Genomic DNA, 72,089 nt, shown 5'->3' with positions numbered 1-72,089 from the left:
GCACTTTTTTAGATTAGCTTTTAACTCTGACTAGGGATGTCCTGCTCTTAAGTGTACTTATTTTTGCCTGTTTTTATTCTACTGTATGCACTTTGAGAGGGCTTTTAACACCCTGCAGCACTAGTAGCACTTTCTTGTGTCTTCTTGCAGCACTGTGGCACTTTCCTGGATTTCTATGTATTGTTCTTTATGTATTATTTTTATGGATTATTTTATTGCCTTGATGTAAAGCACTTTGGGTACCGTCTGGCTACTGTAAAGTGCTATACAAATAAATTTTGATTGATTGATTTTTTGATTGATATTACCTGTTTTTGTCAATCAATAAAGTTTGATTGATAAATTTCACTTCAGTTATCTTAGAAGCCCTGCAGATAGTGAAAAGTCTTCAATTTCATTCACAAAGGTCTCAACCTTTTTCCATGACCTGTTTTTTTTTTTATCATATTAAATAATTTAATTCAATTTGATTCAAACAACTTTATTAATCCCACAAGGAGCAATTACTTAGAGTTGAGAGTAAAATTAAAAATTTTAATCAATAAACTATGCTATATATATCTTAATAAATTATTGTTTGGATTATCACTTCTGTTGTTGTGATTGTGGAAAGGAAGCAGGTTTAGGCAACACGCAGAAAAGGACGATCTTGGACTCACTGCGGGGAGGATAAAACTGCGATGGTGTGGGCTTGGACCAGGTGGAGCCAGCTGATCTGGTTTGATGGAACAGGTCGGGGCTTGTTTCAAAGGAGGTTAAATCGAAAGCAACTGGACTTAGTTATTTGTCCAGTTGCTTTCGATTGAACCTCCTTTGAAATACTATGACCTGGGCAAATGAGAATATGCACCGGGTCGGGGCTTGGTTTGGAGTTCTCGCTAATTCAAGCTTCAAGATTAGGCACCATAGTCTGTGGATGTGTGGATGGATGTTGGATAAATATTTATTATGTTGGCCAGTAACAGCTACACCCCCCCAGCCCCGCATGTAAAGCCGGGTTTCCGCCGAATCAACAATCTGTATTTTGATCACATGGGCAGCTCTTACATCACAACAAACGCTGCTGAATGAATCACCATTACTGTGTAGGCTACGTCATACTGGTAGGCTAAACCTACTTCCGCCCACCTGCGTGGGAGGGAGATTCCCTGTACTTTCACTTCACATGACAAGTCTCTATAAAAACCCACATTTTCGGTGGCAGTGAACATATCATCCACTTCATCACCCAGCAGCTGTTTCATCCAGATGAAGATGAAGATGCTTCTGCCGCTCGCGCTCATCCTCGTCACACTGCCAGGTAACACACCTCCATCATCTCACCACTGACACTTAAACAGGTGCAATAGCCTAATAACAATACTAATGATAATAATTATAACTCAGCACTAAAAATCTTACTAATCTATTATTATACTTTTATCTTATATGCTATAGCCTGTTTTTGTTTAGCTATTTCTTCTACTATTTATCCATATTTTATCTGTGTTTTCTTTCTCATATTTATGATTTTACTTCCTCATAACAACATTATGATGTTCCTTCTGTTCAGTTTTAGAACATATCCCCTGTTTTTGTCAATCAATAAAGTTTAATTGATACATTTCACTTCAGTTATCCTAGAAGCCCTGCAGATAGTGAAAAGTCTTCAATTTCATTCACAAAGGTCTCAACCTTTTTCCATGACATGTTTTATTTTTATCATATTAAATAATTTAATTCAATTCGATTCAAACAACTTTATTCATCCCACAAGGAGCAATTAGAGTTTAGAGTAATTACAAGATACAAGGCATAAATCAAATTAAATGAAGCTATGTATCTTAATAAATTATTTTTAAATATTGTTTAATAAATTATTGTTTATATTTTTTATGAAATGAACAGAAACTTTCAGAGCAGTGTGTCAGACTTTTATTTTGTAGGCTGAAAACAATAATTAAGAAAAAAATACAAACACTATCAAGCATCCTATATAGATGAGCTATATCACCATGGATATGAAACATGTCCAAGGGCATGAAACATAAACTTGGTGATGAGTCAGAAAAGTCACGAGACCGGGAGGGGGGGGGGGGGGGGGGGGGGTCCTCTAACTGATGGGACCTGGTCAGTGCTTTCATTTCCTAAAAATGAAGGAGAAAAAAAGAAGAACATAAACATAACTCCACGAGCCTGTTTCAGGAAGCAGGTTTAGGCTACTGAAAACTCTGAGTTAGCCGGTTCAGCTTGGCTCTGAGTCAGTTACCATGGCAACATCCTCCGTGAACCAGGTTTTCTCCACCAAACCCTGAGTTTCTTCTCTTTATCTGAAGCTGCAGACTGAAAGCAGCAGCTGACAGGAGTGTAGACTCCAACATTAGACCTCAACTGGATGTTTTGTCCTCCATGAGTATTAGTTTCATCGTTCCCGTTTATCTGAACCTCACATCGCTCACATGACACATCGATCGTGGACATCAGTCTATCAATAATCAATGAAGAGACTCAATGCACTTATCAATTTAATTCCAATTGTGATTGATGCATACCTACACTATCCCTGTCACGTTATGGAGACAAACTTGAACATCCAGTAAACACACACTTGGAGACTGCAGTGTAGGCTACATTTAGATGTTGCTTTTAAAATAGACAATATTAAATACTGACAGGGTTGGGACGGCTGAAAATTTTACTTTTTTGCTGAGAAGATTTAATAACATTTATTTTTTAATTTTTCTGTGGGGATCAATAAAGTCATAGTGATTCTGATATCATGTCACAACATTTTGTGTGGCTCTCTCAGGTGTGTATCATCCCCCGAGATACAAAGAGATCCACATCATGGCAGGTGAGCTGGTGGTGCTCCATTGCCCTCGTCCCGAATGGTTTGATGCTGATGAGTCCAAACTGGTGTGGACCGGTCACACAGCCCAGGGAAGTCATGTGATCTCTGATCTGTCACCGGCTGAGCTGATGCAGAGGAACATGCTGCTTGATGGAAGAAGTCTGGTGATTCTCAGGGCATCGGTGAACCACCAAGGGAACTACTCATGTCTTCTGAGGTAAAGCAGAAGTAAGCGGAATATTTGTGTTAAAGCAGAAGTGAGTGATCCGGTCGTTTTCGCTAATGCTGCGTTCCAGGCAGGCTTTTGAAATCATAAATTACAGCTTCAAGTCACAACTTACGACTTTGTAGCGTTCCAGGCAACCCACTCGTGTTTTTCCGACCTGTTTTACCGGTGAAAGTCACTATAACGGCCACTGAAACCGTACCACCGACCCGTGAAATCGTACCAGTACGTCTTTTTGTACAGTCTATGTACCAGATCGACCTGGTACGACGTCACAGGTCGGAAAAAACAAGTTTCCTTGAACGCACCATAACAGTCCTCGTCCCTACGTCGCCACATTCACGGCGTTCCTTGGCTGCACACACAGCCCTGCATGCCGTTCTCTCTCCTCATTGGATAAAAACTGTAGGATACGATAAATGTTTTCTCCTCGACTCAGAGCAGAGCAGAGTGACTGACAGACCCGTGATTCAGACCAAACACTCTATGTAAGTGATTGCTGTCGGAAGATATAACTATTTAAGACTTATATTAACACAAATATATCACTCACTTCTGCTTTAATATAAGTCTTAAATAGTTATATCTTCCGACAGCAATCACTTATATAGAGTGTTTGGTCTGAAACACGGGTCTGTCAGTCACTCTGCTCTGCTCTGAGCCGAGGAGAAAACTTTCCTTGTATCCTACAACCTTTATCCAATGAGGAGAGAGAACGGCATAAAGGGGCAGTCCTCTCTGTGTGTGCAGCCAAGGGATGCGCGTGAATGTGGTGACGTAGGGACGAGGGCGGGGACTGCTAACTCCATCGGCTGACAGGAAGTTAGCCAAAACCACCGGATCGCTTACTTCTGCTTTAAGGCCCTGTCCCATTTTACCCACTTTGACCCAAATACTCGGTTTTGCGCGTTCTCGCGTAGTATAGGTTGTCCCAATTCTTTTAAGAGTTAGGGGAAGTGCTTTTCAACCCTTAAAACTACCCTTTAAAGCCTGGGTGCTCTCTCTCTGCCATTAACCCCAATGCAATTTTTTTCACAGCATAGTGGAAGGAGCTCAACTTTGTAATTCACTGGAATGGGCGTTATACTTTGTTTGATTTCACCAAAAAATAGTTACAAGTCACAAAAAAGTCCTCTACTTATTTGTTGTGGCTCATTTCTACTCTTTCCTTTTTTTTCTAAGTTTGACAGTGGTGGTCCTGTCACTATGCCTCCAATTGATCATGTGCCCTGGCTACTTGGCCAAGGGGATGTCCCTTTGGGTGACTGGCAAGCGCGCATGACTCTTACCCGGGAGGTGTGGGTTCAATCCCCGCCCGGGCCCTCTTCACCTTGCCACATAAGCATCATTGAAAAATCTCACATTCATCAAAGTCTCAACCTCAACTTCTCCAGAAGTGTTTGAATGGGTTGGTGGTTAAGATTCCTGCCATCCAACCACAAGTTCACAGGTTCGAATCCAAGGGAAGCACCTTCAATTGTTTACAGGTGTTCGTTAAGAGACTCATTAATTGCTTGTGCTACAGTTTGCAGCACATCATCACATTACAATCAATGACAACATTCTTAAGTGTGTGCTCTCTGTGGCGAAGCGGCAGAATAAAGGTTTATTGATCATGAGGTCATGGGTTCAATTCCTGCCTCAGTCATGTCACATCATTGCTTGACTTGATTCCAATTATTCAGCTGTCACTGGACAGTCTTTGATTCCTCACAGTATAAAGCTCATTGTAACTCAGGTTCTCTGTGGCCATATGGTTAGTGTGTCAGGTTACCACTCATGAAGTTGTGGGTTCAATTCCTGCCTTGGACGTGTTTGTGTGTCATTCTGCATGTCTTTGTCAATTTATTCAGCAATGGCTATCAGCATTCACACGTATTTCCTTCAGGAAATACCAATTCTAGTTATATTTACTATCTCTGTGTTAGCATGCTAACATGTGCTAATTATTTGCCAATTAATGCAGACAAAAAACAGTTGAGGTCTTTGGAATAGGACCATAAACCAAAACATGGACAAATGAAATGTTTGACCTGATGATGGTGATAGAAGTTAATATGTATTTCTTTTTGTATACCATGACAGGAATACCAGCAGCCAATCCTGGTTCAAGCTGACGGTACATACAGTGAAGTCCAAAGAGTATGAGAAGTGGAACACGTACCCAAAGACATGTGACAGTCAACAGTCCTGCAGGCTGCACTGTCCTCCAGTCAATGTCCCTCCAACTATTACCAGAGTCGACCTCACATGGCTCAAGGTAAATTTATACAGCAGGTTTCTGAGAGTCTGAGTTTGTTTGTGATTGTTTTTTACAGATTTATTTAGAGTTCAGACTAAAAACTGGTCTAGAAATGTAATCAAACTTTCCATCTTGTAGGAGGGTGAGAAAGCAGACAGTTACTTCCCAAGTGTTGAAGAGAAAAACAGCGGTGACTACATCTGCACCTGGTCTTTCCTGTATCTCAATCAGACCTATAATGTGACCTTTACTGTGGGACTTAAGGTCACACCAAAGAGTAAGAACATCATTTTATCAACATGTTTATCTCTATTGAAGTTCATATGTTCATAAACTATAGTAAAACATGTTCTTTTCTTCTTTCTTTGCACAGAACCTGGGAAAACTTCATATATCACATCACCACGCAACCCGTATGAGTTGGATGTGACTAAGGGTGAGTTACACAATGTTTTTATATGTGGATACACATCAAGACACTTATTATTACCTTCTTAAATTACCACGTTTAATCTTCTGTGTTCTGCTTCTTCCAGGTGAACAGAAGGTGATTGAATGTAAAGCTGAACTGTACTCAGAGTTAGACCGAGTGCTCTGGTACAGTAGAGAATCAATTGTGGACAAAGACAACAGCTCAAGAGTTTTCTACAATATCACAAAGTAAACACTGCACACACACATGCACCAGCTATTACAACAAATGAGAAAATGTCATTAACTCAGCACACATAGAATAACTTGTCTTCCTTTCATGATGCTCCTTCTTTTCTTTTGCAGGGAGAAACATGGTGATGAGTGACGGCTTCTCTGGTCTTCAGTAGTGTGTTCGAGGATTCGGAAGATCTGAGAAATAACTACAGCTGTGAACTGGTCTCTGCCTCCCAACCCACGACCTCGGTCTCTGTCACTCTGCGCCCCCGCAAGTTTCATAGAGTAACGAAAAGATCTACAAGGAACATTTTTTACTTCACCTTTGTGGTTGCTAACCGTGCTGTGTTCCATCAGCTGTAAACTAGGGATGGGCAGATTGATATTGCAATACGATCCTTCAATACACTGGTGTGACTCATTTTATTCCGTACTTTTTGAGAACATGCCACATAGGCTACTGCTGTATTTTATGATTTTTAAACTGTAAAGTGTCTTTGAGCATTTGAAAAAGCCTTTATAAATACAATTTATTATTATTATTTATTATACATATTTCTGGCGGTGAATAGGTATACGGTTTATTGATGCTTGTATTTCAAACAGCCTGTGGTTGTACTTATTGATTTGTTGTGCTGTGTGTAATTTTTGTATGGGTTTTTATACAGATATTGGTGTTTATGTATTTATGTGTATATGTGCGCATGTGATGGTAAATTTATATGTGTGTGTATACTGCATGTAGCATGTCAACACTTCATACCTAGAAATTTACTAAGATGAGTAGATGGCTGGCCTACATCCGTTACTTGAACTTATTTTATGCCACTTTTTGTTGTAGACGTTGTTGTTTGTTGATGTTTTTCTTCTTCTACTTCCATGTGTACTTTGCTTAGATGTATATTATCTAATTTGTGAATTAAGTCTTTGTAACAAGGGGTAGACAAGATAAGTTAGCTTCTTTCTGCCCCCTTTCATTCAAGAGTTACAGTATTGTCATTTTTAAAAAGAGTTTTATTTTTTTATTTTTATGCTTGATAAATGAATGAAATTGAAGGTTGTGTGCTTATCACTGATAAGGTAGCCTATATCCTTTGTGGGGGAAACTCGAGTGTAACAGAATAATATAACTCCCTTTGAGTGCGATGTTATATGTTTTTGTTTTTTATCATGTGTGGTTTCCCCCTGATACAACCCTGAAACAGCGGGACCCAGTATCAATATGTAAAAAAGTTTTTGCATCGTATACAGTATGTACAGTCTTTTTACCAATAAAGCCGTGTACTTTTAAGTTCCTGTGTGTGTGGGTGTGGAACTCTTCCGGACGCGTGTCCACAAACCAATGTCCATTCACGTGAGGTCGTTTGCATAGTAATAATAATTTATTTACACATAAAGTCCAGGTAAGCACAGGATTGCTGCTCTCAGGTAAGTGTAATTCACACTGTTCAAACACTCAATCTCGGTAACTCACTCTGCGTGTCCTCTACACGGTTTTACACGTCTTTCACGGTCTTTCACATCTTAACACGGTCAGAAAACTTTGTGCTCTCCTCCTCACACACACACCGGAGGCCAATTACACCCTCACCTATATCACCTTAACCCAACACAATACCCCCCCTGGTGGTCAAACACAGAACGGGCAAAATGACTCCTACACAGTATATGTCAAGAACAGTAACTGGCGGACACAAATGCAGGCAGGCAGACAGTAGACACTTATCAAGGTTGTTTATTATTATTTATTATCAGCCTGGCAAGACAGCGTTTAGCACGCCAATATGAAGCAGCGTTATCCCTCGGGAAATGAAAAACGGAGGAAGAAACAGCATGACGATGACCTGCAGTCAGGTAACTCTCCTCTCCGGGTGGGAGAGTGTGAGGGACAAGGGACTTATTTTATTACTGTAACTTAAATGAACTTAAAGACCTTAATATTTATTCATCTTTTTTAACTGTAAATAGTCTATTTTATTAAACTGTACATCATATTTATACTTTTATACAGCACATATTTCAACCATTTTTAATACCTTGAACTGTATCATGAACTTTTTCCTCTTTATATCATGAATTATTTGTAAAACAACATCTTATTATATTTTTTACTCACTCATTTTTATGCACTGTAACCTATATGAATTGTATACAGGAATTATGTATGAAGGCCTCTACATAAACATATAGGATTAAAGTGTACAATGGTAAGCCAGGATGGAAGGACCATGTAGAAGAGCTCCATGCAGAGGCCCGAAATGCTTTTAAAAAAATGGGCTGAGTCAGGCACAAGCAGGCCTGAGGGAGCGGGAAATACAGAGACTGCTTGATGAAAAACTGTCCCTGAAGGCAACACACATCAGTGGTTTTGCATGAATTTCCCTCTAAAACAACTCTGTATGTCTCATAGCGTGGTGAATGTGCAGGTCACAACTTGTCCACCAGAGCGTTGTGGAGTTGTTGGATTGTGTATTTGATGAGTTTGATGAGGGAAACCAAGAAATCCCATAACTGTGCGTTCACACCAAAAGCTTCCAAAGCGTCAAAACGCCGGAAGTCAATTCATTTTCAATGAGAGCCCGGCGACACTGAACGTCCAAAGCGTCCAAAGCGTCACCAGATGAGAAGTTGAGCCAGGTTTAAAGGAGCATTTTCGCAAATACAGCAGTAATAGCATAAAATAAGCTGAAATATGCAAAAGATGGGTCGGGGGGAGCCATAACTAAATTTACAAAAAAAATCGCCAACAGTGTAGTGTCCGTGGGGCAAATGCAGAATTTGTCTTTGTTATGATCCAAGCCAGCCCGGCGCTTGCTGCGTTCGATTGCACTCGGAACTCGCAAATCGGACCTCCGAACCGGAAAAATGCAACCGTAAATAGTAATGTAGCAGTGTCAGGCTGCTTACAGTCACTGAATCGCTCGGTAGAACACTTTGTCTCCACGTCCCTGTGTCTTTCTTCAGCTGTCCTCTCAGCGTTATTAAGGAGGAAGTTGCAGTTGCTGTTGTTGCCGTTGTTGTGGTTGTGCGCGACGTAGAGCTGCCGCCCGCTTCCACTAGCGAGTTTTCTTTTTCCTTTCCCGCGATTGCACGTTCATTCAGCCTGGTGAGGGAGGAGGAGGGAGGAGGGAGGAGGAGGGGGAGAAGGGGAGGACTAAACAAGGCTGCTCTCTCTCTGACAGCTGCCCACTTGTTTATATCTGATGTGCTCCGCCTGGCTTAAGAATTAAAGCAGAAGTGAGTGATATATTTGTGTCTTAAATAGTTATATCTTCCGACAGCAATCACTTACATAGAGTGTTTGGACTGAAACACGGGTCTGTCAGTCCCTCTGCTCTGCTCTGAGCCGAAGAGAAAACATTTCTCGTATCCTACAGTTTTTATCCAATGAGGAGAGAGAACGGCATGCAGGGCTGTGTGTGCAGCCAAGGGACGCCGTGAATGTGGTGACGTAGCGACGAGGACTGTTATGGTGCGTTCAAGGAAACTCCTATTTTTCCGACCGTGAAGTGGTACCAGTTTGATCTGGTACGAGTTCACAGGTCGGAAGTTACGAGTGGCCGTTATAGTGACTTTCACCGGTAAAACAGGTCGGAAAAACACGAGTGGGTTGCCTGAAACGCTACAAAGTCGTAAGTTGTGACTTGAAGCTGTAATTTACGATTTCAAAAGCCTGCCTGGAACGCAGCATTAGCGAAAACGACCGGATCACTCACTTCTGCTTTAAGAATTTGGATTTGCGATAATGCTCCTTTAACTTTAGGGTAATTAGCTATGACGCGGTTCAGCGGCAACCGGCGGCAGCCTGTCAGAATAGAGATGTCCGTCAGCTGCCTTTTTTTTTGTATTTCGGCTCCCCAATGACCAGCGCCATCGAACTTTGACGCCAGCCACGTGACGAGTGACCAAAGCGGCTGAAAATATTTGCCGTTTTGGGAGCTGTCTTGTCTGACGCCCACCCTCGAGCCTTTTTGATGCTTTGGAAGCTTTTGGTGTGAACGCACAGTAAGCCTCCGTAGCGTAGCTCTGAGCAGCTCACGGCTCTGCTCTGCCGTTCTAAAAATATCTTGCACCGACAATTAAAGGTAACGAACCTACTGCTATGACTATAGGGATTATGGCAATGAGCCAATTTGCCAAAATGTTAATAATTTTGCATCTTCACATATACAGTGTCGTGCAAAAGTTTGCCCCCCCCCGGTCCAAATGTCTGTTAATGTGAACAGTTCATCAAGTGGAAGATGACATGATCTCCAAAAGACATAAAGTTACTGATGACACATTCACTTAACATTTTAAACTATATCATTTTGTTTTTTATTTTCATCTTTTCCATGTTCAAACTGCCAGAAAAGGAAAAGGTCCCTCAGCAAAGGTCTGGGCCCCCTGCATAGTTAGTATCTAGTAGCCCCCCCCCCCCTTTGGAAAGTCTCCCAGTGTGTAAACAGTAAATATCTTGTCTGATACCTTGGTCAAAGTTCTCTGAGAGCTCAAGTCTCCTGGGTTTCCCATTCTGTTGCAAGCTGCTGTTTTGTTTCCCTTTTTCACTCTGAAACTGTAGAAAACTAAAATAATACACTGGTGTTGATTTAAATATTGATAAAAAGAGTGTTTCATGTTTAACTTTATGTCTTTTGGAGATCATTTTATTTTCCACGTGATGAACTGTTCACATTAACACACATTTGGACCAGGGGGGGACAAACTTTTGCATGATGCCTCTGTATATTTGTAAAAACATGAAGCTGTTCCATCTCTGTTCAGGTTGTTTTCTGCTTCTTGGAACAAAATTATCTGCAGGTTCTTCAGATCTGGATCATGGACGGATGTGAGAAGAAGATCTTTCTGTTTTTTGGATTAAAACTAAAGTAGCAGAAGTTGGGAAACCTGTTTCTCTACGCATCTTAACCCCCCCTTTTTATTCTCTCGAGCCAACACTAAAGATTGCACTGTTAAAACTTTGTTTTGTTTTTATTTTTTTCTACTGAAAACGATGATTTATGTGGATGAATGTATAAAAGTCAGCGACCAAAGGCTCCAACGGTTCCTTCCTTCTCCAAACTGTCTCTTGTCTCCTCTCAGTGGACACACTAGTCGTCTACAGGCTGGTGATGTTCTCCCTCACTGAGACAGATGTTTAACAGCTGCATGTTGTTGTATGTTGTTCCTTAGCTCTTAGCGCCCTCTGGTGGCAGAGATGAAACATTGCAGCTGTCTGCAGTGAAGCCTTTAGGCCTCTCTCTCTCTCTCCCTCTCTCCATTAAGCACTTTTTATTTCCTCCACACATTTGTGACGTTGCATTTAATTGTTTCTGAACATGAAGACAAGTTTAATGAAATATATTCTTTGAAATACGGAGTCGTGTCACATATTTCTTCAGTTTGCAGAGGAATACAAACACATTAGTTTTGTTTTTAACACCATTTAAAACCAAACTAATCATTAGTTCTGATGGAGCCCCTGGGAGCTCGAGGCCCCCGGGCCGGTTCAGGATCCGGGCTTGGCAGCAGCAAAGAACTGAATTTGTACTGTAAACCTACAATTTGCATATACCGGTACTTTGATAGCCATTAAGGCCAGTGAAGTGTGTGCCTTTTTCCCATTTCACCTCAGGAGGTGTTTGTTTTATAGCCACTGTGGTATATTGATGTGGGATCACCGCCGACACGTCTTTTCTTGCACTCAAAAAGAGTTTATTACAAGAAGAAGAACAGTGTACAAAAATGCCGAATCGTGGAGCATCTCTGGTGCCAAAATGAGATCTCTCTCTCTTAGCCTAAAGCTCTAACCTTATATACGTTTTCTAAAACTCCACCTTTTTCCACAGAAGGACGGGGAAGGTGAAGTCCAAAAGAAAAGGAGAGCACCCCACTCACACAGCAAAAACGTGATGTGCACACAAAATAAATCTTGAACGGGGATCACACACGCACACAAGGGGATCACCACCACCCAGGGAGACCACCGCCACCACCGTCAGCCTTCAGCTCTAGGGGGGGGGGAGAGGAAAACAAAATTAAGAGGGCTCTGTGTAAAACAAAAGCAACTCAATTAACCAATATTAAACTAACACAAATAAATCCCGAATGAAAACTAAATGAAATGAAATTATACCATTAATCACATGACAAATAACCAAAACAATATAACCAAACCTTGTTTACCTTCACACACACGCAGTCCAAGTGAGTGGCTGAAAGTCCTGGTAGAGCTCGTAGCAGCGCACACGAGTGGCAGACACAAACAGCACGCTAAAGTGCTCCTACCTGTGCTCTGCTGCGATCAGCGAACGCAACGACCTGTCAGTGGGCGGGCTGAAGAGGCAGGAAGCGAGAGGTCAGGAAGAGGGACACGGCCTACTTTTATACTCTAGGCTTGAGCAACGATTGGCTACAAGCTAAAACGAGTGTCTAGTGCAGCAGAATCCCGTGTTCAATACAACAGTGGCGCCTCATACCACTACACAGGTAAGAGTCATGTGTGCTGACCATTCAACCAATGATCGACTTTATGGTTGTGTCATCTGACCTTCGCCCATATGTCTTGGACACTCGGGGCTGAGCTGTCACCCGATCACCACCTGGTGGTGAGTTGGACCGCTGGTGGAGGAGAAAGCTGGACACACCTGATAGACCCAAACGTATTGTGGGGGTCTGTTGGGAATGTCTGACAGAACCCTCTGTCAGGGGGGTCTTCAACTCCCATCGCCAGGAAAGCTTCGACCAGGTCCCGAGGGAGGTTGGAGACACTGAGTCCGAGTGGACTATGTAAATGATGGAGAAGGAGTCCTTTTCGTGTCCTCAGCAAGCAAGCTTTTAATGTTTTTCTCGAACCGTATAAGAGCAACACGGCTGTACTAACTTCTCACACTCAGGTGCTTCTGGGTAACACCGTAAGTATCCAAGTATATGCGCAGACCATGTTCTCAACTTGTTGACGCAGCCGTTCTGAGCTGTGGCTGTAATGTTTCTGGTGCCTGCCGTGGCAGCAACCCCTGAACCCTGTGATGGACACTGGAAGGTCCGTGTACTTCGCGGCCATTCGATTTTTCCTTTATACAGAACTGTCAAAAAACGAAAGTAAGCTGGTAATTTGGTTTTCCGTTTCAAACCAAAAAACAAAAAAACAAAATTCAGGCTGGTTTTTTCGTTTTTTGGTTTTTGGTTTTAAAACGAAAAAACGAGTAGCCTAAACCCTAAACCAAAATCAAATGACGGTCAAATTTTGATTGCCTTTTCGTTTTTGATCTTAAACAACACATTTACGCCGATGACAGACCGGAAATGTCTGAACTTCAAAATAAAAGCCCAGTGAATTGCGTTATAGCCACAGACTGTTGATGAATGGCCTATAAAATCTTTTTTTTTTTTTTTGTAAATGTTGTGTTTTGAGCACATGGACATTTTCACAGCTGTGTTTATTTTTTACACATGAGCGACAAGCTGATCGTTAACTCATCTTCTACTGTTCTCCTCGCTGCGCTGGGTCTCGCTGCGCTGGGTCTCTCTCCGCTGCGCTGTAGCGCTTCGCTTTTCTTCCATTCAGTCAGATCATTTTCACAACGTGTTCTGCGGCCCGTCTCTCCGGTCCCAACCCGGCTCCGGAGGCTGTCCCTCTCTGAGAGGGTGAGATCAGCTTCACTCCCGCATTAACGCCGATGACAGCCTGGAAGTGTCTGAACTTCAAAATAAAAGCCCAGTGAATTGAGTTATAGCCACTGTACTGTAGCCTATAAATAGCCTATGAAATCTTTTTTTCTTTGTAAATGTTGTGTTTTGAGCATACGGATACATTTTCACGACTGTGTGAACACACTTTACACGTTAGCGGCCAAGCTCATCATTAGTTAATCTTCCTCACGTGCTGACCTCGGTCTGTCCGTGGCGCAGCGCTTCGCTCCCAAGTCAATCAGAGCATTTTCACAGCGTGATGAGGTCAGCTTCACTCCAGTCAGTCTTCACAGACAGTCCACAAAGAGCTTCTGAACATTTCCTCCTCAGTTTGTCCCAAGCGGCGGCAGATAGTTTTTAATTAATTAATACATTTTTTTATGGCTTGAACGCCATTATATGAGACCCGCCTATTAATTGAATACCGGCTGATTGTTTTGTTATTTGAGGAATATAGCTATATACGATCTGCTGCAGTAACGTTCGCCACCTTATGGAATAATGCTGCATGGGGCTGGGTGATAGACCAGCTCTTCTCAGAGACTCAACGCGACCCTGAGGTCTCCAACCCCGGGCATATTTGGCAGGTGGCAGTGGCCCCTTTATGGTTCTTTTCTACTCTTTTCAGTCACATGAGATCCAGTCCCAGACCTCAGCTACAGTCTGGGATTTCATCAGGCTCCCTTCCCGGCACAGGGCACTCTAATTGGCAGCTTAGATGAGGGGAATCGCTGTGCGTAATGGTCGCGCGTAATGACAGCTCCTCGCCGGTGAAACACAATAAACTGCGCTACTTCTTGCATGTTTGTCTCATGGCACGGAGGAGCCTACACAGAGGTACACAGACCAGATCAGGCTGCAAAGAAGTCCGCTGTGAAAATGATCTGACTGACTGGAAGCAAAGCAAAGCGCTACAGCGCAGCGGAGACAGAGACCCAGCGCAGCGAGGAGAGCAGTAGCTATAAGGAAGATGAGTTAACGATCAGCTTGTGTGAAAAAATAAACACAGCTGTGAAAATGTCCATGTGCTCAAAACACAACATTTACAAAAAAAAGAAAGAAAGATTTTATAGGCCATTCATCTAGGTCCGTGTACGTTTCGTTAGTTTGATTTTTCCTTTAAACCGAACTGTCAGAAAACGAAAGTCAGCTGGTAATTTGATTTTCCGTTTCAAACCAAAAACCAAAAAAACACAATTCAGGCTGGTTTTTTGTTTTTTGTTTTTTTGGTTTTAAAACGAAAAAACGAGGAAACCAAAATCAAATTACGGTAAAATTTTGATTGTGTTTTTGTTTTTGATCTTAAACAACACATTAACGCCGATGACAGACCGGAAGTGTCGGAACTTCAAAATAAAAGCCCAGTGAATTGCGTTATAGCCACAGACTGTAGATGAATGGCCTATAAAATCTTTTTTTTTCATTGTAAATGTTGTGTTTTGAGCACATGGATACATTTTCACAGCTGTGTTTATTTTTACACATGAGTGACAAGCTGATCGTTAAATAGTTCATCTTCCTCATGTACTGTTCTCCTCGCTGCGCTGGGTCTCTCTCCGCTGCGCTGTAGCGCTTCGCTTTTCTTCCATTCAGTCAGATAATTTTCACAACGTGTTCTGCGGCCCGTCTCCGGTCCCAACCCGGCTCCGGAGGCGGTCCCTCTCTGAGAGGGTGAGATCAGCTTCACTCCCGCATTAACGCCGATGACAGCCTGGAAGTGTCTGAACTTCAAAATAAAAGCCCAGTTATAGCCATAGACTGTACTGTAACCTATAAATAGCCTATGAAATCTTTTTTTTTCTTTGTAAATGTTGTGTTTTGAGCATATGGATACATTTTCACAACTGTGTTTATTTTTTACACATTAGCGGCCAAGCTCATCATTAGTTCATCTTCCTCACGTGCCTCGGTCTGTCCGTTGCGCACGCTGCAGCGCTTCGCTCCCAGGTCAGTCAGAGCATTTTCAGCTTCACTTCTTCTTCTTGCATGTTTGTCTCATGACATGGTGGAGCCGTCACAGAAGTCCGCTGTGAAAATGATCTGACTGAGTGGAAGCGAAGCACTACAGCGTGCGCAATGGAGACACAGACCCAGCGCAGCGAGGAGAACAGTAGCCTACATGAGGAAGATGAGTTAACGATCAGCTTCGCTATGTGTAAAAATAAGCACAGCTGTGAAAATGTATCCATGTGCTCAAAACACAACATTTACAAAAAAAAAAAAAGATTTTATAGGCCATACAGTCTGTGGCTATAACGCAATTCACTGGGCTTTTATTTTGAAGTTCCGACACTTCCGGTCCGTCATCGGCGTTAATGTGTTGTTTAAGATCAAAAACAAAAAGACAATCAAAATTTTACCGTAATTTGATTTTGGTTTCCTCGTTTTTTCGTTTTAAAACCAAAAACCAAAAAACGAAAAAACCAGCCTGAATTGTGGTTTTTTGGATTTTGGTTTGAAACGGAAAACCAAATTACCAGCTGACTTTCGTTTTCTGACAGTTCGGTTTAAAGGAAAAATCAAACTAACGAAACGTACACGGACCCACACGGACCCATCTACAGTCTGTGGCTATAACGCAATTCACTGGGCTTTTATTTTGAAGTTCAGACATTTCCGGTCTGTCATCGGCGTTAATGTGTTGTTTAAGATCAAAAATGAAAAGACAATCCAATTTTGACCGTAATTTGATTTTGGTTTACTCGTTTTTTCGTTTTAAAACCAAAAACCAAAAAACGAAAAAACCAGCCTGAATTTAGTTTTTTTGGTTTTTGGTTTGAAACGGAAAACCAAATTACCAGCTTACTTTCATTTTTTGACAGTTCTGTTTAAAGGAAAAATCGAATGGCCGCAAAGTACACGGACCCAGAGCGATAGGGTCCGTGTACGTTTCGTTAGTTTGATTTTTCCTTTAAACCGAACTGTCAGAAAACGAAAGTCAGCTGGTAATTTGGTTTTCCGTTTCAAACCAAAAACCAAAAAACCAAAATTCAGGCTGGTTTTTTGTTTTTTGTTTTTTTGTTTTTAAAACGAAAAAACGAGGAAACCAAAATCAAATTACGGTAAAATTTTGATTGTCTTTTTGTTTTTGATCTTAAACAACACATTAACGCCGATGACAGACCGGACGTGTCGGAACTTCAAAATAAAAGCCCAGTGAATTGCGTTATAGCCGCAGACTGTAGATGAATGGCCTATAAAATCTTTTTTTTTTCTTTGTAAATGTTGTGTTTTGAGCATATGGATACATTTTCACAGCTGTGTTTATTTTTTACACATTAGCGGCCAAGCTCATCATTAGTTCATCTTCCTCACGTGCCTCGGTCTGTCCGTTGCGCACGCTGCAGCGCTTCGCTCCCAGGTCAGAGCATTTTAACATGAGGTCAGCTTCACTCCAGTCAGTCTTCACAGACAGTCCACTAAGAGTTTCTGAACATTTCCTCCTCAGTTTGTCCCAGGCGGCGGCAGATAGTTTTTAATTCTTTTTTTTCTTTTTTTTTTTATGGCTTGAACGCCATTATATGAGACCAGGCTATTAATTGAATACTGACTGATTGTTTTGTTATTTGAGGAATATAGCTATATTACGATCTGCTGCAGTAACTTCGCCACCTTGTGGAATAATGCTGCATGGGGCTGGGTCATAGACCAGCTCTTCTCAGTCACATGAGATCCAGTCCCAGACCTCGGCTACAGTCCGGGATTTCATCAGGCTCCCTTCCCGGCACAGGGCACTCTATTGGCAGCTTAGATGAGGGGAATCGCCGTGCGTAATGGTCGCGCGTAATGACAGCTCCTCGCCGGTGAAACACAATAAACTGCGCTACTTCTTGCATGTTTGTCTCATGACATGGTGGAGCCGTCACAGAAGTCCGCTGTGAAAATGATCTGACTGAATGGAAGCAAAGCAAAGCGCTACAGCGTGCGCAATGGAGACAGAGACCCAGCGCAGCGAGGAGAACAGTAGCCTACATGAGGAAGATGAGTTAACGATCAGCTTCGCTATGTGTAAAAATAAGCACAGCTGTGAAAATGTATCCATGTGCTCAAGACACAACATTTACAAAGAAAAAAAAAAGATTTTATAGGCCATTCATCTACAGTCTGTGGCTATAACGCAATTCACTGGGCTTTTATTTTGAAGTTCCGACACTTCCGGTCTGTCATCGGCGTTAATGTGTTGTTTAAGATCAAAAACAAAAAGACAATCAAAATGTTACCGTAATTTGATTTTGGTTTCCTCGTTTTTTCGTTTTAAAACCAAAAACCAAAAAACGAAAAAACCAGCCTGAATTGTGGTTTTTTAGATTTTGGTTTGAAACGGAAAACCAAATTACCAGCTGACTTTCGTTTTCTGACAGTTCGGTTTAAAGGAAAAATCAAACTAACGAAACGTACACGGACCCGATAGGGTCCGTGTACCTTTTGTCAGTTTGATATTCCGTTTTAATAAAAAAAAACGGGAAAACGGAAATACCGTGGTTTTTTCCTTTTTTACTTTTCAAACAAAAACCAATGAATGAAAAAACAGAGTCGTTTTTCCGTTTTTGGTTTTCTGAATCAAAACCGAAAAACGAGAAAACCACAGTCAAATAACGGCCCAAATTTGGTTTTTGTAAATTCATTTGTTCGTTTTTCGTTTCATGTTTATCAATATAACGGCGGGCAGAACGGAAGCGGAAGTGACACGTAATAACTTCAAAATAAAAGCGTGCTTATTTTCATCCAGACTACCGTTCTCTTTATACACTCATTTTTACAGTTTATGCTCGACACATATAGCCTACATGTATTTCGGTGAACTAGGCTATTGTAGATGCCATGCACTAGTGTTTTGTGTGTGTGTGTGTGTGTTGTTCTTCACCTGTGACCTGCTATGTTTTAGCTTATCGACATTCCTCTGGAGCTCAGTTTTTATTGTTGAAGCGCGTCCGGCCCTATTAGCCATTAATTGTTCCATCCATAGTCGCCCTAACAAGTAGGTTATTTTTAGCTGAGTGTGAATGCATATTGTGGGAAAGTTTTACGCTGCGAACGTCACCAGCAGAGGTCCCCATCACACACAAAATAAAAGTAGCGTGCTGCTTACTTTCATACAGCCAAACGTTCACTTTATAGCCTAGCTACTGCCCTACACCAACGTTAATTAAGCATTATAAAACAGTTAGTTCCGACCATGAGTAGCCTACTGATATACAGTATAACAGCAGTGGGACTTTTTACAGGCATTATCACTCCGCTGTTCAGCTGGACAGTAGGAAGTCAGAGCCACGCTCCCTCCCCATACAACTGCGGTCAAATGAGCCGTCGTTCGTCTTCGCGGAGTCAAGCCAGCCACACAGACATTTAAACTGCGCCCGTATCAGAGAACTCGGCGAATGCTCCGAGTCCACCGGCAAAGCTAGCGCTAGTGTAGAATCAAGCGAGATGACTTCCGGTTTTCAAAATAAGACGAGGATAATACGGAGGCAATCGAGGCGTGTGTGTGTGTGTGTGTGTGTGTGTGTGTGTGTGTGTGTGTGTGTGTGTATAACCATTGTTTATTGGCTGTTAGGCTACAGTAATGAGGTGTTTTCAACACTTTTTTCACATCATTAAAGCAGAAGTAAGGGGAATGTTTGTGTTAATATAAGTCTTAAATAGTTATATCTTCCGACAGCAATCACTTCTATAGAGTGGTGGTTACACCTATCAGGGCCTAATGCATTTAAACAGGAAAAAGGCCTTATACTCCAGTTTTACTGTACAGTAACATCACTTTGGTCCATAACTTCTGTCAATACTTGGTACAGTTGACTTCAGGACCACGCTGGCTACTTCCTCAGTCATGATCAAACATTTTTACTGTATCATTTTGGAGAAATTAAGCTTCAAATTTGCATCGCTTCTTTTAAACAGGAAAAAGGCCTAATACTATTTACTGTACTGTAACATCACTATGGCCCATAAGTTCTGACAATGGTTGGTACAGTTGACTTCAGGAGTATCCTGGCTACACCCTCCGTCATTTTCAAACATTTTTAATGTATCATTTTGGAGAAATTAAGCCTAGAAGTTGTCTTTCCTTGGACTTGCACTGGAAAAGCTCTGTCATTTTAGAGAAATTAAGCCTCTAAATGAGAATAAATACCGAGCATAAGGCCTCTTTCTATGTAAAAATGGAACTGTATAGCTGAATTTCTCTAAAATGATGCAGGGAAAATGCTTAATAGTGGATCAGTGGGTTGTAAGGATGGTCCTGGAAACAACTTTATCAACTTTTGTCAAAAATTATGTATCATAGGGATTTTACATTTGCGTGAATATTGAGCAAAATTAATGGATTCATTTCTCAAAAATTATACAGTCCAAATACTTGACACTGCATGGGTGAGTAGTCAGGATATTCCCGAGGTCAACACTAACCATTGTCAGAACTTTAGGCCAAAGTGATATTACTGTACAGTAAAGATGGAACATTAGGCTTTGCAAAACTTTTTTTTTTTTTTTTTTTACAAATTTGAGGCTTAATTTCTCCAAAATGATACAGTAAAAATGTTTGATATTGAGTGAGGGAGTAGCCAGGGTGGTTCTGAAGTCAACTGTACCAACCATTGCCTGAACTTATGGACCAAAGTGATGTTATAGTACAGTAAATAAAGAGTATAAGGCCTTTTTGTCATGTTTTAAAAAAGCTAAGAATTCAACTTTGAGGTTTAATTTCCCCAAAATGATACAGTAAAAATGTTTGATCATGACTGAGGAAGTAGCCAGGGTGGACCTGAAGTCAACTGTACCAAGTATTGACCGAACCTATGGACCAAAGTGATGTTATTGTACAGTAAAAATTGAGTATAAGGCCTTTTTCCTGTTTAAAATTCATTAGGCCCTGTTAGGTGTAACCTCACACACACACACACACACACACACACACACACACACACACACACACACACACACACACAGTAAAAAGTCCCACTGCTGTTATACTGTATATCAGCACTCATGGTCGGAACTATTCCTGGTCCGTCCAAATATCGCGTGATTCGCAGTAACCGCAATGACGCCGGCGCAAATCACGCCATATTTGGACGGACCAGGAATAGGAGAAGAAGAAGAAGACGAGAAGCTTCCGCTACAAACAAGCTTAAAATATAGACTTATTTAATTTTTTTTCGGGACAATTACGCAATTTGGGGCTTCAGCACAAGACGGACATTACATACGAGCATCATGGAGGTATTTGGATGTTTTTTTGTGTGTGTTTTTTTACGAAGAGCTCCGGTGTCCCTTTGCAACCGTTGCATTGAAATTCACTGCTACGCCGAGACCCCCTGTAACTCAGAGAAGGGATGGTGGACTCTTATAATTCTTCCAGCCCTTAGTCAACATGAGGGTGAGTAGATAATGAGCGAAATATCATTCTAGGGTGAACTATCCCTTTAATTAACGTTGGTGTAGGGCAGTAGCTAGGCTATAAAGTGAACGTTTGTATGAAAGTAAGCAGCACGCTACTTTTATTTTGTGTGTGATGGGGACCTCTGCTGGTGACGTTCGCAGGGTTACGTTCCCACAATATGCATTCACACTCAGCTAAAAATAACCTACTTGTTAGGGCGACTATGGATGGAACAATTAATGGCTAATAGGGCCGGACGCGCTTCAATAATAAAAACTGAGCTCCAGACACACACACACACACACACACACACACACACACACAAAACACTAGTGCAACAACTATACTTTAGTTCACTGAAATAAATGTAGGCTATATGTGTCGAGCATAATCTGTAAAAATGAGTGTATAAAGAGAACGGTAGTCTGGATGAAAATAAGCACGCTTTTATTTTGAAGTTATTACGTGTCACTTCCGCTTCCGTTCTGCCCGCCGTTATATTGATAAACATGAAACGAAAAACGAACAAATGAATTTACAAAAACCAAATTTGGGCCGTTATTTGACTGTGGTTTTCTCGTTTTTCGTTTTTGATTCAGAAAACCAAAAACGGAAAAACGACTCTGTTTTTTCATTCATTGGTTTTTGTTTGAAAAGTAAAAAAGGAAAAAACCACGGTATTTCCGTTTTCCTGTTTTTTTATTAAAACGGAATATCAAACTGACAAAAGGTAGTACGTTTCGTTAGTTTGATTTTTCCTTTAAACCAAACTGTCAGAAAACGAAAGTCAGCTGGTAATTTGGTTTTCCGTTTCAAACCAAAATCCAAAAAAACCACAATTCAGGCTGGTTTTTTCGTTTTTTGGTTTTTGGTTTTAAAACGAAAAAACGAGGAAACCAAAATCAAATTACGGTAAAATTTTGATTGTCTTTTTGTTTTTGATCTTAAACAACACATTAACGCCGATGACAGACCGGAAGTGTCGGAACTTCAAAATGAAAGCCCAGTGAATTGCGTTATACCCACAGACTGTAGATTAATGGCCTATAAAATCTTTTCTTTTCTTTGTAAATGTTGTGTTTTGAGCACATGGATACATTTTCACAGCTGTGCTTATTTTTACACATAGCGAAGCTGATCGTTAACTCATCTTCCTCATGTACTGTTCTCCTCGCTGCGCTGGGTCTCTGTCTCCATTGCGCACGCTGTAGCGCTTCGCTTCCACTCAGTCAGATCATTTTCACAGCGGACTTCTGTGACGGCTCCACCATGTCATGAGACAAACATGCAAGAAGTAGCGCAGTTTATTGTGTTTCACCGGCGAGGAGCTGTCATTACGCGCGACCATTACGCACGGCGATTACCCTCATCTAAGCTGCCAATAGAGTGCCCTGTGCCGGGAAGGGAGCCTGATGAAATCCCGGACTGTAGCCGAGGTCTGGGACTGGATCTCATGTGACTGAAAAGAGTAGAAAAGAACCATAAAGGGGCCGCTGCCACCTGCCAAATATGCCCGGGGTTGGAGATCTCAGGGTCGGGTTGAGTCTCTGAGAAGAGCTGGTCTATCACCCAGCCCCATGCAGCATTATTCCATAAGGTGGCGAACGTTACAATATAGTTATATTCCTCAAATAACAAAACAATCAGCCGGTATTCAATTAATAGCCTGGTCTCATATAATGGCGTTCAAGCCATAAAAAAAAAAAAAAAAGAAATTAAAAACTATCTGCCGCCGCCTGGGACAAACTGAGGAGGAAATGTTCAGAAACTCTTAGTGGACTGTCTGTGAAGACTGACTGGAGTGAAGCTGACCTCATGTGAAAATGCTCTGACTGACCTGGGAGCGAAGCGCTGCAGCGTGCGCAACGGACAGACCAAGGCACGTGAGGAAGATGAACTAATGATGAGCTTGGCCGCTAATGTGTAAAAAATAAACACAGTTGTGAAAATGTATCCATATGCTCAAAACACAACATTTACAAAGAAAAAAAAAGATTTCATAGGCTATTTATAGTACAGTGGCTATAACTCAATTCACTGGGCTTTTATTTTGAAGTTCAGACACTTCCAGGCTGTCATCGGCGTGCGGGAGTGAAGCTGACCTCACCCTCTCAGAGAGGGACAGCCTGTCCGGAGCCCGGTTGGGACCGGAGACGGGCCGCAGAACACGTTGTGAAAATGATCTGACTGAATGGAAGAAAAGCGAAGCGCTACAGCAGCGGAGACAGAAACCCAGCGCAGCGAGGAGAACAGTACATGAGGAAGATTAACTATTGAACGATCAGCTTGTCACTCATGTGTAAAAATAAACACAGCTGTGAAAATGTATCCATGTGCTCAAAACACAACATTTACAAAGAAAAAAAAAGATTTTATAGGCCATTCATCTACAGTCTGTGGCTATAACGCAATTCACTGGGCTTTTATTTTGAAGTTCCGACACTTCCGGTCTGTCATCGGCGTTAATGTGTTGTTTAAGATCAAAAACAAAAAGACAATCAAAATTTTACCGTAATTTGATTTTGATTTCCTCGTTTTGTCGTTTTAAAAACAAAAAAACAAAAAACCAGCCTGAATTTAGTTTTTTTGGTTTTTGGTTTGAAACGGAAAACCAAATTACCAGCTGACTTTCGTTTTCTGACAGTTCGGTTTAAAGGAAAAATCTAACTAACGAAACGTACACGGACCCGATAGATATAACACGGACCCCAGACACTATTATCTGTTAGTTTTGTTAGCTCCTTTAGCTTGGTTAGCTCTGTTAGCGTCATTAGTGCGGCTACTGGAGCGTCCGTTTATTAAACGAAATGAGCAAAAAACAACATACCTGTGTTATTTTATAGAGACTCTTTTTTTATTTATTTTTTTACAGTCATGTCTTTTTCTCTCTGCCAGTTTGGACCAGAGTGATAACAAACGTGTGTAGGAATGTGGGGATGTATCAGTAAGTTAACGTACCACAGCACATGTGAAAACACCCACTGTGGCTGCATTTAGGTAGTTTTTGATTCTGTTATTTATTCCAAGATTTATATTTGTTATTTTTCAGTTATGTCTGAGTGTCAAACTAGACAGTAGAAGAGGGTTAAATGTCTTGTGAGTTACAGTAGAAAATAACTCTAGCACTAGGCAAGGCAATTTTATTTGTATAGCCCTATCTTAAAGTTATTCTCTGCATGTTAAATTAGCTGGTTAAATAAAATGGCTTTTATTGTGAATGCTAGGATAAGTATTTATAAATGCTACCGGTCCAACTTTCTCCAGAGTTCCATTGAGTGGTTTTGGTTGATCGCTGCATGATCATATTACATCACACCCTTGAATCTATGCTTATATGACACGCAGTTTGCAAATTCAGTTCAACAGCCTGTATATAAATTAAATAACATAAAAAATGTATTTACATTTATCTAAAATGTTGCAGATTGGACAGTCCAACAAACATCTAACCCATCTGATTTGTTTTAATCAATGTTGTGTATTTTGTTGTACTCTTAGTATGAGGAATATGACTGCAGTTTTTGATAGTTCTAATGAAGGTTTAAAGTTCATGACAGGTGTCCTGTAAAATAATATTTCTTTGGTGTGTGTGTTTTCAGGTTGCTGCAACAAATATGACTTGGCTGGCACCATCTACCACTGGTGACTTGACAGTCCACCAATGAAAGATATCATGGACCTCTGGCCTGCTCTTCATATGCAGTCTGAGGTAACGTTGATCAATTCTTTTGTCTGTTTTTATCTTTGCCAGTACTGTATATCACATTTGTGTGTAGGGTTGCCTAATTTCATTCATCTTTAAATAATTAATTGTTGTTGCTGTACTGTCTTTTCCTCAGTGCAGGTGTATGTGGCGTTCCAACCAGTAACCAGAACCGTCCTAACACTATGCTGAGCTTGATTGTCGCACTCCTCGTTTGATGACCTCAGTGAGACTGAAAGCTTCCAAAACGGGTAAGACAGTAGATGCTTTGGCTGACATTTAAAGTCCATGGTACACAGGTGATACATTTCACAGGTGAAGTCTTTGTGCAGTGTTGGGAGTTAAGTGCTTCAAATAATCCTGTGCATATTCTCATTTGTCCAGGTCATAGTATTTCAAAGGAGGTTAAATCGAAAGCAACTGGACTTAGTTATTTGTCTAGGAAGACGTTTCACCTCTCATCCAAGAGGCTTCATCAGTTCATGTAGCATCTGACGTCTTCCCAGACAAATAACCAAGTCCAGTTGTTTTCGATTTAACCTCCTTTGAGATGCTTCAAATAATATTTTGAATTCCACAATTGCACTAGATAAGCCAGCACGTTATTAGTTGATTTATGTGCAGATATCATTGTGGTGGCAATTGGGTGGGACTGTTTGGCATTGTGTTTGATTAGTAAACGTGTCACAGTACTTACACTATTTTTATCTTATTAGGAATTACATGATGTCCACACAAGGAGCACCACCGTTCTTCATGCCCTTCCTGTGTCTTTGTGTGAGAAAGCCCCTGGATCTTTCAGAGCATGTGTGGTAAGTCCCAGTAAAGAAATATCAGACATATTTTAATGTAAATTGGCCAATTCATATTTTCAGTGTTTCAACTGCAAACCTTTGACAAGATGTTTACTTTTTGTGCCTCTTTCACTGCAAAGAAAATGAAGTAGCTGTCATTAGCCTAACTGTGCGTTCACACCAAAAAGCGTTGGGAGCGTTTTGACGGCCAGAAGTCATTCATTTTCAATGGAGACTGGCGTCGAGGGGCGTCAGCAGCGTCGACATGTGAAGGAGCGTCGAGAGCGTCAAATTAGAAGTTGAGAGAAGTTCAACTTTATGCAAATGAGGAGCGTCGCGGCGGCGCCCAGTTGCAGACCGGGAGTCTCACAGCGGGAGAAATTGAGAGCGCCTGAGTGGACACATCTTCCGCACTTCTTGAAAGTCCCGGCCGCTGGAGCTGAACAGAGCGTTGAAAGCGTCTGCTGCCCATGCTGCTGACGCTCCTGACGCTTTTGGTGTGAACGCACCATAACAGTGGCACACATAAATCACCTCACTCACAAATTGCCACAGCCTAAGTTTCAGTAAATGTGATTATCTTCCTTTTTATGTTTTTAGGATGACATGGATGAGCCAGACCTGGGGAATGCATCAGTGGTCCTCCTTACAACCATCAGTGACGATACCACATGTCCAGTTCACTACCACCCAGTGAGAATCTCTGTCGTCCTAGAGGGTGATGTAGTGGTCAGCCTCCCCAGACTTGCTGATGACTTCCTGGTAATGTTCTGCCTGATCTATGCACTACATCTCAACTATCCCAAGGGACCGACCAAAACTTTTGAATTCACACAGAAAATCTTACTTGGTCTGGATGACTGTTACCCAGGCTAAAGACTCAAAAATGCCATCATGTTTTTATGTGTAACTAGAGATCTGAAAAGGACTGGTGGATTTCGATGGCTCACTCTTTTTGAACATAGACTTAGTGCACAACAAGAATATGTCAATGTCATGGTCCATGTTTACTGTTTAACTGGTCTAGTCTTTGTACTTGTAAATGTAATTTATATTTTATTATTGTTAAACTTATATGCAGTGTGTGTGTGTGTGTGTGTGTGTGTGTGTGTGTGTGTGTGTGTGTGTGTGTGTGTGTGTGTGTGTGTGTGTGTGTGTGTGTGTGTGTGTGTGTGTGTGTGTGTGTTAAATCCACTATTTCATCTTAAAGCATAAACAAGATGGCCAGAGGTAGACATCATATTGCCTTTGTAGGTAACAGAGTTAAAGTAATTTATGTTTAAGTCGGATGGCCAATGCAATTGTTATTTATTCATCTATTTTTTATCTGATGTATTTTGTACTAATATACTTTGTCTTTTAAGTCAAGATTACTTGATATGTTTAAGGCAATCAGTTGCCACAAATATTTTAAGTTTGGAGGTATATGATTTTGAGTTGAACAAGTCAATGTTTTTGAGTTGTGTGTAATCAGAATATTGAAACAAGAAACTAATAAATGTTGAGTTTATTGAACATGAAATCCTGAGTTTTTCATACTTGAAATGATTAAGTTCTGCTAAATTATTCCCATGAGAAAGATAAATTAATATTATGAGTAGCATGTACTGAAAGTTTTTGAGTTGGCTTAATCTTTAATTTAATTTACTGATAATTTAAAATTACATTTAACAGAAACTCCAAATATTTAAGTTCTGATGTACTCAAATGTTTGAGTTTGTGAACTCAAAAAAATTGTGGCAACTGATTACCTCACTTTTTTTTAGTTCTGCTAACTTATTCGGGTTTACAGTGTACTCGACCTGTCAGTGTACTGGACAGAATATGTGATGCGCCACAAAGGAGCAAAACATTTTAAATCTGCTGGTGTTGACCTCAACTGGATCCAATATTCGTGTCTGGATGTAATAGCGCTGCTGGCTACGGTGCTTCTGGTGTTTTCATTCTGACAGTGAAATGCATGAAGCTATGTTTGTGGAAACTGAGCAACAAGAGAAAACAGGACTAGCCTATAGCACGGTGCTACATCTGCACCGTCATCTCAGTATGACTGAGATGAAAACAACAATGAGTTTTAAATGTTGCTTCATCATCTATGTTAAGAGTTTGTTAATAAAAATGTTCATTAGAATAGAAAAAAAATCTCAACACCTACAAATAGATAAAGTGATGATTTAAAGGGACGGTGTAAAAAGAATAAGCGATGCCATCTAGAGATAAAAATGTCATTAATGAACAGAAAATAGAACACAATATTATCATACTCCATGATGGTCTTAAGGGACAATGATATTGTGAACTCCGGTGCCTTTCCCCCAGTCTTCCACTGAGTCAGAGTTCATTGACAATTTTTTTTAATCATAGTTCAATCAAAGAGAAAATACAGCTTTTGGAGTTACCTGCATTCATCTTGATTTATTGAATGTATTCAAACACTCACAGTGTAAGTTGGACAAAATGTATAAACCTGGTGCTAACATCAATATAAAAGATTATTGGAGTCAGGAGATCCCAGCCCTGTCAATGAGTCTTTGAGTGTCTTGCTGTTCACAAGAAGTATGTGCTGATGTAAAACATAAATCTTACAGTAAAATCTTAATGAGTTTAAATATTTATTAGTCGACTCAAGACCAACTACAAAGGAAGGATGTTGATACTATTACACCCCTACTGGGAAAATCCTGGGAAACTAAGGTTACATTGTTTGAGAAGAAGAGAAAGCAATGTGAAAGGTTGAAAGTGCACAGGATACCATCATAAAATCATCATCATCATCATCATCATCCCAGAAGTGAAGTGCAGCAGATGGAGCATCATGAATTGGGACTTTACTGCCTCTGGGTCTGGACAGTTTGACACCATCAATGGGAAAAATAATTTCCAGATTTATTCAAGAGTCAGCCGGGATTATGTCAAGGTGAATCCGCTGATCCTCAGAAGACCCTGAGTGATGCCATAAGACAATGACCCTAAACATCAAAGTGAATCTGAATGGGACATAATGGCCTCACTGAACCAGTCAAAGCTTAACCTAGCAGTGAGCCTGTGAATGTGGATGACTCTGAATGAGTACTATATTCTTTCCATTTTTAAAGGCGAGGCTTAGTGTATGGACAGGAGGTCATGATAATGAAGTGCAAGTAAAGAGGCAGGCCTCAACAGCACAGCTCATTTGTGACATCACGGAGTGTGTTGTTGAGCTTTACAGCTTTTACTCGCGCTGGACTCGGAGAATAAGCCAACGGAGGCAGAGATATTCTTTAGCTTCTTTAAAGCCCCTGTACAGACTTTTCATTTAGTGTTGATTTTGGCGGCCCCTGTGGACGAAAGCGGTGGTGTTTTGCCAGAATGAAGACTGGATTTCCCACTGTCGTGAAGACGTTTGTCTGGCCGGCACGTATAGATTTGTTTTGTAAACGTTGGAAAGAACTTTTTTTTTTAGCAGCTATCTGCAGCGTGCATAGTAATGTATCTATTCGTATTGTTTCGTCAGTGGTCCGACCCGACCATGCCTTCCAGAGGTATTTAGAAATAGCGTATCTTCACACTGATGGGCTCATTTGCTGTTGTAGGTAACAGAGACACATCAGCAGAAACCAGAGACTTTTGCGTATCCAGTTAAAAGCTCCATACTGGAGCTTTAAACCAACACTAAGGAACTTTTCAACCTTCATATAATATTTTCATAACTTTTGTGATGGTACATCGACTTACAACAGGTTGAATGACACCTCTGTCATGGCCTGAGGGGGTCTGTATCGCCTTCACTGGCACTAAGCAGCTTTGAGGAGCATGACAGGAACCCGGCTCTCACTTAAGTTTCACTTTCACTTTCGCGAGTCACGACGAGGAGGGAACAGGCAATGCGGCACCTTTCCGTCGGATTGTGTATGTGTGTTTACTGTGAAATTATCCACTAGTAACAGAAACTTAGTTTGGACGTCTTATGTTAATTTCCATGCACCGGGAGATCAGGATGTTTACGGCGCCACGCGTTGGTGCTCATGGGCAATTCTTCCTTCAGACAAAACACTACCGCTTTGGGCCACTGGCGCCGCCAAACTCAACCAAAATTGAAAGTTCTTTAGTACTGCTTTAAGCATCTAATATTGCTGTCACCATATACTTTACACAGAGATGTCACTTTGGATTTAGATGGATTTTCTGGATTTCCTGATTAGGACCCACTGGGACTAATAACTAAGAAGATGGGCGCAGATCCCACCATCATCTTGTGGATTTATAACTAGGCCATCTTACAGAGCGGCCACAGTATGTGAGGCTGGGGAACTGCATGTCAGACACAGTGGTGAGCAGCGTGGGAGTACCACAGGGTGCTTTCACCTTACCTCTTCACACTGTTCACTGTGGATTTTACATCTAAATCTGAATCTTGCCATGTTCAAAAGTACTCGACGATATGGCCATCGTGACGTGTGAAGAAGGGACAGGAAGATGAATACAGGGACCCGGTTGGGGGTGTTCACAGACTGGTACTTTAATACTTAATCCAAAGAAATGATTATTGACTTTGGCAGGTCCAAGAGATCCTTGTGGCCAATGTCTGTACCTGGGGTGGACATTGAGTGTGTTCAGTTATACAAGTGTGACCGATGTTGTTGGTTCGGACTTGCCCTAGGCGAGGATCGAACCAGCTGTCTCCCGCACCGCAGGCGACGATGCTAACTGTTTCGCCAAGGGGTTGACAACTGCTTGGCAGGTGGGTTAGCATGTCTTTTATGGGTGAGTGAGTTTGCTTCCAGTACCACTAACCGCCACACTACCGTCACTTTACCTTACTGGTCCCTCGTGACTGTGGAACACCCGCGGACCTCCGTTACACAAGTAGTAGGTACCTTGGAGTACACCTTGATGACAGGTTGGATTGGTATACACAAGTGCTTTGTACAAAAAGATACAAAGCAGGCTCTTCTTTTTGAGAAGACTCAGGTCCTTCTGTTATGTAATGCTGCACATATTTAGTCCATCATTGTTATGTTACATTCTTTGCCATTGTCTGCTGGGGTAACAACATCAGGGTCAGGGACATCAAGAAATGTAGGTGTGTGATGGGAGAGGGAGCGGAGCTGGTGGAGGCTGTGGTTGAGTGGAGGATGGAGTGTAAGCTGAAGGCCATCCTGGGTGACTCCCAACACCCTTTACACAAGACTCTCACTGGTCAGAGGAGCAACAGAAACAGGCTCAGCTCCCTGACCTGCAGAACAAAAAGATTCAGGAAATCCTTCATTCCTGCTGCCATCAAGATGCGCAACGCAATTTGTTAGGCTATACACTTTTACTTGTATTTATATCATTTTAGATTATTTATTACTCTTTGTGTGTGTGTTATTTATTTTGTCACGTGTTCTTGTAAGCTGCTGGATGACTTGAATTTCCCTCATAGGGGATGAATAAAGTATTTTTCTATTTGATTTACCTCAAAATATACTTTCTGCCACTGACTTTCCTACAGCTATGTACAAATAATCAAAAAGGAAGGTGCTGAGGGCCATGACTGTTAGTTTAGTCAAAGTGAGGATTTTGAAAACACACAACGCTGCTAATTCACAGAGGAAATTTAACAAGCCAGAGAGAGCAGCCTGATGTTCACATTCACAACACAGAGTAAGTGTTATTTTCCTTGATCCATTGGCATTGACACTGAGGAAAGTAGAACAATGTGGAAAGCAGCAGTGTTTGTGTTTCTGCTGCTGAATGTGGACATGGTGGTGAATGGTGTTGCAGATGAGCCACGGCAGTCTGCCACAGAAAAGTCCAGACCAGAGGAGAAGACACAGACAGAGGAGGCTGGAGTCACCAGTCCTGCAAATGACATCACTTCTTCTTCTTTCTTGGGTAACTTGCTGGTGGTACCCATGGATGGGAGTCACTGGGTGGGTCTTAAGGCCATTGCCCAAGAAATGGGTCGCCGTGGACACCGGGTCACCGTGGTGATTCCAGAGGTCAACATGCGGATGGGTCCTGGGAAATACTACGACATTGTGACCTTTCCTGTTCCTTATGACAAGACTCATATTGACTCTGTAATGTCCACACACAAAAACCTGATGCAGAAATCTTCACAGTCATTCATGTCGAAGATTCAGAAACGACTCTCACACATTATGACATTTATGGAGTTTTTCCACACCACCGCAGAGAGTCTGCTCTTCAACGACAGTCTCATCTCACATTTGGCACAGCAGGTGAGTGCAAACACAGAAACTGAACACAACACCATGATCGGCTTTGAAAATGCAAAACAGTCTTGTACTTTGTTCTGAATTGTGTGACATTTATTGGGTCTATATCCAGTACGACTACTGTGGTGTAGGCTGTTGTACAGAAGACAATAATCAGGCCGGGAATGGCTACGGCGCACGTCTATTTTGTTATATCAGGGAAAACTACAGGTGCGCTTGGCTGGGTAAAACACCAACAATTGTTGGCCACCCAAAAAAACCACACAGCAACTGCCTTTGCAATAATGACCCACAGGGTGACAACCTCAAACTGTAAATCACATAAATCTATTACATTCCTCCCCTTTTAGATTTTTATAACAATAACCATTGTAAATTTAACAATAATTAGCAACAACTAACATTTAAATCTCACAACATAAAAAATGAATCTACTGCCCCTGAAAATTTTCTCAATCTTAGCATAATATTAACTCAAAATAAAATGTCTCTTGGCAGCTTTCATATAAATATAGGCTACTGCAATTTAGAGAGTCATGAGGTGGTAGTACGTGGAACCTAGCTACTGGCGTTTCTCAGGTGAGCTTTTGTTTGCTGTGTGATGATACTATAGTGATTATGACACCTCGACAATCATGTTCAGTTGGTTTAGTGAGAACAGTTTGTTAGCTTCACTGGTGTACTAGTCCATGGTTACTGGTGGCACGTTCTCAGCCACTGGTGAGGGACTGGAAGTGTCTCAACATTACATGTGGTCAACATGCACTGTATCAGGTAGATCCAGTCTAGTTTTGTACTGGCTGGGTAAAACACCAATAACTAGAATTGGTATTTCCTGAAGGAAATACATGTGAATGCTGAAAGCCATTGCTGAACCATGCTGAATAAGTTGACAAAGACATGCGCGGAATGACACACAAACATGTCTGTAAGAGCCATTTTGCCCTTTTATTTGGTGTTTATTTTTGGTGTTTTATTTTGGTAGATTTTTGGTTGTTACTTCCGCTCATACAGGAAGTGATGTCAAGCACTACGGGTCACGAGGGGTTATTTGATTGAGACGAACAAGCCACAGGTGTGGTTGATGGAGCACACGTTTTCTTTACCGTGACATGGCGTGACAGTGCTGGAGTTAAGTTATTTTGTGGAAATAAATCAGCTTTTGAGTTAACATTGAAACCTTGGTTTGGAATGGTTTTAATTGCACCCATATGCACGCGTCAACATCGTGTTATCAGCCACCGTGTAAGTGACTTTCTTTTTATGGTTGGAGGAAGAGAAAGGACACTACATTAAGTAAAGAAAACCCGGCTTCTGGATGGACATTGGGAGCGCGTGGTTGGACCGAGCGGTGTGAGTTTGAGCCACGCTACGCCACGCCAGCATTGTGCTCAGCCGTCATAGGAGCCATTGGGGCTGCTGCGACAGCGAGCTGCAGGAGCTGCTGGACGCCACCAAAGCCATTGGGGCTGCGGCAGGGCAAGGTGAGCGAGCGGCTGCAAGCTACGCGGACGGAGGAGCGTTCGGTGTGGAGGAGCTGCGGAGCGGAGCTGCGGGCATCACCGGTGCGAGTCGGAGCCAGTGGGGCTGCGGGTCGACATCGGGGTGGAGCAGCCAGGAGCTACGCGGTGTGGAGGAGCTGCGGAGCGGAGCTGCGGATCATCATCGGTGGGAGTCGGAGCCAGTGGGGCTGCGGGTCGTCATCGTGGTGGAGCGGCTGGAGCTACGCGGCGGAGACAGCGGCTACGGAGCGATTGGCGCTGCGGGTCGCCGTCGGAGGAGCGGCCGGTGTGGAGGAGCTGCGGAGCGGAGCTGCGGATCATCATCGGTGCGAGTCGGAGCCAGTGGGGCTGCGGGTCGTCATTGTGGTGGAGCGGCTGGAGCTACGCGTCAGAGGAGCGCCCGGTGTGGAGGAGCTGCGGAGCGGAGCTGCGGATCATCATCGGTGCGAGTCGGAGCCAGTGGGGCTGCGGGTCGTCATCGGGGTGGAGCGGCTGGAGCTACGCGGCAAAACAGCGGCTGCAGTGGAGCCAGTGGGGCTGTGTGTTGACAACAGAGCGGCGGCGGAGCGGTTCGAGTTACGGTTCGTCACCGGAGGCAGTCGAGGCTGCAGGATCAAGGTGGAGCGCTGGGCTGGTGGTGAGGCGCTGACGAGGTAAACGCGACCTCAACACAGCTACGTGCCGGCTGACATCAGGTATGTGTGACACTACCAACTGAAAGAGGATAAACACTTAAAGTGCACACATAAACACAGCTTTGCACATTTCGAATAAATGACAATGCATTGGTGACAATAAAGACAATTGCTTTTTGAGACTGTGCTAATTTGCATAAATAACTATGGATGAAGAGCGTAAAGTTGACTCTGAACTATTAACTGAAAAAGAACCACAGGATGCGTCTGGCTCTGTGGATCCCGCTGTAAAAAAGCGGACAGTGAAAATGACTGAGAAAGGACTCTTGGAAAAAATTGATCGCCTACAAAAGGAAAGAAGTGGGAAGTTCAAAAAGGCTCTCAGTCTTAAAGAAACAATTGTGGGTTTGATGTGTAATATATGTTATGTACAAGAGGTAAAAAGTACGTTTGCAAAGTATATAGGTCTTTGTGGTGAAGCAAAAGAAAAACATGACATTTTGATGAGTTTGCTGCCTAAAGGTGAAGTGGAAAAACATGAAGTGTGGTACAAGGTTTAAATGCTGAATGTTGATGAATTTGTGTCAAAAGTAAACAATTGGTTGGTTATCAATGAAAAGGGTGTTCATGATATCAATGTTGGTAATGATGGGTTAAATGTGGAGCCTCAAGGGGAAGAGGTTAATGTGGAGCCCCAGGACAGTGTATCCAATGTCAAATCCAGTGTTTATGGTAAAAGTAGTGTTTCAAAAACCAGTAGATCTTCAACATCATCCTCTGTACGGCTTCAAGCTGAAGCAGAAAGAGCTGCTCTACTGGCCCGTGCTGCTGCACTACAGAGGAAACACGCTTTAGAGGAGCAAGCTGACCAACTAAGGAGGCAAAGGGAACAATTGGAGCTGGAGACTGAGTTGGCAGCTTCTGCAGCAAAACTATCAGTGTTGGTTGGAGCATCATGTCATGGCAGTGTCGCAGGAGATGAAGCTTCACTTTCAGATGGAATGGAGTCCTACTTCAGAAAAGGTACAGAACCTAAACATCATGTTAAAGAGTACAACGCACCACAAACAGTTACAACTCAGCAGAAACATTCATTGTCCGTCAACACTAAATCACACCCAACAAGACCATTGAAAGTGGACAGACATGAACACATAGCTCAACAGGCAAGCTACAACTGGCTAACATCTCATCAAGCAGACTCACATGTTGGCCACCAGGCAACACAGACACAGGGTAACCCACAGGTAACTGGTGACCTCTACAATCTGTTACAAACCCAAATCAACACCACAGCACTCCTTACACAGATGCAGTGTTCCCAATCCCTACCACACAGAGACATTCCTGTTTTTGATGGAAACCCACTGCAATATAGATCATTCATTAGAGCATTTGAGCAGTGCATAGAGGCTAAAACACTCAGTAATGGAGACCGCTTGTACTACCTCGAACAGTTCACCAGGGGGCAGCCTAAGGACCTAGTGCGCAGCTGTCAGCACATGCCACCAGACAGAGGGTACGGTGTGGCCAAAGACCTTCTTCAAACTCATTTTGGCCATGAGTTAAAGATCACAGCTGCGTATGTGGATAAAATCATTGGCTGGCCTTCAGTTGAGGCAGAGGACGTTAAAGGGCTGCAGGCTTATGCATTGTACTTACGTGAGTGTTGTAATGCCATGGAAGACCTGCAATACTTGGATGAACTTAACATGCCTGCCAACATGAAATCAATAATCCAAAGACTTCCATACAAGCTCAGAGAAAAATGGAGGGTCCGTGCATGTGAAATATCTGAAGTGCAACACTGCAGAGCTGGATTTAAGGACATTGTTAATTTCATTGAGCATCAGGTCAGGATCATTTCTGACCCAGTTTTTGGTGATATCCAAGATGTGCAAGTTGGTGTGCCTAAAGTTGGTAACAGGGCAAAGTCACTGCCAAGAAGAAGCAGTTTTGCAACCACAGTGTTTTTGCCAAAGGACTCAGAGGTGGACAACACCAAGAGAAGTGTTCACACCCAGACACAAGGTAGATCATCTATGAATGCAAACTGTGTTTCCTGTTTGTATTGTGCACAAGAACATGCATTAGATGACTGCTCACAACTGAAAAGAAAGACGCATTGGGAGAAGATATGCTTTCTAAGAGAAAAGGGGATTTGTTTTGGATGTCTGCGCACAGGACATATCAGCAAGAACTGTTATAAACGCATATCTTGCAGAATTTGTAACCAAAGTCACCCCAGCATTCTCCACATTGAGAGAAAGGACAAGGAGGCAAGAAACATGTCGGTGAGTGGCAGAGCTGTCTCCACTTGTGGGCATACAGGGGCCGGGAGCAGCAACGGCATGCTTTCAATTCTTCCTGTAAATGTTAAGCGTAACAAGGGAAACAAGGTTATACAAACGTATGCATTTCTCGATCCAGGAAGTACAGATTCCTTTTGTTCTGAAAGTTTAATGACAAAGTTAAACATCAATGGGAAAAGAACCAAGATAAATCTACGTACAATGAGCCACAACACCACTGTTCCAAGCTACATTGTTAAAGGACTGGAAATCTGTGCATTTACTGACAACCAGTTTTACAAACTTCCTAATATGTTTACACAGAAAGAGATGCCAGTAACAATAAGTAACATTATCCCTGCAGAAGAATTGGCCAAGTGGACATACTTGAAAGATGTACACATACCTCGTATTGATGCTGATATTGATTTGTTGATTGGAACGAATGCTTCAAGGTTAATGGAACCATGGGAAGTGATCAACAGTCAAGGAAAAGGACCATATGCTGTGAGAACTCTGCTTGGATGGGTGATCAATGGACCTTTAAGTGGAAACGGTGTGCAGCAATGTGAAAATGGATACTCATCTGCAACTGTTAATCGTATCAGTGTTGATAACTTGGAAGAATTGTTGTTGAAGCAATACAATCATGACTTCAGTGAAATGTTCTTTGATGACAAATTGGAGATGTCAATGGAGGAAAGAAGATTCATGTCAATAATGGAAAGTTCAGTGCAACTTAAAGATGGACACTACCAGATAAAACTGCCTGTCAGGACAACTTCTGTACGCTTGCCAAACAATCTATCTGTTGCCAAACAGCGCATCAAGGGGCTCAAAAGGAAACATCTGCAGGACAATGAACTGAAGCATCAACTGGAACACTCTGATAGAAAAGTCTTGTGTCTTTGCCATGGAACTCGCCATCCACTCAAAAGATACCTGCGTGTTGTGTTTGATCGGGGCTGAAGCACTGGGCAATCAGTCTCTGCATGTGCCACACTTAGGAGTTTAGCGTTGTTTATACAAATATGAAACAAATGTGGGTAAAAAGTTTTTGGCTTTATGAAGCAGTTGATCAATGAATAGTGGGTATTGGTGTAATGAATGAAACCACAACTGTATTGATTATGAAAAATGAAAATGACTGTTTGAGTTGTTGTAAATTATGGCTCTTTATGTTTATTTTTTGGAAATTGTTTTGTCTACCGCCAAAGGCAATTTAGGGGCCGGCGTGTAAGAGCCATTTTGCCCTTTTATTTGGTGTTTATTTTTGGTGTTTTATTTTGGTTGATGGAGCACACGTTTTCTTTACCGTGACATGGCGTGACAGTGCTGGAGTTAAGTTATTTTGTGGAAATAAATCAGCTTTTGAGTTAACATTGAAACCTTGGTTTGGAATGGTTTTAATTGCACCCATATGCACGCGTCAACATCGTGTTATCAGCCACCGTGTAAGTGACTTTCTTTTTATGGTTGGAGGAAGAGAAAGGAAACTACAATGTCCAAGGCAGGAATTGAACCAACAACTTCAGGACTGGTAACCTGACACACTAACCATATGGCCACAGAGGACCTGAGTTACAATAAGCTTTATACTATGAGGAATTATGAGGAATCAAGGACTGTCCAATGACAGCTGAATAGTTGGAATGAAAAGTCAAGCAATGATGTGACATGACTGAGGCAGGAATCGAACCCATGACCTTATGATCAATAAACCTTTACTCTGCCGCTTCGCCACAGAGAGCACATACACTATGATGTTGTCATTGATTGTAATGTGATGATGTGCTGCAAACGGTGGCACTAGCAATTAATGATTCTCTTAACAAACCTGTAACCAATTGAGGGTGGGGGAGGAGAGCAGAATTCAACATAACATAACAAGAATACTTCACTTGGATTCAAACCCATGACCTTGGGGTTGGCAAGCAGCCACCTTACCCACTAGACTACAGACAGTGTTGTGAAGAAGTGAGGTTGAGACTTTGATGAATATGAAATTTTTCATTGATGCTTTAAAGAAAAGAAAAGAGTAGAAATGAGCCACAACAAGTAAGTAGAGGACTTTTTTGTGACTTGTGACTATTTTTTGATGAAATCAAAGTATAATGCCCATTCCAGTGAATTACAAAGTTGAGCTCCCTCTACTGTGCTGTGAAAAAAATCGCATTGGGCTGAATGGCAGAGAGAGAGAGCACCCAGGCTGCATTTAAAAAATATTTAAAAATTATTCTCTGAGTCTCTGTGCATTTTTGACGGCACACTCATTGAAAAGTGTGAAATTTGTCAGAAATCCTCATGTGCTTTTAAAGGATTTATCTCAAAAACGGTACAAGCTATGAAAAAGTTGTACACAGGTTGAATACATTAGAAGTATGTCTACAACTCAGAATTTGAATGAAGTCTCTAGCAGAAAGTATGCTGAAGCTTTAGAGGCTGAAAGAAGTAAGAAGATTTGAAGAGTTTCAAGACTGTTCCAATGCATTCTCTATGGGCCAAAAAAAAATCTGAAATAGTTGAATATTGCAAAAAGTATGAATATTTGAAAAGAGAAAAGTCATTCCGATAATGTCCAGAAAAAGCTGCACGATTTGATGTATGAATTGTTGAAATAACACAAAGTATGAAGGACTAGTTAGAGACCAAAAAGGGAAGAAGAACTCGGAATAATTTTCTTTATTCTCTTTTTATATTCTTACTACTTTCCGCCTTTTTACGGTCTTCTTCTAGTCCTTCATACTTTGTGCTATTTCAACAATTCATACATCAAATCGTGCAGCTTTTTCTGGACATTATCGGAATGACTTTTCTCTTTTCAAATATTCATACTATTTCTGATTTTTTTTCCCCATAGAGAATGCATTGGAACAGTCTTCAAACACTTCAAATCTTCTTACTTCTTTCAGCCTCTAAAGCTTCTACATACTTTCTGCTAGAGACTTCCTTCAAATTCTAAGCTGTAGACAAACTTTTTAAGTGTTCCTCTATGACTCAGCTTATTGATATCTTCAACAGTTTCTGATATTTGGCAGTTTTAAAATCATGAAGTTTTTTGACAAAAAACAGCTTTATAATGGGTGTGTGTTGCGTCTAACGAGCACAGCTAGAGTGGTGACATCGTCAGCCAGAGTGGAGAGAGGCAAAAAAACATTCTCAAAATTTTCTGGCTAAACTGTCAGCACAGCCACAAATTAAACTCTAGACACATTATTTTCTCCAGTTTTGTAGCCACACTTGTCTTCTGGCTAAAATTCTGGTCAAAAATGCAAAGAGACTTAGATAATCATTTAAAATATTTTTTAAATGCAGCCAGGGAGCTCTCTGCTCTCATTCACCCCTATGCATTTTTTTCACAGCAGCAGGAGAAGGAGCTCAACTTTGTAACTTGCTGTTAAGTGCTTTTTAATTCGTTTTAATTCACCAAAAAATAGTCACAGGTCACAAAAAAGTCCTCTTCTTACTTGGTGTGGCTAATTTCTGCACTTTCCTTCCTCTATTTTTTAAGCAGAAGCCAATTATCCTCTTATTAAAGGTTTTCTTTGCCCCTCACATACTGTCTGTGTCTGTAGCCTAGTGGTTAGCTCACTGGGCTGAAGTCCTGAAGATTGCTGGTTCAAATCTTGCTTCAATAACAATTATAGTGAATTATTTTCCCAGTCGTCCTTCCGACTTCTGATAACTTGCTTCATGTTGAAACTGCTGCTCTCAGCCTGAAATTCACAGAAATTTTCATTGTAAGTCATTCAAGCTTGACTCTCAAGCTTTCTTGGTGTTGACACAGTGTGTTTCCAACAGGTGCAGCTTTGGACTCGTTAATTTCAGAGTGAGACAGAATGCAGCTCATCAACAGACAACAGTCTTTGCAACTGTGTGTACACTGTGGCCTAGAGGCAGAGTGAAAGTCTATTGACCATGAGGTTGTGGGTTCGATTCCTACCTTGGTCAAACATTTGTATGGTGATCACTGCTTGCACTATTTGCTAATTCTGCAATTGCTTTCAGCATTCACACGCATTTCCATCAGGAAATGCTACTTTATCTAGTTGGCCAACCAAAAAAAACAACACAGCAACTGCCTTTGCAAAAATGACCCACAAGGTGACAACCTCAAACTGTAAATCACATGAATCTATTACATGGAATTGGCTGTTGCAGTGTTTGATTGACATGTAGTGTAAGTTTGTGTTTATGGCCCTGTGGCTAACAGTGCAGCCACTGAAGATATATTCTTGGTGGGAGAGTGTGATTACTCAGCTGCAAGTGGAAATCTTGCAGCCAAAATCATGCTTGTGAGAATGCTTGATCTGCCGGAAAACACTCTGCTTTGAGTGACATTTTGTACCAATGTGCAAGTTTGACCACCTTTTCTACAGTTACTCAAGTGGTGTAGCCTATATCTCTATCTGTGCCTTCTCGGGAGACGACACAGGCAGCAGACAGTTGCCCTTCTCAACCAGAGAACCACCATGTAACCGGGCCGTTGCTAGGGATGCCGCTTGTTTAACCGTTTCCGGTAGAAATTTTTCGATAGTCCGTCATTCTGAATTTCCGGGGGGCCGCCATTCCGAAGGTGTCAATCGCGGTGTTTTATTTTGAAAATTGACCGGATTCTCAGAGGACTGGAGACAACAGGCTTTACAGCAGATACATTGAAAACCGGGTGGACCCTGAGGGTTCGAGGCAGTTTCAGGCGTACAGCATTGGGGTTAATAATCCTCAGAGTCCGTCTTCAAAGGGAGATCCTTGGTAGAAAGCCATACCTTGTCTCCAGGTGCATATCGAGGTGCAGGAGTCCGATGACGGTTGGCTTGGTGCTTGTAACGGCCCGAGGCACGGAGTAAGGCTGAGCGTGCACGGTGCCAGGTCTTGTGGCACCGGCGGACATGGGCCTGGACTGAGGGCACCGAAAGCTCCTTTTCCTGTGAGGGGAATAGTGGAGGCTGATACCCAAAAACACATTGGAATGGTGACATACCTGTGGCAGACGAAGGTAGAGTGTTATGGGCGTACTCCACCCAGGGCGTAAGGGTGGACCAGGTGGATGGGTTGGAGGACACCATGCAGCGTAGAGAGGTCTCTAGATCCTGGTTTGCCCTTTCAGCTTGACCATTTGACTGGGGATGGTATCCTGAACTCAGACTGACAGTGGCTCCAACTGTATCCTATTTATTTTCTATTTTCTCTGGAGCGACCTGGCAGAATAATTTCCTTCGGGATGAATAAAGTTTTATCTAATCTAATCTAATCTAATCTAAAACTGAGGAACAGAAAGCCTTCCAGACAGCAGAGGTGAATTGAGGCCCACGATCTGAAACAATATCTGAAGGGAGTCCATACACACAGAACACCTCTCTGACCAACAGATCAGCTGTCTCCCTGGCCGAGGGCAGTTTGGGCAGTGGCAAAAAGCGTGCAAATTTACTGAAGCGGTCAACAACAGTGAGTATTACCGTGTTACCAGCTGAGGCGGGCAGACCGGTCACAAAATCCAGGGCAAGATGTGACCAGGGGCGACGGGGCACCAGCAGGGGGCGCAACAATCCAGCACTGGGCTGATTTGAAGACTTGTTTTGTGCACAAACAGGGCAAGCAGACACAAAAGATTTTACATCTACATCCATAGATGGCCACCAAAAACGTCGTCTAAGGAAAGCAAGTGTTCGATTTAATCCCGGGTGGCAAGTTAGTTTAGATGAATGGGCCCATTGCAGTACTGAGGATTTAACAGCGTCTGGAACATACAGGCGACCCGGAGGCCCATTACCTGGGTCAGGTTGTGTCTGTTGGGCCCCTCTTACTTCCTCTTCAATCCTGAGGGAGACTGCCGCAACGATACAGGACTCTGGGATGATGGGTTCCAGGGACGCCACGGTGCCATCTTCCTTCCCATACATACGGGACAGGGCATCGGGTTTGGTGTTCTTAGAACCGGGCCTGTAGGTCAGAGTGAGATTAAATCGACCAAAAAAGAGAGCCCACCTGGCTTGACGAGCGTTGAGCCGCTTAGCAGACTGGATGTAGGCCAGGTTTTTGTGGTCTGTCCATACCACGAAAGGCTGCTGAGATCCCTCTAGCCAGTGCCGCCATTCCTCAAGAGCCAGCTTCACTGCCAAGAGCTCACGGTTGCCCACATCATAGTTTCTCTCTGTTGGAGATAAACGGTGAGAAAAATAGGCACAGGGGTGAAGCTTACCATCCTTGGCAGAGCGCTGAGAGAGGACTGCCCCCACTCCAATGTCTGAAGCATCCACTTCCACTATAAACTGCTTCTCCCGGTCAGGCTGGACGAGCACAGGGGCAGAAGTAAAATAACTCTTGAGCTTGATGAAAGCAGCTTCAGCGGTGGACGTCCACTGGAAAGGCTTAATGGTTGAGGTTAGTGCTGTTAGAGGGGCAGCCACACGACTATAGTTTTGGATGAATCTCCTATAGAAATTAGCAAATCCCAGAAACCTCTCCAACTCCTTACGGTTGCTGGGGCTGGGCCAATCCAGGACTGCCTTTACCTTGGCTGGGTCCATCTTCATCTGCCCTTCATCAACGATGAAACCCAGAAAGGAGGTTGACGTGGCATGGAACTCACATTTCTCCCCTTTCACAAAGAGGCGATTCTCCAAGAGTCTTTGCAGAACCTGGCGGACATGCTGGACATGGTCAGATGTGTTCCTGGAGAAGATAAGAATATCATCCAGGTAAACAAATACAAAACGGTGTAACATGTCCCTGACCAGGGCCTGGAAGACGGCTGGGGCGTTGGTGAGTCCAAACGGCATGACTAAATACTCAAAATGGCCCAGCGGAGTGTTAAAGGCCGTCTTCCACTCATCTCCTTCTCGTATCCTCACCAGGTGGTATGCATTACGAAGGTCGAGTTTAGTGAACACTGTGGCCCCCTGGAGAGAATCAAAGGCAGAATTCATCAAAGGCAAAGGATACTTGTTCTTAATGGTGATAATGTTTAACAAACGAAAATCAATACACGGTCGGAGGGACCCATCCTTCTTGCCAACAAAGAAAAACCCTGCACCGAGGGGTGATGAAGAGGGACGAATGAGGCCAGCGGCCAGGGAGTCCTTAATATACCTCTCCATGGCCCCCTGTTCAGGCTTGGAGAGGCTGTAAAGGCAGCTGCTGGGAAGGGGAGCACCAGGAAGGAGATCTATACCACAGTCATAGGGACGGTGAGGGGGCAGAGACAGAGCACGGGCCTTACAGAATACAGTTTGGAGGTCATGGTATTCTGAGGGAATGGAGGACAGATCAGGGACTTCCGGCAGAGGTTCAGGGCTGGGCACAGAATAAGGTGGGGCTGACTGCAAACAATTAGCATGGCAATGAAGGCTCCAGCTGATGATCTTCTCTGTCCTCCAGTCAATCTGGGGATTGTGTTGCGCTAGCCAGGGAAGACCGAGGACTACAGGAACTGAAGGTGAGTCAATAAAGTGAAAGCTGAGCTCCTCCTTATGATTACCAGACACAAGCAATCGTACAGGCACAGTCCTTTGAGTTATGTTGGCCAACAGTCTACCATCTAGTGCATTTGCTTCTAGGGGCTTATCAAGACTGACAGAAGGCAGGTCTAACTGCTTGGCCACAGTGGAATCAAGAAAACTTGCATTTGCACCTGAATCTAAAAGGGCAAAAATATCAATGGACTGACCTTTCCATGACAATGTTGCTTGCACCTGTGCTCGGGGTTGAGGGGGGAGGGGAATGGAGGTGTGGCTCACCAGGATTCTCCCCGTTACTGGCGAGCCCGGTCGTTTGCTGGGCGATGCGGACATGAGGCCAGGAAATGACCAGGTCTCCCACAGTACAGGCAGCTGTTGGACTGAATACGGCGCTGACGCTCCTCTGGCTCCACTTGGAACCGTCCAAGTTGCATCGGCTCCGGTGAGGGCTCCCTCCTGGACTGGTCTGTGGCTGGGCTTCCACCACCTTGGTGAACTCGGGAACCCGAGGCTGACGGAGGGTGCCCTGGGGAAGTAGTGGGTTGGCGCCGCTGCTTCTCTCTTCTCCGCTCTCGCAGCCGGTTATCTATACGGATAGCTAAGGAGACTAGACCCTCAAAATCAGAGGGCTCTGGGTAAGAAACAAGTTCATCTTTAATCGAATCATTTAATCCTTGTCAAAAAACAGATGCTGCCCCAGCATCTGGCCATGGTGGGAAACTGCCTGGCGGACTGGGTCGGTGTCTTTTGGGTCCTGCATGGCCGGATCGTGCTGTCACGACTCTGGTAGGAACCCAGAGACAGACACCAACTGAAAAAATAAAATGTTTATTTGAGGTTAGGGAAGTGAGGGAAAGGGGGGCGATGGGTTGGAGCGTGGATCCAGGGGGGGGGCAGCTGAAGGGGGGCTTGAGGTGATGGCTGGGGTGGCAGGCGGACGGGAGGACTGGAAGACGGGCTGGCTGGCAGGCTGGCAGGCAGGCAGGCAGGCAGGCAGGGCAGAGACTGCAGCAGGAAAAAACAAGTTAGCAACAAGAACAGACTGACAAGCAGAGGTTCTGTGGCTTGGCTCGGCTGGAACTCGACAACAAACCATGTGGATTGAACGACGATCCGGCAGAGACTGATGGTCGAGGCAGGACTGAAGTGCAGACTGGGTGACGAGCTGATGGGAACCAGCTGGCTTGATTGCAGCAGCAGGGCAGGTGTGGAGTGGGAGGCAGGCAGGTCCAGGAGAGGTGACAGAGTGCAAGGGGGAGGGGGAATGAGACAGAGGGGGAACGAGACATAGACATACAAACAGGTAGAGTGACAAAACAAAACAGACAAACATGCAACACAAACTGTCACGGCGCTGGCCTTGTGACAGCGGCTCCTTTAAATGACCAGTGTGATCACGCTGCCAATAGGGTCTGGCTGCAGCTCGAAGCCGCTCACGGAACGCGGTGCCCCCACAATCGGCGGCCGCTCACGGAACGCCCCCACAGTCGTTGCTCATGGAATGCCCCCTTGCTCCCTTAGCCTTCAAAATTAAAGCCCACCACCAGGGGCGGAGTGGGACACAAAAATCCACCGGGACAATTCTGACTGCACCGGCCCACCACCGGCCCACAACAGGCCCACAACTGGCCCATCCCCTCTACCAGGACTTAACGAAAATATGACCACTAGATGGCAGGCACTAGAAGGCAAAATCACACAATTGACAATAAAGTGTAGGTTTAAAGCTTTTATGTGTTTGCTACAAATAAACAGATGCTGAAATATACAGTAACATCAAAATGAAATGATAAAATATATTGTATGATAGACCTGGAATCCTGGATCAACATCATAAATAATAGCAGACAAACATATTTTAGTTTAAAAATGGAAGAATAGACAATGCCAAAACCAGGCACTTTGAATAGGTCTGTAGAGAATTATTAAATTATATACAATATAGACAGTTCTAAAGAGTTCCACAAAACATTAATCAGGAATTTTGAGTAGCCTATATGTTAAGTGAACCATAGACATCTGATTATATACAGAGAGTAGAGTCTTTACCTCAGGGGCATAGGGAGTAGTGTCCTTTCCTCAGGGGCACAGAGAGTAGAGTCTTTACCTGAGGGGCATAGGGAGTAGAATCCTTCTTCTGTGATGGAGGTGGGAAGTAGGAGTTTGGGCCTGAAAAACATGAGCAGGGAAAAGGATAGAGTGCCTTTAATTTTAAGTAGTAGTAGTAGTAGTAGTATTTTTTATTCAATCACAGTACAATAAATACAGATAGTCAGTAATAACATGTATAATTACAGTGAGTGAACAGGCTCAGGTAGAAGCAAATAATGCTATATGCCTAACCTATGTTCTAAACATTTTTTTCATATCTTTCAAACAAATAATTTACATTTATAGCTCTCAAAAATAGCTACACTGAACAAGTCATCTTGACAAATGAAACACATCCTACCTTAAAACATGAGCTGTCGTCTCAGAAGGTCACTGGTCTCTGCAACCTTGTTAATCACCCCATCAGTGTCCAAAGACATGAGAATGTTTTTTTCTATTGCCATGAGCATAAATGCTTCCAAGTGCTCTTGGGCAATAGTGCTCCTAAGTCTGTTTTTGACAAACTTGAGGGTAGAGAAACTTCTCTCGCAGGCGACTTGTGTGGTGGATAATGTTAGAAGAAATTTGTAGGCCAGTCCAATGATGTGATAAGAATTGGTCAGTAAATTGTATTGTGCCAAGATAAGGTAAACACAAATGGCACAATTCTTACACATGCAACACTTGACCAATCCTGGCCCTTCCACATCACCTGGATCTGCTTCCCCACAATCCTCTGTGCCTTCAGGTGAGTCATCTTCTCCAGAGGTCTGCACTTTGTACTCCTCTAGGGGGGACAGCTTTAGTCTCTCCCACTGTGAGGCTAGACTTGTCAGCTCAGCCTGTAAGGTACCTGTAGTAGCTCTGGCATCGAACTTCATCAAGCAATTGCTGAGGTTTTGCATTGCAGATCCTGGAAGTCCCTTATCCTTTACCTCAGGGAAGTTTTTTGGATCAAGGCAGGCAAAATCTGAGCAGAGAATTCCACTCGCTGCAAAGCGCTCATGAATACTTTGAGTGACAGTGTCCATAATTACATTATGTTTGGTCACCTCAAAGTCCCTCTCAGCTACTGTTAAGGGTTCATCTTCTGCCACCTCTCCTGGCATGATCTTCTTTTTCTTCAACCTTTTTTCAGGTAGTGCTTCCTCCACCTCCATCTCACAGTCCTCCTTCTCCAGCAGCTCATTAGCCCACTCCACAAACTGGTCTGCAGCTTCTTTAACACCACTGAAGTCTCGCACACACTTCTTCAGCTCATCCTCTGTTCCCACTACCAGGCGGTGTGCAGTCAGGAGATCCATCCCACTTGTCTGCAGGTATTTCGACAGGGGTGATGTGTGCTCAAAAATCCTAAGGAAGATTTGGGCTGTGAGAATTGTCTCATATTTTAGGAGACCCTCAATGTATCCTTTGGCCTTGGCTCTAACAGTAGGCTTCGAAGTTGTGTCGAGTTGAATTGCTATTAGAGACAAGACTACATCAACATACAGTGCACTGTCAGGCTTTCCAAAACACCCAAACACCTTTGTCAGAGCAGCATCTTTTGCCCACCACCTTGTTTGTCCTATTGGAGAGAGTCTTCTGTGCCGCTTGTCTGTGTTTGTTTCTTCCCATGTTTTCATTCGTTTGTAAGAATCCCTTATGAAGACAGCAATATCATTTAGGAGATTGAAAAGCGATGCACTCTGAATTATACTGCCTGTTGTGTCCGCCAAAACCAGGTTCAAGACGTGTGCATAGCACCAGACGTGGATTTGGTTGGGGGCCTCCTCTGATAGAAAGGCAGAGAAGCCATTGTACCTGCCCTGCATATTGGCTGCCCCATCGGTAGTACTCCCTACACAACATGACACATCAAGATTTAGTCTTGTGAGTGTGTCTTTCAGGAGCTCAAGAAAATACTCCCCAGTAGAGGCCTCACAATCAACCAGAGCAACCAACCTCTCATGGACAATATCTGTGACGTACCTGAGAATCACAGAGCACTGGTCTTTGGATGTGATGTCTTGAGTGGTGTCAATCTGGACAGAAAACATTTTAGCTTCTCTGACCTCACTGGCAATTGTCTCCTTTATCAGCTGACTGATCACTTTGACAACCTTGTTGATTGTATCTTTTGAAAGCAGAGTGACCAATGAACCTCTGCCTCTTGCCCCAGCTTCATGCTGTCTTTTACTTTTTTCAATACATTCAGTCAAATGTTGTTGCAGGCAGGGGTCATACATACTCAGGAGCTTGATCATTTCAAGGAAGTTACCGTGGTCTAAACTTCGGTCTTCCAAAGTGTAGGCAGCTTCAGATTTTGACCCCCGGTAGCTCAGACCACGTTTTCCAATTACCTTGACAACATTGACCACACGATCCATCACTTGTCATTTTCTTCTGACCTGCTCTTGATGCAGGGAGAGCTGGTTCCCCCTTAATCTACACTCAATGTCACCTTTATGTGCCTTCAAAAAGTAAGCCTCTGCACAGCCTCGATGGATATGACTACTTTCATGCTCCTCTATTCTTTGATGAACATGCTTCCAGGATTGCATGCCTCCTTTAACAAAAGCGCTGTCAAAAGCAGAGGGCTTTGAAAATGCCAAACAAACTGTGCAAAAGAGAGCATGGCTTTCTTCACAGTAAGTCAACCACTTGCGGTTGACCCCATCCCTACTATGAAAAATGCTAGGCAAGGTTCTTCTTGGGGTTTGTTGGGGGTGATATTGAAAAAATAAAGACAAATCTTTAGACTTGGGACGGGCAAAATAATTGAAGATTTGAACGCCCCCCTCATCTGGTTCAGCCTCTCTACTTTGAATCTCCTTCTCAGCTGGTCCAGCCTCTGTACGCCTCTCATCCCTCTCCTCATCCCTTTCCTCATTGGTTTCTGTTTCTATCCTGGACCCTGAGGCTTCACTCTCCCTTGCACTGACCAACAGATCATCTTCCTCTATGTCTGCTAAAGATGACAAAAAATAAAAACAACTATTATCAACATTATTACCACTACATGATTAAATGCAACACAATTACATAAATGATGTACAAAAAAATAGTTGCATATGAATAACCCACACTTGTGTTATACTAAGACAACATGTCTTTTCAATAGAATGACCCATTCTCCATATGTTGCAATCATTACATTTCATGATCATATTTCACTAATGAACTTATGCATGTTGTTAAGCCTATACACTGCATTCTATCCTCTGTTATACCTAGCATTGTGCATTGTGTGCCACCTGTTGTAGCCGCGACTTCTTCTCCTAGCATTGTCTGATCAGCAACATCGCTGGGCTGAGTCTGACTGAATTCTGAGGCTGTGTGGAAAAAACAGAACAGGCACGCAAATTAAACTTTTTACAGCATGAGATGGTGATTGCTTTTCCCCCTTTTATATAGGCCACTTATTAGGGGGTATAATGCACCCCACCTACCCCCACACATTATAATATTTTCCATCCATGACAGAGAAACATCAGATAGGATATGTCCATGGACACATGCATGTCAATTGATTTTGTCACATCTAGATGTGATTTAAAAATGACTGAGACCTATCCAATCTTCTCCCACCACATCATGCACAATAAAATATTGTACAATTGTACAAAGGCAAATCAGGTGAGCAATTTTGGCAATTTAAATTTAAGGAAAAACTAATTACATCACCCTAATTACATCACCCAAAACATGCAATTTCTATAATTGTATGTCCTCTAGATCTGATTAAACATAGGCTATAGCCTATTGACAAATCAATCGAGAAAAAAAACTCTTATTTATTTTTTTGGAAAAATACTTTTTTAAGACAAAATCTAATCTTTTCAGTATCAGTCAAACAACAACCGGTGGACTGCAGAGCTCACTGATCTGTACTGACTGAGACTGTTGTTATTCTGACACGAGTTAAATGACAGCTGTGTGTGTGTGTGTGGGGGGGGTCTGTGTGTGTGGAAAACTTGCGGTGCAGACCGTGATATGACGACACCGCCCCCACTGAGGGGAGGAACTATGAATAACTCAGCTCAAATGTTATGCTAATTCGCAACAATGTCAAAGCTTGAGCTAACCGTTTTCCTGTCAACTCACCTGCAGCACTAGTTGACGCCTGGTTGTTTCGGAATAAATCCGTGATTTTTGACGATTTTGATGCACTCTCCTCCAGCATCCGCTTCTTCTTCATTCTGGCCTTTTCAGCCCCTCCTTTCTCCTTTCTCTTCTTGCCCTCCATCAGGTGTAACTGAGCAAATTAAACACGCAAATCCGATTCCTTTTCGACTGTAAGAATATCCGCTACTTCAACCTTGCCCGCTTTCTCTCTCTGACAGCCGCTCATTCATCCCCATACGTTCACTGGATACATGCGGAGCGATTATTGGCGCGATACGCAGTTCCCATTTCCCATGAGGCTTTGCTCCGACCATTCTACATTAATTTATGAACAAAAAACAAATTAAACCGTTGGCCATTTTATATTTGTGGTCATGGAAGTTATGTAACGTCTGAATAAAAATAATAAAATAATTAGATCAAGATAGAAAGCTAAACAAAAATCAGTAGGCTGGATTAATGGTCTGACACTCTAGCAACCATGAGTGAGATGTAGAGAGACAACAAGTGTTATATATAGTGGTTAGACCCTGCGTTAACAGGTTTTCACAGGAACGTACTTGATTAACAAGAGTTATAACTCAATGGGCCTGTCATGAACATCACACGGCTGCGCAGGGCAGTCTGTCGGCCGGTTCATTTGATCTTATTGGCCGCCGGCCGACCGGGAAATCTCCCGGTCGTCCCGATGGCCACTCCGCCCCTGCCCACCACTCACGCCGCTTTAATGGTTGGTAATTCTGTGCAAAATATAATTTATCTTCAAACTCAACCTTCTCACCAAAGTGGCTAAAAATATTTTGCAGCTTTGGAAGCTGTCTTGTCTTGTAGTCACAAGATAAATCTCCAGAGTTGTTGTTGTGTGTAATATTACTGCATAATTTACCCCTACAAGCCTCAAACAGTCCTCAAAACAGTATGACCTGTAGTCAAACTACAATTAGCTACTGCTGTTTATCCTGAATCATAACATGTTATTTGTATGAATTGTCAAAATTGCTGTTTGCAACATATTGTGCCACGTGTCTGTCAGATATGGTGGGGGATAAAGTTCAGTATTTTTGAATTTTTTGTAGTGAAACAGTTGAAAGAGCTCAAAAATGCACATCAGTACATTTCTAAACTCAATGTAGCCTACTTGTTACTCTTAACTGACTTGTGATGAAAAAGTGAGCATGGTAGAGACAGATGGTGTGAGCTGATGTACCTTCCTTCTTCTGTCTGAGCTATATGAAGGGGAAGAAGAAACAAAAAATTTCCCCTCACTCATTCTGTCTCTTTCACTCTGCAGGGCTTTGATGCCATGTTGACAGACCCCTTGATTCCCACAGGTCCATTTATAGCTCGGAAATTAGGTGAGTCCTGAAATACCACAATTATTATGTTCATGTTGGAATATCTGTATGTCGCCTCTAACCTCTCTGCTAATCACCTCCAGGTATCCCCACTGTCAATTTGCTGAGAGGTATTCCATTTTCCTTGGACTTCAGATCTGTAGGCTGCCCCTCCCCTCCCTCCTATGTGCCTCGCTATTTCACTGGATACACAGATAAAATGAGCTTCAAACATAGAGTTGTCAACATTTTGGTGAGCACATCAAGAAGGGATGTGTTATTGTATCAACCAATGTGCACATTATCAGGTACATCATAAACGTCGGCCACTCGTAACTTCGACCTGTGAACTCGCACCAGATCGAACTGGTACGACTTCACAGGTCGAAAAAACACGAGTTACGGGTTGACTTGAACGCACCATAACTTCTTGTCAGCCGATGGAGTTAGCAGCCCCCGCCCTCGTCATGGATCTATTGGTCTCGTCCCTACGTCACCACATTCACGCGCATCCCTTGGCTGCACACACAACCCTTTATGCTGTTCTATCTCCTCATTGGATAAAACTTATAGGATACAAGAAAAGTTTTCTCCTGGGCTCAGAGCAGAGCAGAGTGACTGAGAGACCCGTGTTTCGGTCCAAACACTCTATGTAAGTGATTGCTGTCGGAAGATATAACTATTTAAGACTTATATTAACACAAAAATATCGCTTACTTCTGCTTTAATTGATCGGTTAATTGTAAAACATTTATTTATTTATTGATGTAAATTTGCTGATTTCTGTAGGCTACATAGGTCGCGCTGCTATTGAATACACACATGAAGCTTCACTTTTCATTCAAATAAACTATTGCTACTGCCACAATTGTTAGATTTCATCAATGAGACCCGCGTTTATCTCCTAAAAAGATAAACCTCTAAAAACCTGTGGATAAGTTACTCTGCTTGTTTCCTCCCCCGGGATGATGACGAAAGGGTGACCGGGCAATCAGGTCAGCACACCGGCTGCTGCCTCTTTCACTAGTCGTTGCTCCCACAGTGACTCTGCACTTCTCTGAAAACATCGCAGCAAATCTAGGCATTATTTCGATAAACTGACCACAGATTGGGAATCTAAACTGGGGCCGGCTCTACGCAGGGGCAAGAGGGGGCAGTGCCCCCTCAAATAATTGTCTTGCCCCCTCAAATCCAAATTTTAGAAGTTGAGAAAGCACATTTTAATATACTCAAAAAATGTGTATATTACCAAAGAGAAAGAAGTTAAGTTGGGGGTCCGCCCGCTATTCAGACATCCCTCTATCTAGACATGCCGGTAGTCCGACACTTTTTGATACCGCTATTCCGACACGTCGTCTTTTTTTTTCTTTTTTTTTTTTTTACAGCTGCGATACCCAGGCGCGTCTCTCTCTTTTTCTTTTCAGCATGCCTATCACTGGTTTGATGAGGGAGTGATGTTCTTAATCTCAACAAGCAAACTATCAAGTCGCAAACAAAACTGACACACATGATAAACAAACAGAACTATGCTGCAGCTTGTTTGTCAAGTTAACCTGTCACCTTCAGCACCACGGACAGCGCCGCGGATGAGCCGCGGAGAAGCTGCAACTGTGAGCGTCTGGGCTCTGGGCTTAGGGCCTGGGGCCTCATTTATCAAAACTGTAAGTAAGCAGTGTAAAACTGCTGCTACTAAATGTTTTGCTTAGGCCTACGGTGAAAAGACACCCAAAATATTTACACCTTTTTCAGATCTATCAAACTGTGCGTGCACAACTCTCCGCAATTTCACTTTGATAAATCAAACTGGATCCAAGAATGGTGCGCACCATATTCCGCCCCCGGACACAACCATATATGGTCAGCACGTGCATATTAATTAGCCATGTGCGCTCTGTGGAGCGGCTACAAAGTGACAACAAAGTGACAACGAAGACAACGGGCGGAGGGGGGGGGGGGGGGGGGAGCAGATACATGGCATCGGGCAATAAATCAGTCGGAAAAATGATCTTGCATTTTAACAAAGCTACAATAAAAACAAAAACCTCCCAAATCTCAACAAAAGGGAGCAGAAAGAAGAATAATCTTATGTAATCTGCCCCTTTATCCCAGAAAATCTTTTTTTTTTCTTTTACCTATGTTAAAACAATGTAACGCAGGACAATAGTTACCATTACTTTGAACGCCTTTCCACTACTCAGTTACAGCTCTACTGGACTCGGTTTAGGTCATTTTCCATTACAGCTGAATCCTTCACAGTTCCTCCTCAGGGCCGCGTTGTCTCACTCTTTATTCTCTCGTCAGCTAGAACACACGTGCACCTCATTATCTCAGGTGACAGAATAACGACAGTCTCAGTAGCTGCAGATCAGCGGGCGCTGCTGCCGGTGTGTTTTTAAACTTGGCGTGTTTGTTTTTTCTTCTCTCTTATAGGCCTATGTATTTGTGTATGAGAAACAGTGTCTCAGATGAAAAATCAGAAGGACACATCTGACTATAACGTAATCAATCAATGTCGGAAAAGCGGAATGTTTGAAAAATAGTGAAGTGCCGCTACTCCGACAATGAAAAAAAAAAAATGTCGGAATAGTGGGACGCTTGAAAAATAATGTTAATGCCGCTATTCCGACAATTAGAAGTCAATTACGACAGTAAAAAATTTGGGCTCTAAGACCCTGGTTGGCCCCCCGGCCCCGAGTTAGACAGGTCTGAAGAGACCTGACAAAGTGCAATCCACTTCTCCAGGTTGGGGTTGGACACATAGCCAACAACCCAATTCAATGAAGTTACTATAAGCACAGAAAAAAAAAGTGCTGGAGCATGATGTGTTCACATGATGCCCCCTTCACATTTCTGACTGCCCCCTCATATATGCCTGCCTAGAACCGGCCCTGATCTAAACTGTCACTTTCTGGCATGAAAAAATATTAAAACTTAAGAAAGTGATGTTATTTCTTTACTTGCTGTTCACCTGACTGTTTACTGCAAGACCTCTGCTGCTGGTTGCAAGCAGTCACAAGCCAAAGCCGCTGAGGATGCACATGCAGTGTCATTTGACGTCACACCCGCAGGACAGCATGGGAAATTCAGACCCCGAATTGCAGCGCATTATGCAGCACACAGCCTGTTCAAGGCAACGGAGAGATACGCGAGTGGGGTTTTTTGTTTTTGAACGCTTCATCACCCATTAGCATTAAAGCAGAAGTAAGCGATCCGGTCTTTTTGGCTAACTTCTTGTCAGCCGATGGAGTTAGCAGCCCCCGCCCTCGTCATGGATCTATTGGTCCTCGTCCCTACGTCACCTCATTCACGCGCATCCCTTGGCTGCACACACAGCGCTTCATGCCGTTCTCTCTCCTCATTGGATAAAGGTTGTAGTCAGGCCTGGAATTTCGTCATTTTAGGGGCAGGGCAAGGGCAAGGCAAGGCAAGGCAAGGCAATTTTATTTGTATAGCCCGTTTTTACAAACAGTTTGTCTCAAAGGGCTTTACATGGCATCACAACAACATCCTCTGTCCTTAGACCCTCACATCGACTGAGGAAAAACTCCATGGAAACCCTTTTAACAGGGAAAAATCTGAGAAACCTCAGGGTGAGCAACAAAGGAGGGATCCCTCACCCAGGGCGGACAGACGTGCAATAGATGTTGTTACAGACAAGAAAACAGTTTACAGTTTGGGGGGGGGGGGGGGGGTAGACTGGTCCATGGGAAGGGAGGGGAGGCCGGTCTAACAGCAGGGGAAAGGGTGGGAGGGGGGGGGCGATGTAGGCGGCGGCTGGTGCAGAGAGATGGAGCTCCGGTGGATCTGCGGAAACACAGAGAGAGTGCGAGACACCAAGGCCAAACTACAAAGTACAACAGAAAATGACAGTTCAAAAATATACTGAGGAGAAGAGAGGAGAGGAGAGGAGAGGAGAGGAGAGGAGAGGAGAGGAGAGGAGAGGAGAGGAGAGGAAAGGAGAGGGCTCTGTGTAGCCAGATGTGTCCCCAGCAGTCTACCGTAAAACTTCAAATAAGGGCCGAGTCCCAAATTGCCGCCGGTCCCAATTAACCGCCGGGTGTAGCAAAATATTTTTTATATTAAACGCCCATCCCAAATAAACGCCGGGTCAAACATTGTTTTTCTGGTTGTCAAAAAATATTCTATGCAAATATAGCGGGTGTCTCGTGACGTTAAAGACGGCCGAGGACCGACGAGACGTCAGCTGGTTGCTCCTGCCCGGTCTGTCCACTCCTCTCATCCGCACTTCAGCACCTGTCCTGGGCTGCACAGTGTCGGCTCGGCTCGGCTCGGCTCGCTCCTCGTTTTAAATAATAATAATAAAAAAAGGACGGTGGTGCGAGCCAACACAGGTGCTGAAGTGAGGGAGAGGAGTGGAGAGACTGGGCGTCCGCAGGGTTTTTGCAACTTGCGGGGATCAAGAAGGGCGGAGGACCGACATGACGGGGGGTCTCGGTCTCCTGGTACCTGTGCGGGCCAGGACCGCGGAGGTCAGCGAGAGAGAGAACAAGTCCGCCCCGGCCGTATTTACAGTAATGCCTTGAGAAACGCACGTATCATTCCACCGCCGCCTGCCGCCACGGAGTGAAGCCTCTTTCCCCAGAAGGAGGTCCAGGTTGAACACTATTAATAAACGCAGGTCCCAAATAAACGCAGGTCCCTAATAAACGCCGGTTGATTTGAGCGATTTAAGCAAATAAACGCCCGGGCCCTTATTTGGTGTTTTACGGTAAGCCTATAGCAGCGTAGCTATAAAATGGTTCAGAGCTACCTGAACCAGCCCTAACTAAAAGCCCTGTCATAAAGGAAGGTCTTAAGTCTAGACTTAAATGTAGTTAGAGTGTCTGCCTCTTTGACCCATGGAGAGAGCTGGTTCCACAGTAAAGGAGCCCGGTAACTGAAGGCTCTACCTCCCAGTCTGTTTTTAGAGATACTGGGAGTCACTAACAGACCTGCGTTCTGGGAGCGGAGTGCTCTGGTAGGACAGTAAGGAATGATTAGTTCTTTCAGATAGGTTGGAGCTTTATCGTTAAGAGCCTTATAAGTCAGCAGAAGGATTTTGAAGTCTATTCTAAATCCTACAGGAAGCCAGTGGAGAGAAGCTAAGGTGGGAGAGATGTGCTCTCTCTTCCTAACTCCTGTCAAAACTCTCGCTGCGGCATTCTGGACCAGCTGGAGACTCTTTAGAGAGTTTTTCGGACATCCTGACAGGAGAGAGTTGCAGTAGTCTAGCCTAGAAGTGATAAATGCATGCACCAGTTTCTCAGCATCACTCTGGGAGAGAATATTCCTAATCTTAGTGATACTGCGCAGATGGAAGAAGGCGGTCCTAGTCACGTGTTTTATGTGGGAGCTGAAGGAAAGGTCCTGGTCAAAAATGACTCCAAGGTTCCTCGCGGTTGTACTCGGGGTCAGGGTGATGCCATCTAGAGTAGCGATCTGATTAGAGAACGTGTCCCTGAGATGTTTAGGTCCAAACACAATGACCTCAGTTTTATCTGAATTTAGTAGCAAGAAGTTAGAGGACATCCAGGATCTAATGTCTTTCAGGCAGTCTTGCAGATTGATGAGGCGGCTTCTGTCATCTGGCTCCATGGACAAGTAGAGTTGCGTATCATCCGCATAACAGTGAAAATTGATTGAGTGCTTCCGGATGATGCCACCTAATGGGAGCATGTAAAGAATGAAGAGGATTGGCCCTAAGACTGAACCCTGCGGTACACCATACGTAACTCTGCTATACTCTGAATGGTCGTTATTAACATTAACAAATTGAAACCTGTCAGATAAGTATGACTCAAACCATTTTAGGGCAGGTCCTTTAATCCCTATTTCATGATCTAGTCTCTGCAGCAGGATGCTGTGGTCGATGGTGTCGAATGCAGCACTGAGGTCCAAAAGTACAAGAACAGAGACGAGACCTCTGTCTGAAGCTATAAGAAGATCATTAGAGACTTTGACAAGTGCTGTTTCAGTGCTATGGTGTTCTCTGAATCCAGAATGGAAAGCTTCAAAGAGCCCGTTGCTGTGCAGATGTTCATGTAGCTGCTCCAGGACAATCTTCTCAAGGATCTTAGAGATGTAAGGAAGGTTGGATATAGGCCGATAGTTGGCGAGGACATCTGGGTCAAGAGAAGGTTTTTTAAGTAAAGGGTTAATGACCGCCACCTTGAAGGCCTGTGGCACGTAGCCTGTGGCTAAGGAAAGATTGATTTGGTTCAGAAAAGAAATGTTAATTAAGGGGAAGACATCCTTAAGTAGTCTTGTCGGGACTGGATCCAGTAGACATGTGGCTGACTTGGAAGAAGTAATTGCAGAAGTTAAGTCTGACAGGTCGATGGGAGAGAAGCTGTCCAAGTGTGTACCAAGTCTGGGAGGTGCTTCTATGGGTACCGTAATCTGTGCTCCATTACTGGCAATTTTTGTTCTAATACCGTAAAACTTCAAATAAGGGCCGAGTCCCAAATTGCCGCCGGTCCCAATTAACCGCCGGGTGTAGCAAAATATTTTTTATATTAAACGCCCATCCCAAATAAACGCCGGGTCAAACATTGTTTTTCTGGTTGTCAAAAAATATTCTATGCAAATATAGCGGGTGTCTCGTGACGTTAAAGACGGCCGAGGACCGACGAGACGTCAGCTGGTTGCTCCTGCCCGGTCTGTCCACTCCTCTCATCCGCACTTCAGCACCTGTCCTGGGCTGCACAGTGTCGGCTCGGCTCGGCTCGGCTCGCTCCTCGTTTTAAATAATAATAATAAAAAAAGGACGGTGGTGCGAGCCAACACAGGTGCTGAAGTGAGGGAGAGGAGTGGAGAGACTGGGCGTCCGCAGGGTTTTTGCAACTTGCGGGGATCAAGAAGGGCGGAGGACCGACATGACGGGGGGTCTCGGTCTCCTGGTACCTGTGCGGGCCAGGACCGCGGAGGTCAGCGAGAGAGAGAACAAGTCCGCCCCGGCCGTATTTACAGTAATGCCTTGAGAAACGCACGTATCATTCCACCGCCGCCTGCCGCCACGGAGTGAAGCCTCTTTCCCCAGAAGGAGGTCCAGGTTGAACACTATTAATAAACGCAGGTCCCAAATAAACGCAGGTCCCTAATAAACGCCGGTTGATTTGAGCGATTTAAGCAAATAAACGCCCGGGCCCTTATTTGGTGTTTTACGGTATTAACTATCTTTTCGGTAAAGAAAGTTAGGAAGTCGTTACTGCTGAGAGTTGGAGGGATGGATGGCTCAACGACACTATGGTTCTTGGTTAGCCTGGCCACAGTGTTGAAGAGGAACCTGGGGTTGTTCTTATTCTTTTCTATTAGAGATGAATAGTAATTGCTTCTAGCATTACGGAGTTCTTTTTTATATATTAATAAACTATCCTTCCAGGCTTGACGGTCTTCCTCATGTTGGCTGGAATGTGTTTTCCTTTCCAGCTGTCTGGTCTTCTGTTTCAAAGCGCGCAAGTTTGGGCTGTACCAGGGAGCTATTATTTTCTGATTGATAACTTTCTTTTTCAGGGGAGCTACAGCATCAAGTGTCCCAAGGAGTGCTGCTGCAGTGCTATCCACAAGATAGTCCACCTGTGTGGGGGTGAAACCAGCATAGCTGCCCATAATATGGTTACAGAATGTGGTGAAGTCAGCATCACTGCCCATAGTATGGTTACAGGATGTGGCACCAAGCTCTGCTGGAATAAGCTCTTTAAATCTAGAAACAGCAGTGTCAGATAGACATCTACTGTAGCGGGATTTTTTCCCAGGTAGGATATAATTTGTTAAAGTAAATTCAAATGTTATTAAAGAATGGTCAGACAAGACGGGGTTCTGAGGAAGAACTGCGACATGGTCAGTTTCTATTCCATAAGTAAGTACTAAGTCAAGGATATGATTAAAAGTGTGAGTGGGTTTGTTTACCCTCTGAGAGAAGCCGACTGAATCCAAAAGTGACTTGAATGCAGTAGCCAGACAATCATCATCGACGTCCACATGAATGTTAAAGTCACCTACTATAATGACTTTGTCTGAGCTCATTGCTAAATTTGACAGAAAGTCAGGGAATTCTTCTAGAAACTCGGAATAAGGTGCAGGAGGACGATACACTACAGCAAGTAAGAGTGGTTTTTCTGCTTTCCAGTCTGGGTGAGAGAGGCTGGCAGTAAGGCTTTCAAATGTATTATATGAACTATTATGTCTAGGGTTGATAATCAGATTTGACTGATAAATAGCAGCCACTCCTCCTCCTCGGCCTGTGTTACGAGGCACATGACAGTTAATGTAACTAGGAGGGGAAGATTCATTCAAACTAACATATTCATCTTGCTGCAACCAGGTCTCAGTGAGTGTTAATATGTCAATATGGTGACTTGTAATTAAGTCATTCACTAGGAGAGACTTGGATGGGAGAGAACGAATGTTGAGCAAACCACATTTAATAGTTCTATTAGTTTTGGCCACTTGGCCTTACGTGTTGTCAATTTTTTGAGGGCACGAAGGCCAAAAGCCAGGGCAGCAAGGCCATAAAATAGAACAATGATTTTAAATCCACGTCTAATTTAATAACTACCGGTAGGCTATCTGTTAAATTAACCCATTTAATCCCAAATTTTTCCCAGACATGAAAATATCCAAACCATGTGCCATTAGCAACCCTTTGAAATAATCAATCATTATTTTTTTTAATTTTCATGGAAAAATAGGAGAAAAAGTGTGTTTTATAGTCGGTCACAATTGTGACCGGTGGGATAATATGTATACTAATTTTACATATCCATCATAGCTATCAAATTGCTTATATTCCAGCTCAATTTTAACTGGGCTGTACTACAGAACTTTTTTTTTACTGTTACCAGTGCCAGCATACATAACAGATGCTTGTGTGCTTTATCACATGTTAGTGTGGCTATTTTACATATCAAAAACATGTAGAACAACTAAAAGCAAAAACGAAAAGACGCCTATCAACATTGCCATTGTCACTTTTGTGAAAAATTTAAGACATGCATATTGTACTTTGTTATTGGATTTACAGTGTGTTACAGTTAGTGCAATATTGCTTTAGTGTACTTTTCATTTTACCATTGTAAATGTACATTTTTAGTGCAATATTGACTTATTGACCTAGGGGTCACTCAGAATAACCTGCATAACCTCAGTCTTACTTTTGTTCAGGTTCAAATGTAATTTCAAAAGACATAAAACCAACATGACTACAAAATGCACATTTTAACAAATTTGATGCAAGCTTTTAAAATATTTTTTAAAGAAAATTCATGAATTGCTCATCTTGCCAACCCTTATTTGTCACTGACCCATGTATGAGACTTCCTTCCTACAACATCTCTGTAGAAGAGGTGGCTGCTTATGAGTGCATTGAGGGACCATGTAAAGGTGGGCCCCCACCACTTCTTGGACCTGATTAAGATAGGACACCTTATGAAGGTTGTTTGAATGTTTAGATTTTATTTTTGACCACCTACAACCTGCACCTGCTGCTTGGTTGGAACAGAAACCTGCAGCCGCGAGGCCCTTTGTGGGAAGGTTTGCCCATAGCTGCTCAGGTGGGTATAGGGATTTGCCTCTTCACCAACAGTGGGTGGAAGTGGGGTGGTGAGAGGGAGGTTATCATCCCTAATAACATTGTTTCTTACATAATCTTTTTGCCTAACTTTCATTCAACAGCCTGGCTGGCAATTGGCCTGTCTCGCCCTTATAGTCCATATCACAGTCACTGGGGACAACATCTATTTCACTTTGAGAGATAGGTTAACTGAAATGCTTTAGGGTCTGTAAGGTCCAACATATACTGTGTTTGATTCAAATTTAAATAATAATAATAAAAAAATAAAGTTTTTAAAAAGTAGAAAGTTAGCTACTTACACTGTGTTATCCCACCGGTCACTATTGTTGCCGTCAACAATTTTACTCATGCTGTGACCACACTAAACACAGTTGAGTGATTGTAGATGCATATATCAATACTAGACACCTTAAAGATGATGTGTGCCAAAAATCTTTCTCTTATCTTTATGTCAACCTTCTTTACTAACCTTCTTTGTTGAGGCTTTGATGCAGCCATCTTCCTCGGATGGTGCAACCAGGAAGTAATCAGCTCTGATCATGTGACAATTTACACTAAACATATGAAACTGCACATATGTGATCAGGAGGGTTTCTTGCTTCAGTATTTTTTGGAAATATGTTGATACTCCATTTACTAACATTTTTAGGGCCTTTCAACTGGAAATATTTTTTACGGTCACTTTTGTGACCGATGGGATTAAATGGGTTAATACATAAAACGGGCTCAGGCAAACCAGAAATTTTCAACTTTAAATTAATTTATGCATTTAATTTTTTGCACAAGGGTCGAGTCCTATGCAGCTATGTTTTGAAGTTCCTATCTTACTTGTTCACTATTGCACTGGGCGATATGAGAAAAAATCCTATCACGATATATTTTTTTCATATCAATCGACATCAATTTATATCACGATATAACTCAAATCACTATTTTGGTCAAGCTTAAATATTCCCTTATTGTCACAAGTGAGATTTGAAGTTATCAGAGGGTTATTTTGTGATTTTTTTTTTCCTGTCAAAAATTGAACATGACAGATGTAATGATGAACATTATACAACAGTATCATATAAATAAAACAGATGTTAGTATAGTAGCTTGCCTGGGTCTGGGCAGTGTTCAGGTCAGCACAGTTGATCTTTACACCCGAGTGCAGTGCGTTTGTGTCGGTGTGGACACAACAGTCGCTCTGGGCTGAGCAGCAGCAGCAGCGGAGCGGCCGCACTGTGCTCCAACTGTCTGGCGTCACCATTGTGAAAGTTTAGCGTTAATGACGCACCACGCATCTTTTCACGGTCAGCCATCCGAGTTCTCCTTGACTCCTTCACATTTTCTTCCGAGGCAAAACCCTTTTTTTGTTTTTTCTATATTTTACTGGCGGTGTCCCTCTGCTGACGTGCACAGCTGTAGCATGTTGTGGCTTGGCTCTTTTCCAGCCACATGATTGGTTCGGCGGGTGGGGGGTGTTTGATGAAGTCACCTGGTTGGCCGGTGATAGATTGGTCGTCAAACTGTTGTTATAGCCGCCCGAGCGGTTTATGCCAGGCTCGAATCAAACCCACCCCGTGATGATGCTGCCAGAATGGCATCAAAATACGCACTGTTTTTTCTTCAAAGACGCAGGTGTCAAAGCCGTGTTGACAGGAAAGAGGCAACGGAGAAAACCGCAAAATCAACCGGGGCAGTGCGGGTGGGGCATCAAGGCCACTGTGGCCTTAGGGCAGATATTTTTTTCAAGGGCACAAGGCCAAATCGGACGGGCCCTCGTGGCCCTCGTGAAATTCCTGCGCTGGTTGTAGTGTAAGTTTTCTCCTCGGCTTACAGCAGAGCAGAGTGACTGACAGACCTGTGTTTCGGACCAGACACTCTATAGACCCTGTAACGCCCGCCAATGTAATAATGCCCACAAACGTAGTAAACCACAAACGTAATAAAAATATGCAGCTTTTAATGTAATAATCCTGCAAATGTAATACATTTTCCACAAACGTAATAGCCGCTGCCTACTACAAACGTAATACGCGATTTCCCACAAATGTAATAACTATTACGTTTGCGGAGATTTATTACGTTTGTGGGGAAGTGAAAATCTTCAATTTTCAATGTAATAAAATGTAATAACGCAATGACTAATGGTCGCTGTGTTGGTTGTTTTTGTTTATATCTACTAATAGCCTACTGACTGTGCGAAATCCAGCTGCTGACTCTCCGCTCCACGATCACGGAAAGCCCACCCCCCACCCTGCCCACCCTGCAAGCAGCAGTTCTCTCTCTCTCTCTCTCTCTCTCTCTCTCTCTCTCTCTCTCTCTCTCTCTCTCTCTCTCTCTCTCTCTCTCTCAACCGTGTACCTATCACAATCAATCCCAATCAAATGTTTATTATAGACGCATCTGCAGGGGACAGCGCGTGTCATAAGCCGGAGGACAAAAATGTACACAAGCAAAAGCAAAAGAAGCTAAAGAAAAGAAAGTTAGTACATTTTTTTCGTTTATTTTGGATTTTTGTGCGTAGGCTATTGAAAACCACCACTGTCTGCTCCCCGTTCACGTATCGCCTCTTTCGGATGCCGAGAATTTGTGTTCGGGTCCGAGCCTCTGATCAGCAGGTTTTGTTTTTAGCCAGGAGCCTCCACTCTCCCTGTAACAAGCTACAAGTCATTTGTCATTACAATTAGTCCCAAGCAGTTTAAAAAATGAAACATAAGGTATATCCTGCATATTTTCTCTTTTCTGTGCTCCTCTGACCAGATCGCGTCCATAGCGGTGTGTTGGCAACGGTCTGTCATACAGAAATAACAAAGTAACACACACGCATCACATTATGAAAGTGTTTGTGATTTTTTTTGGGCTAAAATTGGGGACAACAGAGCTGAGCCAGGTGGAGAGCGTAGCTATAGCGCGCACCCTAGTGTACATTCAAATTATAAGTTAGTTTAACATTAGGTCGGAGGGTTTTCCCCCTGTTTATTGACAGGGCTGATACTGACAGAGGACACAGATTGTGATTGACAGAGGGAGATGGCCTGATTTTTTTTTTTTTTAAAGGTAAACACAACACTTATCAGTCTAAATAGGCATCTAAATGTTTATTAATTCAATTCAATTTTCCCGCAGACAGCAGCGAGAGAGAGAGAGAGAGAAAGAGAGAGAGAGAGAGAGAGATGCGCTGCGCTGCGCTGTGCTGCTTGGGGGTGGGCAGGGTGGGGTGGGCTTTCCGTGATCGTGGAGCGGAGAGTCAGCAGCTGGATTTCGCACAGTCAGTAGGCTATTAGTAGATATAAACAACAACAACCAACACAACGACCATTAGTCATTGCGTTATTACATTTTATTACATTGAAAATTGAAGATTTTCACTTCCCCACGAACGTAATAAATCTCCGCAAACGTAATAGTTATTACATTTGTGGGAAATCGCGTATTACGTTTGTAGTAGGCAGCGGCTATTACGTTTGTGGAAAATGTATTACGTTTGCAGGATTATTACATTAAAAGCTGCATATTTTTATTACGTTTGTGGTTTATTACGTTTGTGGGCATTATTACATTGGCGGGCGTTACAGACCCTTTCAGAGAGTATAAACAAAGACAGGTGTGGCTCATTAGAAAACGCCTTGGTACACTAAATGGAATGGAGCCTTAATTAGTATCCTTGGTAACACCTGTATTTGTTTATACTCTCTGAAACGGTCTATATAAGTGATGCTGTCGGAAGATATAACTATTTAAGACTCATATTAACACAAACATTCCGCTTACTTCTGCTTTAAAAAACTTAAAACGCATGTGTATTTCTTCACAAATCCTCAGGGCCGTTGAATTCTGGGCCCCTAATACTAAAGAATACTAAAGTGGGCCCCTGCCCCCTGACTTTTCCACTTTTTTTCTTAGAATATGTATGTATTATCATGTTTTATTAATTTTGTTTTGATGCTAATGCAGCATTACTACTAGTAATGCTGCAGTAACTAGTAACTTAGCCAGGGTCTTATGCAGAATAAATCAGTCATACGAAGATTAGACTACTGGGGTTTTTTGTGGGCCCTACTTTTTTGTGGGCACCTGGAATTATCATCACCTTTCCCCCCTACAACGGCCCTGCAAATCCTGCCCCAAGTTCCTTTAAACCAAGACTAAATGTCATCAAGGTTAAACATGTAACACATAAAAGTAAAATCAGATTGTTTGTTATTTGGTAATTGTCCTGTATACCTCTGACCCACAGGTAGCTTTACTAGAGCCGCTGTTCTCCACACTGTTGTACTGGCGCTTTGATCAAATGGCCTATCAGTTCCTTGGAGAGGAGGTGGGCGTAGCTGAGGTGCTGTCAGACTCTGCTATCTGGCTGCTGAGGTAACATGTACAAAGGTTGATATTTGGGAGAAGAGCACACAGTAGACACTATTTCATTATATCCCTTAAAAAAATTTTAAATGTCTATTTTTTCATATTTAAATACATCTTGTGATGCTGTGTTTCAATAGAACTGACTTGATGCTAGAATATCCACGCCCTCTGATGCCGAACATGGTTCAAGTTGGTGGCATGAACTGCAATGTGAGAAATCCTCTGCCTGAGGTAACAGCTCTGAGTGTTTCTGACCTGAAAACCCATCAACATTTTAGTTTTATTTCACCTCTCCATCACTTTAGCATCGCCCTCTACATCAGGTTTGTGTTTTTTCAGGATTTGGAGTCCTGGGTGTCAGGAGAGCATGGGTTTGTGGTCTTCACTCTGGGCTCGATGGTGTCAGATATGCCAGAGGAGACAGCGGCCATCTTCCTAGAGGCCTTCAGACAGATTCCACAGAAGGTAAAGGAATATATACGGTATAAACATAAATATTAATATTGGTCATAAAACACAACGAAGAGTCCTCTAAATGACCTTCTTTTGAAAGGTGATATGGAGATACACTGGGCAGGCTCCTGACAATGTTCCAGATAATGTGAAGATGATAGCGTGGGTGCCTCAGAACGACCTGCTAGGTCTGTGTGTCTACTTCATGTATCATGTCACAGTCAGTCACATTTAGCAGGAACTGACAACCTAACTAACTTTGTGCATGCTTGTTTGTTAGCGCATTCTGGGGCTCGGGCTTTCATCACTCATGCTGGCTCACACGGTCTCTATGAGGGACTGTGTCACGCTGTTCCCATGGTGATGGTGCCACTGGGGGCGGAGCAGTTCGACAATGCAGAGAAGTTGGTGAATAAAGGAGCAGGAGTGTTGTTGGACATTTTTACCATCACAACAGAAAGTCTCCTTCAGGGACTGAATGAGGTCCTACATGACATCAGGTGAGGAGTCAGAGGGTCATTCCCAACGTGGTTGTCAGCTTTAGATCTTCTTTCATATGTCGGTGTTGTATTCATGAACTCACCTGGTCGTTTGTGTTTCCAGGTATAAAGAGAATGTGCAGAAGCTGTCGACTCTCCATAGAGACCGGCCAGTTGAGCCACTCGACCTGTCAGTGTACTGGACAGAATATGTGATGCGCCACAAAGGAGCAAAACATTTTAAATCTGCTGGTGTTGACCTCAACTGGATCCAATATTCGTGTCTGGATGTAATAGCGCTGCTGGCTACGGTGCTTCTGGTTGTTTTCATTCTGACAGTGAAATGCATGAAGCTATGTTTGTGGAAACTGAGCAACAAGAGAAAACAGGACTAGCCTAGCATGGTGCTACATCTGCACCAGTGCACCCTCACAACAATGGGCCTCATTCACCAATATCTTCTTAAGAATCTTCTTAGATTCTTTCTTAAGTTGTTCTTAAGAGGTTCCTTAAAGAGCAACTAAACCCCTCAGTTTTGGATGACGTGCTCTAAGCTTGAAATTCAAAAAATGCCTTGATTATGGGCGGGACTCCAGGAGTACTCTCCGATCCCCCCTCCCCCCTCCCCCCTGCGCCCCATTCACACCCGCGAAATCACACAAAAGAGAAAAAAAAAGTAATAAACACACATCGACACTTCTGCTAGCGCTAACGCGCTACTAACGAGCCACTCTAATACAGCACTAGTAGCGAGGACACTACTAGGAGAGGACGCCAGAGCCGTGACACAGCATCTACAGCCGATCCGCCGGCTCGTTAGCGGCTCGTTAGCGCCGGCCGCACTAACCATTCCCATTCAGGCAGCTGTTAGCAGCCGTTAGCCGCAGCAGAGCAGCTAGAGTGCCTAGCAGCTGTTAGCAGCCGTAAGCCGCAGCAGAGCAGCTAGAGTGCCTAGCAACCGTTAGCCGAAGGCAGCAGCGGGTGCTGATTGGTCGGGGAGCTAGTGGCCGGTGACGAAAGCTGCCTCCAAAGCGTCATCTGCCTCCATCTCAGCCAATAGAAAAATTTGATTGTAATAGCCGTGTTTCAACCCATAGAGGGCAGTCACTCTACATTTTTACTACAAAATACACCAAATTGAAATATTTTGACTAAAATGTCAAAAGTTGGACCAGAATCAACCGACAACACTACCTTATACCCAAATATATTTGTTTTCAGCAGAAAAAAGTGGTTTAGGGGTTTAGTTCCTCTTTAAGAAAACCCTACGTCAGATTCATCAACGCGTTCGTAAGCCTCAGAATTGTTCGCAGCTGTGTTCTTATGTCATCTCCTCGTAAATTGAGGGCGTGTGCCAGGTGAGTCTAATTAACGTAGGATTAGCATAGGTAACCGCCCCATCAATGCCCGTAAAAGGGCACGGCCGTGTGCAAACAGAGACCACAGGCACAGAGCAGAGAAGGTGAAGTGAGAAAGAAAGTTGAAATGCTCAAATGAAAATCTGGGAGGGAGCACCAGACTGCAAACGTAAAAAGAACTTAAGTAGTGAAGTGGCGCTACTGCGGCAGGAATGAAACAAAGAAACAAACAAAAGGCTTATATTTAGTTTATATTTTTATATTTATATTTAGTAGCGTCAGCAGTGGATGCAGCTCTTCGGTTGTTATCAGAGAGACCACACTCTCACGTGTGCCATCATGAATATAATATTATCACATATGAAAAAAAAAAACAGTTGTGTGTAGTGTGTAAGTGAACTGTTGCAGCCCGCAATTAGGAAAAAAAAATCATATCAGCAGCGTTCCTCAGTTAGCATTACGCTAACTCGGTTCTCTCACAATTAACGTTTATAGCTTACAGCTTCATATGTGTGAAGTTAGTGTTTCAGCCCAGTGGCACAAAGTAGGGATGCACGATAGTTATCGGTCCAATAATTATCGGCCCGATATCAGGAAATTATGACGTCATTTCGATAAATCCGATATCATAAACTTATCGGCCCGATAAGATTTAGTATATATTTTTTGTCAGCACTGCGGTATGGGTCGTTTTTTTAACCAAGCGCTCTCGCTCAGAGCGCTCTGCTCTACTCCTACAGGAGACCTGCGGCCTGCAGTGAATGCTGCGTTCAGGTGGCCTCCCTATAATCGGAAAAACAACTTTCTGACTGAAATCAGAATAGTCCATCATTTCGTAAAACAACTCGTCAACTCGGTCATAATTTTGGTAGTTGCTAACTTGACTTGACTTATCCCAATTACCCTTATTACACATAAACCATAGAAATATGAACATAAAAAGGTCTGAAGAACGGCTTGCAAAACGGGAACGGGGAACTTCTGTCAACACCTGAACGCAGCACAACGTGCGTACTGGGTTTGTAAACACAACATGACGGCGCTAATGTGGGACGGTAATAAAGAAGACAGCTCGCTGGATATCTGTAATAAATGTTCCAAGGAAGCTCCACGAGGAGGGAAAATAGCGTTATTAAAGTTAAATTTATTATATAATTTATTTCCACTAGCTCAGTACGGTACAGCACGGCTCTACTCGCTTTTATCCTCTTTTCCTCCTCCAGCCCCTCCTACCTGCTACTTCTTTGGTAACGCCTCAGCGAGCCGAAGCGATACTAAACGTGACGTCAGCCGATTGCCTTCCCCTGATTGGCCAGAGCGTCGTCACTGGAAGACGAGTGAGTCTGGAGCCAAAGATACTCTATTTGTTTATAAACCGTCTTTGCTGGAGCTGACGAGAGGAGAGAAACAAGAGAGCCGTTAGTGGAAACAAATCGGCAATGTAAATGTACTAAAAAAAAAAAAAAAGGGCAACCTTTAAAAAGAGTAACAATTAAGTAAAATACCAAACACACATTCAGTACGCATTAATAAATATACATTTGTAAGACAGTAACACACATTTGCGATGACACAAGGTAGTTAGTGCTCATAATATAATAAGTTCTTAGTGCTGCCATCATAGGGCATCAGAAGGACTTTGGCAATACATAGTATTAAGAAACAGGATTCATTAAACAAATCACTGTTTGTTGTCAGGACTTAAATAATATGTTCAGACACACATTTCCAGAAGTATTCCAATGGTGTAGGAGGGAAAGTACATCTTCTGTGAGAGCTGGACCAGAGAGAATATTATTGGGACCAATATGCATATTACTAGTGAAACCAGTCATGGAGCACGGTGAGTTTTTTCGGTCGGGACTCAGTGTCCACATTGACTGTGCAATAAGTGCCTAGTTTGTTTACTTTGTCCACTTGTCCACAGGTATTGTCACACAATACCTGCTGCACATCCAGCACACTGTATCATGGATCTGTCCTTCTGAAATGGAAAAAATAAATGTGAAACAAAGGTTTATCTATAAATCATGTTTATTAGCTTGTAGATTACCTGCAGGGAAAGTTGGTGTGGTAGGGAAATTGAGTAAAATATAAAGTGTTTACACATTCACACATTTCACCAGTCACACAATACTGTCTGGCTAACCTATTATACTCTGTGATTAATTATCATCGTAAAAGGTGGCTATGCATGCAGCCCCCAACTTACCACCACACCCACTCCTGAACATTCACACCTGCTCCAGAACATTACCACCTCCAAGCATCCCCCATCACTGCTTTGACTATGAATTGATTAGAAAATGAGCTGGAATTTCTTTCTGTGATGAAACTTCTCACGGAATTGAAGGTAGCACGTAGTGAATTAAAATGATAAGCCATGGCAATATATGTAATTCCCATATAAATAACAAATAAAGGAATATTTGTAACAAAACATAAGGATAAGGGCTAGAATGTGTAGAAAGTACTCAATTCCAGAATAAAAAATACAGTTGTGCAAAGTTGGTCTCTTTGGGTGATGTTCCCATTTATTGTAACAAAAAAGGTTATTAACGAAACAGTAGTTGATGTGGATAAAAACAAAGATCACTGGCTTTCCTCCGGCTGTCGGTAAGAAATGTGTAAACCCACCACCATCCAACTCAAACTAATCACCCTTCATTTCAGGCATCTGCTGGGTGTTAAGCAAACAAAATGAAAAGGTATACTGCACCCTTGTGGTCAAAGTAAAGTACTTGCACAAAACACAAACTAAAGAATGGCTCCTACAGATTCCATGGCTGCAGATGTCGAGGGTTAGGGTTAGGGTTACAGTCCAACAACCCTGTTTCTTCAGGTTGTTGGACTGGCTGAAGGCCTTCCCACACTGCCCACACACATATGGTTTCTCTCCGGTGTGGACGCGCCGGTGGACCGTTGACCCACTGGAGTCAGCGAACGCCTTACCACACTGCTCACAGCTGTAAGGCTTCTCTCCGGTGTGGGCGCGTTGGTGGACCGTTCAATCAATCAATCTTTATTTATAGAGCACCTTTCATACATGGGAATGCAACACAAAGTGCTTTACACACAGAAAAATAGAAACAGAAAAACAATTACAAGTAAAAACCTCTCCCTCCCACACCCCATACTACACACACACACACACATTCTCTCTCTCCCTGACTAACTACTGACACTAGGGAGACATGGCATGACACTGAGGATTGAGGAAGCGCTATCTTTTGGGGCCGTCCACACTGGGAGGATTCGCAGGCCATGCCACAGGGGGCACCAGCGCCCAGGCCCCCCGACCTGGACAGACCACAGCGAGCCGAGCCGAAGGGACCCAGGGACAGCGCCCCCAGCAGCAGCCCAGACACAGCTCCCAGCGTGGAAGACCCCCCTGAGGAAACACTGGGAGGTAGTGAATGCCTCCTCTGAAGAAGTAGCGAATGCCTTCCCACACTGCTCGCAGCTGTATGGCTTCTCTCCGGTGTGGATGCGCCGATGGACCGTTAACTGTCCGGACTGAGTGAACATCGTCATCATCGTCATCACACAGCTTGCCAGGGCCGGCCCGTGGCATAGGCCGTATAGGCAAATGCTAAGGGCGCCGTCCATCCAGGGGGCGCCAGCGCCACAAATGGGAAAGAAAAAAAAGTGGAACTTTCACTATTTTTATTAGGTACTATTATTTCTTAATACAAAAAATAACCCCACGTTAATTCAAATGCAAAGCAATACCTATTAAAAAGTAATAATATAATATGTTACAACATTACTTACTAAGTCGCCCCCCCCCCCCCTCTCTCCCCCACATGCCCATTGGTACTGCCCTCCGCTCTCCCCGCTGTCACACACACAGCAGAGGTACCTGTCTGCAGTGGGAATGCTTTCAAGCCGTTTTCTTGTTAGAAACGCCACATTTTTAATTAGATGTGTGGATACTTGGTTGCATTAATCCTCAAAGTCGGCACAAATGCCAGCTCGTTTGCGCGACCGTCTCGATATGTTTTTGTTTATATTTCGGTCATTTTACGCCGCCCTTGACAATCAAAACAACAGCTGTGAAGCACTTCGAATCCGCAGAATCGATAGGAGAGAGAGAGAAGCAGTGAGGAGGATTCTTTTTACAGTCTATGGGATGAAGGTGCTTCAGAGGCTGAAAGTTCTGACTCATTTGATGAGGAAGATATTGAAAAAAGAAGAGAGAGTTGAGACTTCAGCCTGCTTAGACAGCAGGGCCACAGCTCCAGCTCCAGACCTGCTGAGCTCTCAAACCATTTTTTTTTTTTACCTCTTAAACAGCACCACAGTGACATATATAGGGTACATTATATAGGTTAAATATTGTAAATGTTGTGTTTTTTGTCTGTTTAGTTGATATTTTGTTTGGAGAAAAAAGCTAATTTCTCATTTAGGGCTACACACATCTCATGAAGTTTGAAATGTAATGTTAAGTCAATATTTAGCTTCTTTTATTTTACATTTGAGACATTTGGTGAAAATAGAATGACAGATAACATTTATGCTCAAAAAGCAATTTCACAAAATTTCATTTTAACGTGTTTTCCACACGTATCTATTAGCTTTTATTCATACAGTATATTCCACTGCTTTTGTGAAGCTAAGACTTTCGTATACCCATTTCAAGCATCAAAACAGGTTATTCTCATGACTGTAGACTAATTTTTTTCATGTCTTCACCCAGGATTTACTTAATGACATTTTACTGATTGTTATGCAAGTTGTGTATCTCGGGGTCAGAGGGGACATACAGA

General features: G+C 43.1%; 1 protein-coding gene across 1 annotated transcript; it reads left to right on the top strand.

The window, feature by feature from the left end:
- Nucleotides 1–31,170: 31,170 nt before the first annotated feature.
- LOC310984141 (UDP-glucuronosyltransferase 1A1-like) lies at nt 31,171–66,357 on the top strand (the record flags this gene model as incomplete). The annotated part of the gene is made up of 9 exons (XM_083969275.1): nt 31,171–31,698; nt 51,070–51,133; nt 51,217–51,365; nt 64,909–65,036; nt 65,168–65,261; nt 65,370–65,495; nt 65,584–65,671; nt 65,764–65,983; nt 66,087–66,357. 9 exons carry the CDS (start codon nt 31,171–31,173, stop codon nt 66,355–66,357), a joined length of 1,668 nt encoding a protein of 555 aa, XP_083825401.1.
- Nucleotides 66,358–72,089: the final 5,732 nt, after the last annotated feature.

This window comes from Trachurus trachurus (assembly GCF_905171665.1).
Source record: "Trachurus trachurus genome assembly, chromosome: 3".
Taxonomy (NCBI): domain Eukaryota; kingdom Metazoa; phylum Chordata; class Actinopteri; order Carangiformes; family Carangidae; genus Trachurus; species Trachurus trachurus.
The sequence above is the reverse complement of the archived record's forward strand: the minus strand, read 5'-3'. Positions and strand labels throughout refer to the sequence as shown.